Source organism: Cryptomeria japonica, chromosome 9 (assembly GCF_030272615.1).
Source record: "Cryptomeria japonica chromosome 9, Sugi_1.0, whole genome shotgun sequence".
NCBI classification, from domain to species: Eukaryota; Viridiplantae; Streptophyta; class Pinopsida; order Cupressales; family Cupressaceae; genus Cryptomeria; species Cryptomeria japonica.
Window position 1 is genome coordinate 293,864,836 of NC_081413.1, and position 72,089 is coordinate 293,936,924.

Sequence of the window (72,089 nt, forward strand, 5' to 3'; positions counted from 1 at the left end):
TATGGCCAGTGAACTGATATTGTGGGTCGTAAATCCCATTGTGATTTTTCCTCTTCGAGGTTTTAGAAAATAAATTCTGTGTGTTATGGTGTTCATTTATGTGGATGGTTTATTTGCTTCAAGTTATATGTTTACTTGTTTACCAGTTTATATGTGTATGGTATGAAAGGATAAAATCCTCTTACCGGCAGAATACTGATTAACCCCTCCCCCCTCTCAGTGTTCTTGGATCCCAACAACTTCAAAACATTCTAAGCCTCAAAGAATAAAAAGGAAAGGATTCCTAAGGAGGTGGTAGAGAAGTACAAGCAAACCATTTGCTTCATGGTGGACAAGGATCAATGCCTGATGGAAGCAGTGGAGCCCCAAATTGTCTAGATCATGCCCATGAGGTATGAAGTTGACTTTGTTACACTTGAATCATATGCACAACATCTCCTAATTCAACCAATGGATCCCAAAGAAGGGAGATTTGAGACTTTTAAGGAGAAATATCTTAGTTTGCACCAACAGTTTACTGCCCCTTCCTGGAAGAGAAAGGTAACAAAGATGACAGAAGAAGTAGCTGCTTAGATGGGCTTCACCAAGGAGGAGGTGAAGAAGGCCAGAGAGAAATATGCTTAGAAGGAGGCAACTAAGTTTTCTCCTGCTCCAACGACATAACCTGCAAAGCCTACCCCATCCAAAAAAGGTGTACTGAAACAAAAAGAAAAACCTAAAAGAACTTATGTTGTTGTATCTCTGGTAGCCTCAAAAATGGAATTTGAGGAAGAGGCAGGAAGAGTGAAGAAAAAAGGTGAATTTTTCTAGCACGTGAGGAAGCCTCAATCCAGTGGAGCGCAGCCTAGCAAAAAGGCCAAGTCAGATCTTGCTCCCTCTGGAAGACCTAAAAGAAATAGACAAGTCAAAAGTCAATTAGACAAGGACCTAGAATTTGGCAATATACAAGGTAAGTATACAATAATTCCTCCACTGTTAGCAGACCATTTGATTGATGAGATATTCGTAGATGGAAATTTGAAAAATCTTCATGCAAATTTTGACAATTTTGATGATGGTGATCAAAGAAAAGTAGAGGAAGCGGTAGTATTGTATTTATATAATTTTAGTAAGACATTGATTGAGTTAGAGAAGTCTATTCCAAAGGACCTGTAAAATATTATTGATGCTAGAAGGATGAATGCCAGCAAAATGGATATAGAGATGAAAGAAAGAGAACTTGTAAATATATGTACATGTATAACTCATGATGAAGTTAACAGATTGATTGAAGAAGCTAATAAAAAGGAATTCATAATCAAAAATAGAATAAACTGGTTAATGATTAGTAATGTTGAGGAGGTGAGAAAAGAGACAGAGGAAATTTGGAAGAAGATCATTTAGAATGACCCTCTGTATAAAGATACCCTTAAACTAGCTTAGACGAAAGACAAGCTAAGTGATTCTAGAATTCAAAAGGTTGAAACTCAGTCTGAGGATCAACCAGAAGACCAAGTAACACTACAGTTGATACTGAGACCGGTGACAATCCTTCGATGACTAACAACACTGCAGCCCCTAAGATTCAATAGAAGGATGCTGAGTCAGATAAGGTGGACAAAGGAAAAGGCATAACCAATCCGGCAATTGCCACTCCTCCGGTAATAGGGATTTCACCCTAGATCAATCTTGATGGGTCAATTAGTCTTGGCAAGTTATCTCCCGCAGAGAAGCTTATGCTTGTTGCGGTAGTCCAAGCTCAAGCCAGCCAAGACCTTGTGAAATCTGAAATTGAAGATAAAGTTAGTTTTGATGTCCATTAATGTTTTGCAGAAGGTGGCTACAAATGTATAGCTAGATTCAAATGACAGCCCCTCTAGTAAATTGATTCAATTGATGAACAATGTAAATAGCAATTTTGATTCTTTGGAAAATATGACAACTCAAAAGGTTTTGGATAGATTTAAGGAAGTGAGGAAGCAGACATTCTTGAAGATGATTGAGGATGACAAGGTGACATTGAATAAGAGATTGTAGACCATTTCTAACACATGGTCAGAATCCAGTAAACTATACAAATCTTTTCTCATTTTTCCCAAATTCGTTATTGATATTGATAAGAAAATAAATGAGTGTCAGGGCAAGCTGGCAAGTATCTCACAATCATTTGATCCTAATATAACTCTAACCAAGAGCATTGAAGGAAAGATCTTAGCTTTGAATGATCAGATCTCTGGTTTTCAAGTTGATAAGGAGAAAATTTTGAGGAGAGTTGGTGAGCTCTGGAATTTAATTGTTGTTCGGATAGATACCATGTTGAGCAATAAAGCAAATTGTATGAAGGAAATGGCCTGACCTGTCCCATCTGGCTTAAGAGAGTTATAAATTCATGCCACTGTATTCAATGCATTTATTACAATTTTGGATAACCTAAAGAGTGGGTGGGAAACTCACTTGGGATCTTTGCAGAATACTTATGCCTACTTATTAAAATATTTGTAAAGTATTCATTTGTATATCAGTTTTGGACAACATCCCATCTTTGGCATTGTTGTCAAAGGGGGAGAGATGAGGTGAAAAATGTATGTAGAGTGTACAATTCGGTGGTGTAGATTCTTGGATTGTTGATCTAAGGGGGAGCCTTAGAATTATTTTATTCTTTCCTCTGGGGAACAGGTTTCTTTCACAGGTTTCAACACTTAGCCATTTTTCATAGGTGTTGCTATCAATGCCAAAGGGGAGATTGTTGGCAATTGACACTCATCCGGTGATTTCTGGTACCTGGATTTTGGTTTAGGGTTGTCATTGATGGAAACTCTTCATGGTAACTCAATCCGACGATCATGATTCATCTTATCCAGAAGTTGGTGTTAACCGGTAGACAATTAACCGGTAAAATAGGGTATTTCGGTAACGTGTTGATCCAGAATGATTTCTGATGATTGTGGTGTTTTTGGTGATTGCTTTTGTGATCTCAGTGATTGGGAAGACTTTTAGGAAGCATGTGGTTATAAATTTTTGGTTTGGTGCTATGTTTTGTTCGAGATTGAAGCCAACTTTGAGCTACTCGTTACATCTCTTGAAGTCGACTTGAAGGAGATTGTTTTTGTGTTATGACTAGATATATAAGATCGATTTGGTGATTGATTTTTGTGATGTTAGAGATGTATTGATCCATTTTGGTATGATTGAGTGCAGTTTCACATGCACATTTTGCTTTCAGATCAATCGGTAGTTGACTGAGATAGAAACAAAGTATTCAGTAGAGTGAAGACTGTTAGAGATTCAGAGCTTAACCGAAACTCATTTTTGCATAGTCAGATGTTGAATAAGACTTCATTTCATTGCATTTACTCATTGTAATTAAATTGTAAGTCAGTGAGACTTCCCTAAGGGTTGTAGCCCTCTGGGCAACTTTATTTAAGCAGTGAGCTCTAGGTAGTGATCCTGAATGCAAGTGCATTCCCCATCTATGTAATATTTATGTACTCCTAGCCATAGTATATGAATATTGTGGGTTCCAGCCCCACCATGGTTTTTCCCTTTCCGAGTTTCCACGTAAAAATTCTGGTATTGTGGATCTGTTTATGTTCTTATCTGTTATACTTTGTTAACTGACAGATAAAGAATAAGTTTGTGGTTTCAATTTTGGTAGATCACTAATCCACCCCCTCCCCCCACTCTCAATGATCTTTGATTCTAACACATAGACAATCACAGTATCATGCTAATTAAAGCTAAAATAAACACTACTAATAGACACTAAATACAAAATAAACTTAGTCTTAGGCATCTCACAAGCCTCATTAAGAAAATTGTTCAAAAATTTAAACTGAGAAATAGTATAGATAATAAACCAAATCCCTAACACGCTTCTAATACTATTAGAACCATCCATATAGTTGGTTTTTTTTTTTTGTTATAAACATGGTCATTGTTGGTTTCTTGGTCCTAGTTATGATGTTGAGTCAAATTGTGTATCTCCTAATTTCATTATATAATTTGTATATGTGGAATCTCCATTTCTAACTACAACTCTTAAAAAATCTATAACATGGTATTACAAAATACCTCCTTACAAGATTTGAATTTTTGTTTCATCGAAAATATTTGACACAAATTTATTATTAGATCTCTTCTATAATGTCATATGAATTTAAATGAAGCGTATTCTTTAGAATTTAAATTTGATTTGAAATTAAAACAAAATGATTATCTTAAAGAAAAATATTCTACACATGAAAAAAGAAAATACATATTTATATGTTAATAATTTATTTTTATATTACACTTTTGAAAAACATTATTAAAATAAGATGGCTCCTCAAATCAACTAACATGAGACTTTGGTTACATGAAAACCATCATAGGTTTACTAAATTCAGCTTATGCAAAAATGTAATTTTAACTATAGGGAAAAAATGTAGGAAATGAAATAGTTTAAGCTTTCTAAACTTAACTTATTATACTATGATCATATCACTTACTTTATGAAATTAATAGTAGAAATGTTAAAAAATTATTTTAAATGGTTTTATTTCTTTTATTAATAGAGAATAATATTTTTAAATAAATATTATGAAATGAAAAATAAAATTATTTAAAAATAAAAGAAGGTAAATAGAATAACATTTAATTTGAAATTTGACAAAATATCTAATCATAAAAGAAGTTAGATAGACTAGAATAGAAAAAAATAGAATTATTTAATATGTTATAGATCCAAATTAATAGAGTTGAGAAGGTTCCCAGTACTAAAAATTAAAGTTTCTTAAATTATGAATAAATTTAGGTATGATAGAATTAGGAGAATTATGTTTGCAATATATAACTAATAGTTGTGGTTGTATCATTCTATCTTTAAAAAAATAATTATTCAAAATATAAATGCAGCTCAATTTATAAAAAATATGTGTTACTTGTAATATTGAAATTTGATTAGTGAATATAGATAAATACAACTTGGACATGAGAAAGTTTGGAATTTTTTTGGAACCTAACTTTAAACTTAAATGAATTCAAATACAAGAAAATTGTGTTTGATATTATCCTAATTTAGTTTATGCTTTGAACTAGTAAACACATTTCTAGAAGAACTAAAAACCTAGTATATTTTCTATTGTGTGTAGTGATATGTGTATGGAATTGAAAAACAATAATGGGAGAAATAGAGATGCTAAATCCATACAATGAAGATATATATTTATTCCAAGGGAGAATAGATAATTTGTTATGAAATAAAGACGCTATAGAATACAAATATGTTGTATAAAATAAATAGCTTCATGAGAGTCATAGAAGAAATAAAAAATATGTAAATGAAAATAATAGGGAAAAAATATTATAGAAGATGGATTAGAGGCTTCATGGTGGAAAATAATATGTTTCTTCAAGGTTTGAGTAAGGATACAAATACAACTAAATTTGTAGTGGATTTAGATGATTCAATATAATATTAGGAAAATAAAACTTATTAGAGAGAAAGACATTAATTGAGAATCATTTCAGTGGATAGAAGAGAAGGATTAATAGAAGCAATATCTAAAGAGTTTTAAAAGTAGTGAATAATGTAACCATTTAGAAAATAAAAATTATCAATTTGGAGTAAAATTTTTTAATAGTTTGAATATCTTTAACATCATGGACACTTGTAAATATTGTGATGTCTCCACAATAATTGTATCCTAGTTAAAATAAGTCAATAAAAGTATAAGAATCACATAAAAATTTACTAAAATTTACTTTGAATTTATAATACTAAGAATAAGTTATAGAAAAAAACTAAATGATACCAAACTACCCTATAGGTATGGACAATAAATGATTCCAATACATAGAATAGAAATTATAAAAATCTACAATGCATCGCTATTTTAGTGGGATAGAGTCACTAAATAATATGAATATATTGAAGTATAATTTTTTATCATTAAATTAAAATTGTATTAATTATATAATTTGTATTTAGATATTACAAAAATAATATGTAATTTTTTCCTTTGTGCTACTTATTTGTACAACAAACATACAAGTAATGAAAGTCAATATTTTTAAAGAATTTTAGCTAATAGTTCAATAAATAACATGTATATTATCTATTGTCTATATTTTAGTGAACCCTAGTAGAAAGGAAAATATTAGCACAAGAAAAAAATGGACAATTCAAGTTAAAATTTAGTATGCCTTAAGGACAAGAATAGATGTATGGATCACAAAATAATGGTAGAGGCTTAATATAAATTAGTTTAGGGACCAAAATATAGAAGTTAGGAAAGCATGATTAAAAAAAATAAGAGTAGTGTATATGGCCCCCATAAATTATTGTTTAGTAGATGTATCAATAAAATTTGAGTATAAATGGAAAAGAGAAAGTAAGCAAATAAATGAGGAAAGGAAGAAGCATGAAGGTATAACAATTTCCTCCACCTTTTAACACTTGTTACAAGCCTAAGCCTTTAATCAGAATCATATACTCTCATTCAATCTCAACCCTTCATCAACTTTTGATCTCAATTGTCCATTTTCCTTTCAAAAATTATAAATTGGAGCCTTCTCCTTCACATCCATAACACAATTTTGTGCTATCCTTATGTTGCTACAATCATCTCAAATCTATCACTTTGTTATGCAAAAAGAAGAGCAATGCACATATCTGGAACAAGTCAAGAACAAATCAAGTGGTCAAGGGTGCAACCACTTTAGTTCAATCCATGAAGTCTCGAAGGTATAGAATTTGATTTGCGTTTAATTTTGATGTTCAAATTCTTGTTTAAGTGTTTATTTGTATTGCTCTCACATTCTTAGGCCCAACATTAAGATGTGCCATGAGACAACCTAACATGTGAATTAATACTCAATTAGTCATTTCAATAATATTAGTAAATAAGCATATTAATCTAGATTCCAATGCTGGCAGCAAAGAAGTCCTTAGTATATATATGTTATCTTGGTTTATGGTATCTATAAGAAAATCACCAACATATCTTATTATCTTTCATCCATCACATATATTGGGTTGTAATGGTTGTTAGACGTGCAATATTTTCATCTAAAAATACAATCAATAGAATACTATAGGAAGAATCTATGTACCATTAGACTATATTTTACCCCAAACACGTAGGTACGTGTGTAATTCCCGCCAAAATACCCTAGAGAAATATAACCATCCATCTAACAAATACAGATACTTTTTTTGTTTTTTAAAACATCATCTTCTAATGCAACACATTTACTAATATGCTCGATGCATTTAACATCCATATACAAGACATGCACATAATCAACTAAAGTATAATCAAAAGAGCACAATACGAAAATGAAAATAGATACAAATCATCATTAACTTTGTCTAGGGTGTCTCAACGCCATTACTTGGAATAATACTAAGAACATAACATCATAATCACTACCATAATCCATTACAATCTAACATTCCTTCATTTACTTTTCACAATTATATATAAGAAATCATCCATGATTAATTAATCTACCATGAACACATCTAATTACCACAAAAATGTCGTTTAACCCCTTAGGTTCATTTCAAGAGTACCAATCCAAATGTTCCTAATCCCTTTTTCCTTAATTTCTAACATATCAACATTAATTATATCATCTACAACATAGGGGTAAGTGCACCAAGATGGTGAACAAAAAGGGGGTATAAATGGTCACTTTTTTTCTTGTTTTTTTTTTTCTTTCTGAAAACAGGTAAACCTGAACTTCAAAGAGATATTTGAAGGTCATGCACTAAAAACTAGGAGTTGAGAAAAGAATAAGAATTGTAGTTCTCTGAATCTAGTTTCTAAAATACTAAAGTTTTTTAAAATTGGATAGGATTAAGAGGGTCAAACCTCTCATGCGCGAAAAAATGTTCTTGAGTTTTTCAAAAAAATATAACATAGCTATTTTCGTGCGCTGCACAAAATATATAGTTAGATTTACCAGTTTGAAAAACCAATTTGTAGGATTATAGGTAAGAGTGAGATCTAGAAGTTGTGTATTTTTTTTTTTATTTTCCTTTGAGTATTATTTTTAATGATTTTTTGAAGTGACCGCATCTTGAAAATTTGATACTTGTTCGTGTGTTGGGCATAACTTGCATCAAAATAATAAAAAATGCAAACTTCTTTTTTTAAAAGTGTATAGAATCTAGTGTAAAACAATAATATGCAATTTATTTTGAATTTGGTCAAGTATATCAAAAGTTATTTAAAAAAATGGTAGACATATGTCTGTGAGGACTGTCAAGGCACTGGTAAAGAAAATTAAAGTTTACTATGCTAATGTTGTCCAAAAATAGAAAAAATTATATGGTCAGAAAACTGAGAAGACGTGTGAGATTATGGTGGTAATTTTAGAGATACCCATTTGATCATTTGTAAACCTGATGATGACAAAGTCAAGAAATCATGAACTAGAAGATGAAAAAATGTGTAAAGGGACAAAAATGGGGGAAAAATGGGCTTGCAAGCCTTAGGGTCATTTTCCAACCCTCTTACCAAGCCAAAACCCGCACGGGTTTTGAAAAACAAAAAGTACATTTCACATTTCTTCACAATCCGCACCGGTTTTAAAAAGCAAAAAGTACTATTCATAGTTCTACATAACCCATAGAACTAAAACCATTATTTTGTGTTTCACAAAACCCGTACGGGTTATGAAGACATAATAATGTATGCTTGTAAACTTAGCATTTACTACACATATGTACAAACATACATATATAATATGTGTTTATGTATGTATATATGCATATCTATAGTTATATATACATATATTTATATAGATATATGTATATATGTTTGTATACATGCATGTCTCTCTTCTTTTCCTCTCTCTTGTCTTCCTTCCCCCATCATTGTATTTGTCTATTCTACCCTAATTATCCTCCTTGAGTTCTATGTCATCTCTCTCCCCCTCACACTGCTCTCTCTACCAAGTCTCTCACCCTTTTCTCCTTCTCGTTCTCTCTACCTCATGTCTCTCACCCTCTCCTCCCTCTCTCTCTCTCTCTCTCTCTCTCTCATGTTATCATATCCTATTATCACCCTCTCCCCCTTCTCTCTCTTTCTCTCCCCCTCCCTCTCCCTCTCCCTCCCTCTCTCGTTATCTTATCCTATTCTCTCTCTCTCCCCCTCCCTCTCTCTCTCTCTCTCTCTCTCTCTCTCTCTCTCTCTCTCTCTCTCTCTCTCTCTCTCTCTCTCTCTCTCCCTCTCCCTCTGCCCCTCTCCTTTTCCCAATCTCCCTCTCTCTCCCTCTCCCCCTCTCCTTTTCCTAATCTCCCTCTCTCTCCCTCTCCCTCCATCCCCCTCTCCTTATCCTACTCTCTCTCTCTCTCTCTCTCTCTCTCTCTCTCTCTCTCTCTCCTTATCCTATTCTCTCCCTCTCTTCCTATCCCCTATTATCTCTCTTACCCCTTCTCCCCCTATTCTCTCTCTTACCCCCTCTCCCCCTACTCTCTCTCTCTCTCTCTCTGTCTCTCTCTCCTTTTCCCAATCTCCCTCTCTCCCCCTCTCCTTTTCCCAATATCCCTCTCTCTCCCTCTCCCTCTCCCTCTCCCCCGCTCCTTTTCCCAATCTCTCTCTCTCTCTCTCTCTCTCTCTCTCTCTCTCTCTCTCTCTCTCTCACACACACACACACACACACACACACACACACACACATTTTCCCAATCTCTCCCTCTCCCTCTCCCTCTCCTCTCCTTTTCCCAATCTCCCTCTCTCCCTCTCCCTCTCCTCTCCTTTTCCCAATCTCCCTCTCCCCCTCTCCTTTTCCTAATCTCCCTCTCTCCCTCTCCTTATCATACTCTCTCTCCCTCCCCTTCTCGTTATCTTCTCCTATTCTCTCTCTCTCTCTCTCTCTCTCTCTCTCTCTCTCTCTCTCTCTCTCTCTTCCTATCCCTTCTCTCTATGTCTCTAACTCTCTCCCTCCCCTTCTTGTTATGTTCTCCTATCTCTCTCTCTCTCTTCCTATCCCTTCTCTCTATGTCTCTAACTCTCTCCCTCCCCTTCTTGTTATGTTCTCCTATTCTCTCTCTCTCTCTCTCTCTCTCTCTCTCTCTCTCTCTCTCTCTTATTTTCCCAATCTCCCTCTCTCTCCCTCTCCCGCTCTCCTTTTCCCAATCTCCCTCTCTCTCTCCCTCTCCTTTTCCTAATCTCCCTCTCTCTCCCTCTCCCTCCATCCCCCCCGCTCTCTCTCTCTCTCTCCCTTCTCTTTCTTTCCCTATCTCTCTCTCCCTCTCTTCATATCCCCTTCCCTCTTTGTCTCTAACTCTCTCTCCCTCCCCCTCTCCTTATCCTATTTTATCCCTCTCTTCCTACTCTCTCTCTCTCTCTCCACTTCCTATTTGGTTCCTAGTTCTATATAACCTGTACGGGTTATGCAGAACTAAGGGCAAAACTTCTCTCTCTCTCTCTCTCTCTCTCTCTCTCTCTCCCCTCTTCCTATTTGGTTCCTAGTTCTATATAACCTGTACGGGTTATGCAGAACTAAGGCCAAAACTTCTAGTCTTGCATAACCCATTGGTTCCTAAAAAGTATAATGTTCCTCAAAACCCGTACGAGTTTTGAGGAACTTTTGATTTTTTATTATAAAATATAATGTTCCTCAAAACCAATATGGGTTTTGAGGAACTTTTTTATTTTTTTAATTGTTTTTGGCTAGGCTTGGTGTTACCAAGCCTAGCATGTTTTTGAATTTCCAGAACACGCACGGGTTATGAATTTTTTTTTTTTTGCATGTGGCCACTTTTATGTTCGCCATCTTGATGCACTTACCCATAGCCATTACATTTCCTTTAATAAGATCTAATCTTTCACATCATCATAATTTTAATTACTTAATCATTCCAAGAGACAAGTACAGATAAGGAAAATAACTTCTTTTCTTTTAAGCATATAAGATCTATTCCATCTAAGGCCAAACCAATGACAATTTATTCAACCATGAATCTAAATCCATTTTCCACAAATGAACAATATCCAAGATACAACATAGAATCAACTAGGATTAACATATTCCATTACATAAGATTACAGTATTCTTTGCACCAATAGGTATGATACCCAATCTACAAATTCAAATATCTCATGAATATTACATGAATCATAATACATCAATCTACTGCAAGAATCCACATCCACGCACAAGAGCATAAAACCACTCAACCATTTGGAACCATAAGGATCCAATCCCCGTGCTAGGAGATGACACAAGGTCCTACACACACTCTAGACCTAGGTTGACACCTAATAACCAAAGAGACCTCAACAAGACAACAACCACAAAAGAAAACTACCACAAGAGTAAATAGTTAAAATCACATCACATGGCTAGATCAAAAGCATAAAAATCCCAGAGGCATATCAACAACCATGGCATAAGGAACAAGGACACATGTAGGGAAGAGTGTCATCACATGCTATTCTCACAAAGAAGGGAATAATATATAAACATCGGTATCTCCACCTGCTCGCCTAATAGACATGTGGAACTATCTCAACCTATGAGAGAATCAAGGGAGTTCAGTTTACCATCTCTGTGGTCTTCCCAAGCTCATCCCTAGTCTCCACTCAAGGGGTATGAGGTGGGGTACCAAATCCATTTAATTATCTTGTTTAGCTAAATCGTAATTACCCAACCCAACTAATTAATTATTATGATTATCACTTATTTAAATCAAGGAAAACTTTCAATGTGTTCCTAGTGGTCTAGACTTCAAGCATCCTTACAAAGAACCTCTTCAAAGCCTATTCTCTCATGACCCCAACCATCACATGGAAGCACACTCTCCCTAACCATATTCCAAGACCTTAGGGTAATCACAACAATAATATCAACAAGGAGACTCAATAAATAACATTCAACAAATAACTTCCACATATACATATGCAACAAGAACAATAGCCAAAATGCTAATATATAACATGAGCCTCAAATACTAATCAACAAACCATAAACAATAAACAAGAGCAAGGAACAATTCCTCTTTTCTCAGCCAAAGCAACATATTCCTCTACAACGAGGCACACATCATCTCGCTGGAGTTATCACAAAATGATCCTCTATAGCAAGGAATAACCCATCTTGTTGGAGTCCATACAATATATAAATCCCTCAACAACAAGGTATAAAACATCTCTCTGGAACAAGAAATATAAATAGAAAACCACATCTGATCAAATACCCCAACTTAGAAAATCGCAAGGAAATCAAACACAACCTTTGGTACAAGAACATACTCAGAAAATTCATCATAGAAAATTAAAATCATCAAAACACAAGAGACGAAGTAGTTTAGCACTTTTGTTAATTAGTATAGCACATTTTCTCGACAATTTAGCACCTATGTGAGGTACAGTAGTGCATATGATAATTCTTGTGGTGCATTCACCCAATATAATAGTGCCTTTGCTTAGAGAAACAATGCTTACATGCAGAAGTTTAGTGCCTTTGAAACTCAGACTAGCGCATTTGCTCCTCAAAATGGTGTATTTAACAGGTTTAATGACACATTCAAATAAAAGAATAGCGCTCACACATTTCTGGCACATTTGCAAGAGGGTTTAGCGCCTTTGACTTCAGAATATGAATTTACCAAAAATAAGAGGGTTTAGGGCCTTTGACTTGCCATAAAACCATCTAAAATTATGCTTTATGAAAACCTCTTGTATTGTTATGCACATTCAAACATGACAATAAAACACACAAATTAAAGAAAATGAAATATGTTTAAATTGATTGATTTTGAGTGTTATGATTGATTTTGATTTTGAGCATTTTATATTAACTTCAATTCTATCCAAAGACATCCAAATGCAGATATTAACAATCGCTATAAACAAACGTTATAATCATTGTTCAGATGTTGTTGCTCAAATATCATGAGTATATACATATATATTAAACATGCATAAACATTACAAACAATCAACAACACCATCGATCACAGTCATGGCTAGTTCTCCTGATCACGATAAGCATCTATAATTTTCTACTAAAATTCGTTTTATTGACTTTACTCAAAATTATAGATACTTGTTTGTGATGACCAAAACAAACTATGGCTTTGATTTTTCAAAAACGCCAATAACACGAGTTTTCTAACCCCTAATTTAGCGGTTGCCTGCACGGGCGGGCCATAGCTAAAAACGGGGTTATAAAACTTGCGTTATTGACTTTTCCAACAATTACATATCGTTGAGCGTGATGAGCATAACAAGCCGTGGCTTTTATTTTTGGGAAAATAAATAACACGACTTTTATAATCCATTTTTGGGGCCAGTTTCATCGCGTCAGTACTCAGAAAACCTTCGTGTTATACACACGACAATAGTACTCCGCAACTAAACTGGCTCCAAAACGACATGTCAATAACACAAAAATTTTCAAAAATTACAGATCGTTGATCGTGATCAGCAAATTTTGCTGCGGGTTTGATTTTTCAAAAAAATTCGGGAGTCAATAATACAAGTTTTATAACCCCTTTTTGGAGCCAGCTGTTCTGGCTCCAAAAACTTACGAATTGTGTATAACACAAACATTATATGCATGTTATTGACTGTTGGTTTTTGTATAACACGAAGGTAGGTATTACAGAAATATGGATCTCTCCATGAACCATCTGTCGTTAGGAGGCAGTGATCTCATAGAGAGAGGGCCACAATTGCAGGCGAATTCAACAAAGAAAGCCAAGCAGTATCATCTAATTCACCTGATCTTCTATAATAAGCATTGAGCAAGAAAATGTAAACACCAAATGATACGCAGTTTTGGAACTAGTGTAAACACGTGTGTAAACACAAAGATTTATTTTTGATTGACCCACTTACCCAACAAATGCATAAAAACGCTTGTTTTAACATTTTTCCCTTATGTGTTTTTATTGCAAGTTCATAGTGGAGAGTATTCAAGCAAATAAGAGCCAACCATTGAGTTTTGATTTCTACATACCTTTCACAGATCCACAGGCACCTAACCCTCGCCCATGCTATTGTCGCCGCTCGTATAATACGCATTTTGCCTTCCTCTTGAAACCCTCTGCAACATATCAAAGCTAAGTTCTTTCATTTTTGCTGGACTTCAAAAACGAAAACATCAAAGGAAAAAAATCGTCTCAACAAATTAGATTTTAACGTACCTACCAAGTTCCACAGGCACCAAATCCTCGCCCGCTTTGCTGTCATCGCTCGTATAATGCATGTTTAGCCTTCTTCTTCAAACCCTCTGCAACATATGAAAGCTAATTTCATTCATTTTTTGCTAGACTTCGGAAACGAAAACGACAAAGGAAAATCGTGTGAATAGATATTTTAACATACCTAGCAAGTTTCATAGACACCAAACCTTCCCCCACGTTGTTGTCGTTGGTCCTATAATGCGTGTTTTACCTTCCCAGATATCTGCTCAGTTCTTGTTTTTCTATTTCTTGCCTTCCAAGTTAATATTTGCATAGTATTGACCACAACACATGAGTGGATAAACTTAAAACGTGGAGTTATTGACACCCAACACTGCGTGTTATCGTACAATAACAACAGTGGGAGACAGACTCCCACTACTTTCCCGCCCGCCCAACCAAGCCTTATGTGGTCTGCGACCTAATGGTTTGCAAAGGACCGATTGCATGTTATACAAACCCCAAAATCTAGTGACATGACGTGGGGTCTGAACGTCCTTTCCAGCGAGTCCACGTCGTCAGAGCCCTAGCCTACGCGATGTCTCGTCCTATCCACCTCATCATTGCCCGTGCGTGGGACCACCTCCAACTGAGCATGGGTATGCATGTATGTTATGCATGCCTTTGATACGACACTAACGTTTTGGAGCCAAAATAGTTGTATTCGCTTGCACACATGCCTCATCATTTTCGTGGCAAGGTAAAAAAAATCTCTATTATTTGATGCTTCTATATTTGATTTTGGTATTTTTTTCTCACTTTAAGTATTGAGTTTTAATTAACTTTGATCTTTCCTAAACCCTTTAATTTAAGTTAGTGAATAGTTTTCCTTTTGTTGAGGCAGAAATGAGCAAGTGTGAAGTTCTTGCATGGTTGTTTATCATGAGAGAATGTTATAATCTTTGCTTTCAATTTTTAAATCATCAGATAAGAAAACCATTTGGATGTGTGAATGAATAGTTTATCTCGTGGTTTGTTGGATAATTAAATTTAAGTACAATATGTTGTCTCTTGTCTGATTTGATTTATTTTAATATTTATACTTCATGTAGAAGAGGAATTGTGGTTTTCTTCCTTCGTTGATAATTGAGTATTTATGACAATTTTAGGTTTTAAATAGACATAGATGACTTCTCCCTTATTGATGCAGAGCTGAGCATCTAAGTGTGGTAAGCTTGAAAGCTCCTAATGGCACAGATAAGACCTCATTATTTTTCCCCATGAAGATCTTCAGGTGTTACTATTGTTGAAAATTGTTGTTGTTAGGATATGTTGTTGTCATTGATGTCAACATTTTCCTATGATTTATTGCAACCACCATTGCAGATTGGTTTATTGGGACCATGGTTTAGTGTATGGAGTATTTCTAGTATCATTATATCTTTCTGTATTGGTTTTGGTGATCCGAAAGCTTAATTGATCATATCATATGATCCAGTTTGCAATTTGGTTTTTTTATCAGTACTTTGCAGAGTTCGGTATTTCCTCCAATATATTCTAGTGTGATCAGATCTTGAGTTGAGATTTTGGGAGATTGTTTGGGATGTTCATAATGGATCATAATTTGGTGCTCTGCAAGTTATCTTTCTTGTTTGAGTTGCTACTATTTGAATTCTCTTGAGTTTAAGATGTTGATTGATGAAGATTTGATAAGTGGTGTTGGTGCAGCTATTGCAGATGATTATAACGTGCTTGCTGATGTTTCCTAATTGTGTCCTATTTGTTTTGATGATCCGCATCAATCGTTGTGCAAGTTTTTGGTAATTTTGCTGAACCAGTGATGATCTTCGTGTTATGCGGTATTCTTGGTGGTGTAGCGTGTTGCGGTGAATCTTGGCGTGATTTTCGGTGGTTTTGCGTGTTTGAGCATTTGATTTAGATCCATGTTATATCATGTATATCATTATATTGGTCTGGCGGTTGATCTTTGTATCGTGTGATATAATTTTGTAATTGTGAGTTGAGGGTCTGGCCAACCTTGTAATCAAGGTTGATGAATTATATAAATAGGTGATATACTCGTAATTTAGGTATTGAGGTTGTGTCTCATTATCAGAGAGGTGTATGTGCAAATAAAAGGATTCATCTTTCGGTGTGGTGTATTGAATAGAGATTGGTGTAAAGCAGACAAATGTGCTTAACTGGAACTGTCATCAAGCATTAGCAGATGCTATTATTGCAGTTCAGATTGTAGTCTGAATCTTGTTGTAAATCAGTGAGACTTCCCTGAGGGTTGTAGCCTTGTGGGTTATTGTATCTTGAGTAATGAGCTCTAGGCAGTGTGCTTGAATGTTGGTGAATTCCCCATTGTAATTATTTTCACATACTACTGCAGAGTATCATCTTATTGTGGGTAGGTTCCCACCATGGTTTTTCCCTTAACCAGGTTTTCCACGTCAAAATCTTGGTGTTGTGTGTTATGCTATCAATTTGTTTATCTTTGTTGTTGCTGCAGTTTATCAAATTTGCATTTGTGGTTAAGTTTGTTAATCTGGTGAAAACTGATTCACCCCCCTCTCAGTTTTCTTTCATTATTGTTGCCAACAACTATGACTCCTATGATTTGTTCAATAGACAGATGACAATGGATAATGGATGTTGATACTTGATACTACTTGGATGCTTCTATGGCTTGATAATAGGCTTATAACTGCCATATTAAGCTACCAATGAGATAATTATCTATTGACTTCTGCTTTTCATTATATTCTGAGGTTCTTAGATCAAAAATATAAAATAATGTCTTTACAAATATATTAGCTCAAAGCAAATTGATGTGAAGCAACATTAGAAATCCACCCAAAGAGGGCATACATAACTTTGCATATATGATCTGGTAATTATAATTCACTCTTAAATGGCAGGCCTGACATATGCACTAGATAATACAACTAAACCAGCCAAATGAAGCAAATAACCGTCAAGAGATGAACTACGTTTCATATCAGAGCATTGGATTGTTCCTATGCCCTTCTCTGACATTTCCTGCTGGTCAAGAAGCTTTTGATTGTGTTGAACCATTAATTTCCTTTTGTTTTTCCCACTCTCCACCCTTCAGCTCATCATTAAAGACATGTACAAGCTTATTGTACAAACAGTTTAATGTCATGACACCTCTGTGGTGTTATAAAACAGTTTAACCAATACCCCATCAGTATACACAGCTAGTGATACATTCTATATATCCGCCTTTATAAGGTCCCCATCATGGTCTAGCTCTCCAAACACTAGAAAAAATGTTTTTAAGAAACTGAAAACCTGATTCCTTCTCATCACTGCAAGTCTAGCACAATGCATCTTGTGAAATTGCAAGCCTATATTTACAACTTTCTTCACTTGGCATCTCCAATAGTCTCCACAAGAACATTGTGCTTGTTAGAAATCATGGAACCAGTCTTCACTTGGAAATGAATTTGGTTGCGGTGTGCAAATCAAAACATACTAAAAATTTAGTGTTGATCAGAATCCTGGGGATGCATTTACCAGTCAACTAATATTGTCACCATCCCACTCTTGACGGCAGAGAAGTAATTCTTTTTTCTCCTCTTCCACATTAATTAGCGTATAAGTCTCGAATCTGGAAATATCCTGCTGCCTCCATATCCCAAGAGAACTCCCCCAACTTTGCATAACTCTCATGTGTTCGTGGGTATCATCTGTCTCCAACATAAAACACATGTACTATTCTATGAACTTGAATCCAACTACATGCAGGAACCTTTTTTATTTCTCTCTCTTTCATCAATTTCCTTACAATTTGAATATCACTCCAACTGCCCACGTCTGCATAAATGTCTGATAGAAGAACATAAGGTGGGGCAGTTTTCGGATCCAGTTCGAAAACGAAAGTTGCTGTATATGCTCCTAACCCCATCTTCTTATGTGATCTACAGGCACCAAGCAAACATGTCCACACAACTGCAGTAGGTTTAGTTGCCATTTTGATGATAATATTTAGAGCTTCCTCAAGATAGCCAGCACGGCCAAGAAGGTCAACCATGCAAACATAATGATCCGTTGTAGGCAGAATGCAGTAAAATTCACTCATGCTGTTAAAATAGTTACAACCCTCGTCCACTAAACCTGCATGGCTGCATGCACATATAACACAAATGAAGCTTATGTGGTTAGGGTATATTCCAGAATGCTTCATAAATTCAAAGAGTTTAAGAGCATCTTTGCCATAGCCATGCATTGCATATCCTGCAATCATTGCATTGAATGAAACCACATCTCGTTCAGATATTTTGTCAAACAAATCACGAGCCTTGTGTATGATTCCACATTTTGTATAGATGTCTATCAGGGCGTTTGCGACTAAGACATCGGACAGAAATCCACTTTGGATTATTCTTTGATGGAATACCATACCCTGTTCCAAATCACCTATACTGGCACAGGCTGGAAGGATGCTGGCAAAGGTTGCAGCATCTGGCTTTACACATGCCAATTGCATTTTCTTAAAAATCTCCAAAGCCTCTTCAACACATCTATTTTGTGCATATCCTGCAATCATTGTATTCCATGTGACCACAGTTTTTTTAGGCATTTTTTCAAAAATACTGCACGCCCTTTGTATACTTGCACATTTTGCATACATATCTATCAGTGCATTTACAGCGGGCACGTCCAACAGAAATCCGTTTTCAATTAATTTTCCATGGAAAACCATACCGTGCTCCAAAGCTCCCATTTTGGAACAGGCTGGGAGGATGGTGATAAATGTTATGGAGTTTGACTTCACACCTGCCAATTGCATTTGATTAAAAGCTTCCAAGGCCTTTCCGACAAGTCCATTAAGTGTGTATACTGCAATTATCGCATTCCATGAAACCAAATCTTTTTCAGGCATTTTCTCAAACAGTTTCTGCGCCTTCTGCATGCTTCCGCATTTTGCATACATGTCTATTAGGGCACTAGCAACTACAACATCTGACAAAAGTCTGCTTTCCACTATAATCTGATGGATACCCATACCATGTTCCAAATATCTCATTTTGGCACAGGCTGGAAGAATGCTGGCAAAGGTTGTGGAGTCTGGCTTTACAGTCGACAATTGCATTTGCTTAAAAGTCTCCAAGGCATTTTCCACAAACCCATTTCGTGCGTATCCTGCAATTATCACATTCCATGAAACCACATCTCTATATGGCATTTCTTTGAAAAGTCTTAAAGCCTTACAAAGAAGACCTTTTTGTGCATATGCTGTAATCATCGTATTCCATGATTCCAGATTTCTCTGAGGCATTTTATCAAACAATTCGTACGCTTTCTGTATGCTTCCGCATTTAGCGTACATGTCTATCAAGGCATTCATAACTACATCATCTGACAAAAATCCGCTTTTAATTATCTTCTCATGGAAATACATTCCCTCTTCTAAAGCTCCCGTTTTGGCACATGCAGGAAGCACGGTGACAAAGGTTGCAGAGTTTGGCTTTACACCTGCCACTTGCATTTGCTTGAAATTCTCCAAAGCCTTTTGAAAAAACCCAAATTTTGCATATCCTGCTATCATTGCTGTCCATGAAACCACATTTCTTAGAGGCATTTTGTCAAACAGTTCTCGTGCTTTCCGAATGCTTCCACATTTCACATACATATATATCAGGGCATTTACAACTATTCCATCGGACAGAAACCCACTTTCGATTATGCTTTGATGGATACCCCTACCCTCTTCCAAGGCTCCCAATCTGGCACACACTGGGAGGATACTGGCAAAGATAAACTGATCAGCTTGGACACCTGAATCTCGCATTCGGTTAAAGAGTGTCAATGCCTCGTGAAGAGAACCATGTCTTTGGTGAGTTGCAATAATCACATTCCATGAAAAGAGATCTCGCGCTCTCATTTCGTCGAAAACTTGACGAGCATCTACCAAGCCGCCGCACTTGGCATACATGTTGATAAGCTGATTTTGAAACACCGTGTCTAGCAAATCACATTTCAGTGATGAAAGAGTGGAAGAGCATACCCTCTGAAAGCGCATTGTTGGCAAAAGCAGAGCAGTGGATGGCATTGTTAACAAACCTCATGCTTTGGCTTGCCACAGTTAACAGACCTCATCAGATGGATTTTCTTCCCAACCTAGCACGAGGCACCTCTCTACTCTAGTATACAGATCTTCTACATTATACCGAATTTGGCTACATTTGATCGACTTACGGTTAGCCTGAGCTTAAGCTTCTAGTTTTTCTGTTCTTCAGGACCAGAGGTCCCAGAGGGGGCAAAAATATTATTAGGTGATTATTTGTTTTTTAAGGAGTTCCTGCATTTTAGGCTTATATATTTCAGTCATCACAATGTATCATGATTTTAATTGCAGGATGCTAAACTGAAATTTGACTTTTAGTTGATGAAGATTGTTGTTAAATTCATTTGAGGTGATGGTATGTTGAACAAGCTCAAGCTCCAAATAATCCTCATCAATGAGAAGTCAAAATTTCAGTTGTGTAGCATTCAATCATCAATGCTATAGTGCATTCTATGGTCCATAATCGTTACCAGCTAAGGAATGATAACTACCACTAGTCAATTATTTATGTTTAGATTTCTGTTAAAAAAATTGGAGGGAAAATATTTATTCTTTTACTTGTTTTTATCTCTATACACACTACACAAAGTATAGAAGATAACCCAGACTGTGTTCATGAGATTGCCAACTTCCTTAAATTTTGGAGCTTAGTTTTAAGCTAAAATGCACTACAAAAATTCATGAGACGGACAACTTTAAAATATTCCTAAAAAATCTCATGAACTCCAACTCTATCTTTTAAGAAGCCCCTCTACTAAACCCTTTCAACCTTAACCCACCTAAAACAATGTAAAGACTAATTCAAAACAACCAGATAAATTTATACCTTCTTATATATTTTCACATTTTCTTCTCATATATTCCATTCGTCCTCTTATTGATCCTCATCTCTCTCCCACCTTCACTCCTATCCTAAGATCCCTACTAGCATAACTCTTATCCTAAATCTATATAACTCCTCATTTTGTAATATCTTGGACCCTTACGCTCACATTTTTTTTCCCATCTCCACCCAATATGAAAACATGGTATGTCCCTCCTTTCCCCTATCTCATGTCTTTTTTTTCCTTTGGCACCTACTTCACTCCCTCGTTCTTCAAGCAATACTATTAAATTTTTCCTTTTATATTCCTCCTCTCAAGTCTATCTTTACTCCTACACCTCTTTATCCTTTCTCTCCTAATATCTTGTTTGGATTCACTCCTACCAAGTGGGTTGATCACAATTCCCTCAATTCCCTCAACAATGAACTTTAATTTATTTTAATTGAATATTCTTTATGTTATAAATATTTCTTAGAATATAATGTCATTATTTTTCTTTATATTTTACTATTTTGCTTCACTATTTCATTGCCATTCTTTTTATTTAATATGTTGGTTGAGAAGGCTAAAACATGCCTTGGGACTCATTTTTTAACTATTTCACTTATTTCGTTGTGATATCTCTCTTTCTTCTCTTCTATATGTTACTACATATTTTATGATTTCCTTTCCTCAATTTCCTAAGGACAATACAACTTATTTTGATATCTAATATTATTTATATGTTGATCCAACTAGCACCATATCCTACCATCCTATTTGAACATTTGTATCCCTTTATTATTTCTCTTTCTTCCTTTGTGTTTATTTTGTATGCAAGGAGTACAACGAAAGTTCATACAACATTCTCTATACTATTATTAATTATAAAGGTCCCATACATACAAATCCCTTCATGCCTTACATATACATTTTTATACATGTTTATCCTTATTATATTCTACTCTATAATTAATTTTCACGTGTCATTCATTTTTTTCACTCTCATACATCCATGAAAATTCTCTAAGAATTCCATATGATTATTTATGTTATTTTATACTTTCTTTTAATAACCAATTTCTAATATAATCTTATGCCTTCATTATATGAGGGAAAACCATTTTTTCATTCCTTTGAGGAAACCCTTCTATCTTCTTGCTTCTTCTTCTCCTCATTTATTTAATACATTTCTCCTCTCCATTTATACTTAAAAATGATTAATTATACAGTTTCTACTATACTATCATTTTAGGGGACACATACTCTACTCTCGTTTTAATGATTAATCCTAACATATATATTTTGGTCCCTAAACTATTTTTAATTATGCCTATATAAGTTATTTTATGGTCCCTACATACATTTTTTTGTCCCTAAGACATTTATTAATTTTACACTTGGATTGGCCTACCCATTTATTTTCCGCCCATTTTTTCTCTTTAACTAGGTTCACTAAAATATAGACAATAGATTATACACATTTTATTAATCGAACTATGGCTAATATGTCTTAAAATCTTTGAGTTTTTTTCCTTGTGTGTTTGTTTTATGGATAAATATTACAAATTGACAACAAATCTAATACGAAGACAAGACCCTCATATTTACATATTGTTTTTATAATATCTAAATTTAAATAATTTCATTTATATAATTTTACTTTAATAATTTTCTTTTTATGTTTTAATATATCGATATCATTTAATAATTTTATCTCACTAAAATAGAAATATATTATAGAATTAAAATTGTCACATTTATAAATTTCTACTCTATCTAAAGGACTTATTTTATATACATCCATCTAGAATATTTAGATATCATGTTCTTTTTCCTTTAACCTTTTCTTATGATTGCAAATGAACTAAACTATATTCAAAATTTTAGTTGCAGAAGTCCAATTTTTTTCTATGTAGCAAGAGACAACATATTGTTTGCAAAGAAGGAATATGAATATTTTGGCTAATTGCCATTCTTAGTAAATTTCCACATGTTTATAACCATGTGCCTTTTAAAAATAAATTGCTTGTCCCTCCCACTTTTTCATTAGTTTTTTTCTCTTTTTTATTCGATAGGTATCAATTTTGTGTCTATTGTGTGTTTTTGGTACTTTGAAAAACAATTGGGAGCTAGCCGTTTTTTATACTTTGAAAAGTCGTTGGGAGCTAACCATTTGGAAGTTGCGTACAACAACAATTGATCCGGTTTGTCAATGCCAATGCATAAGAGTATGAACAATTTGGTCATGGATAGTAGTTTAGACTAGCTTAAAATTTTAACGCCTGAAATTAAGGAAGCTAGTGATCTCATGAAGAATGTTGCAAATAAAATTTAATAAAATAACATTATTTTCCTCTTTTTTTTTTTTTTTCCGGTGGGAATTTAAAATAGTTGCTAATTGACAAGTGGCAAAAAAATAAGTTGGTGGGGCAATTTTTATCCCCACCCCAATTGCACTTGCTGAAATATGCAGTCCTAAAATGTAGGGGTTGTTATTTTTTCAAGAAAAGATTTGAAATTATCCTATAGCATAATTTTTGTATTCATGAGGCCTCCTGCTCCATGAAAATAGATCTCGAAGCCCCCCTCATAGGACCTTACCCTAAGAGAGAATTTGAAAGAAAACTACTAATCTATGGACATTATTTAAATGCTTTTTTGTAGCAGACAAACATAAGATTTATAGTTGCTCCATGAAAATAGATCTCGAAGCCCCCCTCATAGGACCTTACCCTAAGAGAGAATTTGAAAGAAAACTAGTAATTTGTGAACATTATTTTAATGTTTTTTTGCAGCGGACAAACATAGGATTTATAGTTGCTACCACTACAACTTTTTATTTTCTCTAAGGGTTTTGTGTCTTTGATTGATTAAGGTTTTGTTCAACATTTCTTATGATGTCCGGTATAGAGAAAAAATACAATGGTTATAATCTACTTTGGGCATCGTACTTGTACTATTATTTGATGTTGATATTGCCACAAATGGACCCATAAATTTGGTAGCAATTAAATTAGGCCGGAAGCCATGTATTTCTAGGGATTTTAGTGGAAGTGTCAATTGTTCCTTCATAGTAAATGTCATGCCATACTATCTACTTTTGGACACCAATGTTGCATCATTCCATGGTTGTCGTTGGTGGTGGAAATGAACTCGCTATTCAAATTTATGATTTTAGACAATAAGGAATTCTATGGTTGTTTAATAGAAGCTCCATTTCTTTCTCCATCAACCTTGGGAAGGCAACCAATCGTTTTGTTGAGGCAATTGTAGCTTTTCATGGTATCGTTCTATCTATAGAGTTGGATCTACAATCAACACCTAGAAATGAAGAGGGATTCTTTGAACATAAATTACTATCCTTTCAAAACTCCCAACCCTAATTCATTATCAACTCTAGGGTGCCTTTTTTATTTGTGTTTTGTTGGTTTTCTTTTTGGATTTCATTGTTTTGTTTTTTGTTTGGGTTGCATATTTCATCTACCTATTGTAAAGGTTGTTATGTTTTGTCTATAGGTTGGCTACTAGATATTTAGTGTTTTGGTATTTTAAATTTCTTGAATGTTGAGGGAGAAATAGCTTTAGGGAAGTCTAACTTGAAAGCATTTTGACCCACTTGTATAATGTTCTAGAATTGACAATATCTTATTAGTCTAAGCTTTCTTGAGGTGTCTTGAAGTCTCTCCTTACCAAGGCATACCCAAATCTTGTCAATACTATGAAAAATTTGTTAGTTGCCCAATATTGATCATGGGAATTCTTATACCTTGCTTGAGACTCATTATGCCTTTTATAAACACCATGATGGATTTGTCTTATCAAGTATCAATGAATTTGGTAACATTATCCACTTTTAAAAAAAAGATTAGTACTTCATCCGTCATCTAAGGAAAACATCAAAAAAGGGCTAGATGGCAAGTGACCAAATAAACCTTGACTAGAGAAAAATTGGTAGGTGAGCAAATGGCTCTATTTTTTTGGGTGTTGAATATAGGAAAAAAATATCTCATCCTTTTGAATTCGTGTAATTGTAACCAAGAAGTAATTACAAAAAAAATGTATATTCACCACCTTTATTTGTCTATTTGTTTGAAAATAATTTTTTTTAGATCATTTAAGCTTATTACCTATTCTACTCCAAAAAGTGCACAATTTTTTTTAGAGAAATATTATAACATTATCTCAAATGATACTGTGTAGAATTCCAAAGCACATCCAAATGTGTTTAAAAGAATGACCCATTTGCATGATCCTTTTATCTAAACTCTTCTTGAATCCATGCCTAAACCTCAACCTCCACCCATATCTAGCCTCTAATTTGGCTAATTTTCTAAATTTAGCCTCTTTTTAAACCTCAACCCAACTTTCCCCATAAATCCATTCACGCTTTATACATACTTTTCATATGTATATATCTTTACTATATTTTACTCTACTATTGATGTTCATGTATCATTCATTTATTTACATTCTCCTTTACATTTGCGACATTCCTCTAAGCATTATGCCTAGTGACTTATATTATTTTATACTTTCTTTTAGTAATCAGTTTTTAATACAATCTTATTCCTTCACAATCAAGGGAAAACATTTTTTAATTCCTTGTTTATTCTTTTCCTTTCTCTTCTCTAAATTTTATTTAATACAATTTCTACTAGACAATAATCTAAGGGGGCATATACTCTACTCTCATTTTAATCATCCTTTACCAAAATTTAGACTTTGGTCTTTAAACTATTTTTTGTTATGCCTCTACCATTTATTTTGTGGTCCTTACATCTATCTTTTGTCCCATAGACATATATACTAAGTTTACACTTGGGATTCTCCAAATTTTTCTTGTGTTATTTTTTTTCTTCTACTAAAAATCACTAAAATATAGATAATATGCATGTTATGTATTGAACTATTAGTTAATATTTCTTAACAAACATTGACTTTATTTCCTCGTAGGTTAAGTAGCACAAAATGGCAACAAATTCAATACAAGGGACAAGACCCTCAGTTTTACACATTATTCTTGTAATATCTAAATATAAATTATTTCATTTACACAATTTTAATTTAACAATTAAAAAATTATACTTTAGTATATCTATATCATTTAGTGACTCTATCCCACTAAAAAAAGGATACATATAGTGTTAAAATTGTCACATTTATAACTTATATTCTATGTATTTGGATAATTTTTATAGGATGTTTCTGTATCATTTAGTTTATTTATGTAGCCTTTTCCTAGTATTATAAATTCCAAGTAAACCTTAGTCTACTTTTAAGCAATTCTTCTACTTTTATTGACCTATTTTAGTTAGAATACAATTGTTGTGAGGACATCACAATATTTACAATAATGTCCATGACATTGAAGACATGTAAATTATTGGAAAATATTACTCCATTGTTTTTTTTCATTTTCTAAGTGGCTATATCATTCACTTCTTTTCAAACTCTCTAAATGTTGCTTCCATTAATCCTTTCCTTCTATCCATTGAAATGATTCTCAATTAATGTCTTTCTCTCTAGTAATTTTAGCTTCCCAACATTTTACTGAATAATCTATATTCACTAAAAAATTACTTGTATTTGGACCCTTTCTCAAACCTTGAAGAAACATATTTTTTTCTACCTTGCAACCTCATATCTAACTTCTATAGTATTTTTTCCTGATTTATTTTCTTGTATGACTTTTTTCCTTTTTTCTCTATAACTTTCATGATTCTATTTACTTTATACAACATATATATGTTTTATAGCCTCTTTATTTCATACCAAAGTTTTATATTCTTCCCTAGAATAAATCTATATAACCACACTATAATATTTGCAGTTGTTCTCATCGATGTCAACCTGATGTTTATGTGTTTTTTATTATGAGAAAAACAGGTTTTGAGGGGACCCGAAACCTCTTACAACAAGTTTTGGAGGGACCCGAAACCCTCAGATTTTACCAGGATCTAGAACCCATAAAACAATGCTGCCAAAGAAAATTAACCAAGAAAACTAGCAGCCCAAACAAAGCTGAGCTGGCAAAAGCTAGCAAACACCAGCAAGAAGAACCAGCCAAACACTTAAGATATAATCAATATAAATCAAGTTGGCTACACCAACTAGGCTAAAGATTCAAACTATGATGAGGGTTAGCATGCACCCTTAGCCAAACAACATGGATGTTTCCATCTCCCTTGACTTGAGACAGAGACTTCAGACAACAAAAATCATGACTAGCCCATAACCAAAAGCAACCACAATTTGGACTGGGCCCTTGAAAACTATCAGGAACCAACCAGATAAGAAAAGACAAGGCAGATAAAACAAGATGCCTAGAGATAAAGGGATTTTGAAAGGCTTCCCTAACCTTAAAACTATCTTTTGAAATGGCTCCCAGAACCACTTAAAAGGGTTTTGAAGTGGTACCCTCAACCACCTTGAGCTGAAATAGAGGCCCGATTAGGAAAGCATCCATCCAAACAAGCGCCACCGCACTCTCTACCTCAATAGGAGAAGACATAAAAGAGCTTGAGAGAAACGATCCAGCAACCAAAAAATCACTAGCCTCAAGAGAAAGGTCCTCCAAACCAAGAGAGGAAGTACCAAAAATCCCCTTAACCACCCAAACACCAAGCAACCACTCCACTTCCATAGGAGGGCACAATGCCTCAAGAAGAGATCCATGGGACTGAGTAGTAAGAGAAAAAACCCTCAAAAGGGAACCAATAGTGGAAGCACCGAGGGCCCACATAGAAGAAACATGACCACCAAAAGTGTAACCAAACTCCAACAACAAAGAAACAACCCCCACCTCAATAGGGAGAGAACATAATTTCTTCAGAAGGAGAGACCACACCAAATGCAGCCCAATACCAGAAAAACCTTTGCCCAATAAAGCCGCCTCAAAATAGGAGTATCCAACTCCTTCTGCGAAAGATATCTCCACCTCTATAGGAGATAAAACCTTCTTAATAGGCACATAAAGAGAAGAAGGGTGCTGAGAAACTGCCCAAACCTAGGCATTTCCACCCAAAGGGCATCAAGAAGAGCTCCACAAATCTTAGCTCAAGAGGAGGAAAATGAAAAAAGAAGCACTGCAAACACAAAATCCTCCGACCCAGCAGGGGAAAGGGTGCAAAGAAGGGACACAAGCCAAGCAAAATGGCCTAACAAGACCGACCCAACAGACAAGAGAGGAAGAGAGAGCTGCCAGAAGAAATCCCCACTCGCTCCAAACCACTAAGCCTTGAGCAACAGCAACCCAAACAGCCACCTCAGCGAGAGACCCCAGAAGCCGATCCACCAGAAAGGGAGTGAAGGGGGCATCACGAATCATCCAGGTCAAGCCAAGCAGTGATACCCATTGCCAAGGCTCCCAAATAGTCATCCTCATCGTCGTTTGATTCCTCCCCTTCCTCAGCAACAACTGAAACCCTAGCTCCCACACTCGCGCGACTCCTGCTCCCGCTCATCTTATGATCATTTTGTCTGATTCCAAAATTTTCAAATTGAGTGTTGATATGGACATCTGCTCTCACCTGGTGTTTATGTGTTGTCTTGATGATATGGCCGATGATGATTGTTAGAGTATGGGGAGATTGTTTGCAGTTGTTGTCACTAATTTTCAGGTATTGTCATCGATATAGAGTATAGATGGATGATAGTTGTAGATGCTCTGTGTTGTGGATGTCCACCTTCTTAGTGTCTAATTTGTATACTCAACATGATGTGTTAATGTTGATGATGATATCATATTTAGATAAGGATTATAAGTATTAAGATGAGGATTAGAAGCATGAAAATAAACTGGAAGTGATTATGATTATCTTGTGTATACGATAGGATGATGTTTTATCTCTCTTGTTTTCTCCTAAGTGAGAAAATGATGTTTCTAAGACATTCTGGCCTTTGGAAGATTGTTGGAGTAAATAATTATAGGAATGTATGTTGAAGACAATTTGGAAGAATGCTTTGCATTCCTCCATAGTTGATGACATGGTCTTGAAAATTTGAACATAATATGTATGCTCTGTGGACATTGCACTCGTATCTTTTCAGGTCCCTAGTGTTGTAGTTGATGTGGTGGTAATTGTAGTTTGTTAGCAGTCTAGCTATTTGTCAGGATTGGTCTAGAAAATGCTCTGCATTACTCAACATTGGTGCTCTTGTTGATGTGGCTTGGAGGACATGCTTAAATTTTTTTTGCTACATCACCATTCAAGTTTTAAGTGTTGAAGTGTTTTGCAAGTGTAATTATTGATTTTTTGGATTGAGTCTTCTGCCCATTCAGAATGAAGTGTTATGTATTTGTTTGTGTTGCGCTAACATGTTTTGATGTGACAGTGAGAAAGAAGTATTTGGGAATGTCTTTGGATATTCAAGGAATGTCCTTATGTTCTCCGCGTGATGTCGGATGAATTTTTTGATGCTACATTGAGTCTGGTGTTAGTTTTTCAAGATAATTTATGTGGTTTTTTTTATAGAGTTTGTTCTCTTACTTGCGCTACATCCTTAGGGGTTTGCACTATAATTGGAGATGTTTTACGTTTTATTTGGGTCCTACTTTGTCTTGTGGGTATCTGCATTGAGTTAATTCGTTTGGAAGATATATTTTTGGGCCGACTGGTTATGTGCTACATGGTTCATCTACATGTTACTTTGTTATTGACTTTGGAGGATGTGTGCAGGTGTGTGTAATGTTTGAGACTACTTAGAGAGTTGTAATTTGATGTTTTAGGTCCTTTCTATCTCCCTATTTGAACCAATTTTAATGCAATTGTGTTTGTTGGTCGACTTGATAGGACTTATACTTGTCCCCTATTCTAGATGGCCTAATTGATATTTTATGAAGAAGAGGATGATATATATACAAGATAAAATTAGTATGGATGTGTGTGTGAGTTATATTGAGTAGTAGAATATGTGAAGTTGAGGCTACAAAATTGTGTGGTGAAAGTATTGGTGTCGAATTGCATAATGGTTTCTCGTGTGAGTGACTACAATCAAAGGAGATTACTAGAAGTGATGTTGTTGAGTGCTTATTTAGATTGGTTCATATATTCGTGTACCTTTTTCGGAGATAGCGATTCTCCCTAGAAACTTCTTTGTATCTTGCCTTGAGGTAGTGAGTTTGAGCCTGCAAGTGTCTTGTATCTTGCCCTAGGGGAGTGCACCTCAACCTGCAAGTCCTTCTGAGAGAAGTGAGCTTTGTTGGCAATGTGCCCAAAAGTCAAAACAAATATTGTAATCTTGTTCATATATTGTGAGTTAACTCTCACTATGGTTTTTCTATTTTTGGCTTTTCCACGTAAATCTAGTGTTCTCTTGTATATGGTGTTCATTGTTTAATTTTTTATTACTGCTAATCAAATTCAGGATGTAAGGAAGTTAAGGAGCAAAACAACTTCCTACACAAACATTGAGAGGAGGGTAATGCAAAAACTTTTACAGATCATCAAAACAGTTACAGAAAATAAAAATAGATATAATAACATTCAAACCCGAAGAGGGGGAAATGAGCATGGGTAAGATTGAGTGGTTAGTATTCAAACAAAACATAAAACATTACACAAACCACTTATACCTTGCTAATTCTACCTTCTCCTTCGGATTAGATCTTCGGTGAAGTGAAGAATGCACCCCTTCCTCACTTGATTGGATCAGTCCTTGATGGGGATGTGGATTGCTCTCCTTTTCTCAACAAGAGGGATTGGGTTTGATAGGATTTGAATTGGAAGATTGAAGGAAGAAGATAGAAGAGGAATGGGCAGCATGAAAATGCTATAGAGGAAGTGGATCCTTTTGTGAGGAAATAATCCTCACATTTATAGATTGGAGTAGACCAATGAAGGGCCAAGATTGATTTGCTTATGGAGGGTTAAGATTGATTTGAAATGGTGGGTATGGATCAAGGATGCCTTGGGAAAATAAATAGGAATATCAAATTCCTTGAGAAGAGGGGGGAAAGGAAATTTGAATTTCAAAATGAGGAATTAAAAATTCCAAAATAAAGGATGCATGGAGGGATTCAAAGAAATTTGAATTTCTTTGAGAGGCTCAATGTTGATGTGACATGAGTGGGAATTTAAAATTAAAGGATAATGATAAGCATGTTTATGAGAGATTCTAGAAGGATTAATTAGGTTGAGTGGGATTAGGAAAAGTGATTTGTAGGAATCACATGACTAGGTTAATTAATTAGGTTAATTAATTAAAATTAATTAATTGAGTGGATTTAGAGGAAATAATTATTGGAGGAACTTTAAAAGAATAGGGGAATGATTAACTTATTTGATAAATTAATTAATAGTGACATGATTAATTAAACTGGATTTAATTAACACCGAGAGAAATAAGGATAACACAATTAAATCAATTAATTATGTCGACAAGCTTAAATTAATTAAATATTAATTTTAGGTGTCTACATTTTGCCCCTCTTTGATATAGAGTTGTGAAATGATATTATATCAAAGAAGAATAAAACATAGTGGGAGAAAGGATAAGGACTAGTAGCATGATGCCCTAGTCATAAGATGAGGAAGAATGATGAGGAGGAAGGTTGATGAGGAAGTAGTTGTATGCCCCCTCGAGAGGACATGAGGGTTCGAAGAACATGGGTGTGCTCTCGAAATGGATTAGAAGAGTAGGTGATGAAAGGATGGGCAGGTGATGGATTTGGATGAATTGCCAGACATGGGAAGGATTTATCTCGATGGGCAGGGTGCAGATAGATTGATGGATGACAAAAGACAAGTTGGATGTGTAAGGTCTGCATATGAGAGGATTGTTGCTTGGATTTGATTAGCACTGTATGGATGGGTGTTTGGATTAGGCACAAGTCAGTGTGAGCTTAGGTAGATGGGGAAAGCTCAGTTTGATGGATTGGATAGGATGGAAGAAGGATAAATGATTAGATAGGATGAAAAGGGGGATGGATGATTGAGTAGGATTGGATTGGGGATGGGATTAATGATTGAATTGGAAGAGATGGAGAAAATGATTGGATGAGATAGGATTGGATTGAGGATATAATTGGATAGAATGAGGTGGATTGGTGGATATAATTTTATTAAATGGAACCAATGACAAGGGAGAACCAATGATTGATAAAAGGATGGATGGATGGAGGGAGGGAGATATTGTTTGGATAGGAGACAAATGGATCAAGTGGATGGATATGGATGGTATATTGAGGAATAAAGGATGGAGGGTAGGATGATGGAGACCCAAGGACTATGTTGCAAAGGAGGAAAATGCCCCACTAAGGGTAGTGGAATGAAGGATAGGAAAGATGGTGGATAATAATGTGTGAGGTGGAAAGATAATGTGTAATGGATATGGATGGTAGAGGTATTAAGGCTTGTGTTCATGCATGCATATACATTATTTTGCCTCTAACATGATGAAGACCAAAGATAAGAATGAAGGATTTCATTTTGATAGGATGAGGGATATGAGATGGAGGATATGGATAGGATAGTCAAGATCAAAGATAGGAAAGTAGAATGGACTTAGATAGGATGCAGGTGGATGAAGCTTGCCCCCAAGTGTAGAGTGCAAGAGGATGAGGGGATTACTTATGAAGCTTGCTTGCCAAGTTTTCATCATGGTACTTACCCAAGGCACCAAAAGAAGTGGTTTTCACCATTGGATGAAATGATTTTTCTTCAATTTTTCTGATTTTTTTTTGCTTTTTTGCTTTTTTGTATTTTTCTTGATTTTTTTTTTTGAATTTTTGGAATAGTTTGGATGGATAAGGATGAGTATGAGTGGGAATGGAAGATATTGGATGCGTGAAGGAGGAAGGGAGGACTCAAGCATCTAGTTCTATAGATAGTATCCCTTAGTATTTCTTTGAATTGGAGGTATGCTCATAGATGTTGGTAACAATACTTGGGGAGATGAAATGCATAGGGGATGGAAGATGAGAATTTGTAAAGGATTGGACTAACGAAATGTGATTTCAAAATTGGATGGTGGATAATGGATGGGGTTTTGAAAGATTTGAGGAAGATAAAATTTGGCACACACCTTGAAGGGTGGTGGAGTAGTGGAGGAGAGGATTTTGGATTAGATGGAGGATAAAGTGTGGATTTTGGGAAATGTGGACCCAAAATAGAAGAGGTGGATGATGGAGTTAGGATGGTGGATTTTGGGACATAAGGACCCAAAATGGATTTTGAAGGTGGAGGAGTGTTAGATGGTTGATTAGAGGACTTATGAATGGATGGAGCTTTTGGATTAGCAAGTTTGGATGCCAATTTTGATTTTACTTTGAGATGCATTGCTTCTTTGAGTAGTTTGGGAATCCACATAGTTTTTGATTTTTTTCTTTTGGGGCCTTTGTGGCCTTTTGGATTGTCCTTTCTTTTGGATCATAGTTTTCTTTTGAGCATGTCGTTTTGAGGGGACATGTTGATCCTTTGATTTTTTTGGATTTTGAGCTTTATGCTTTTTAGATTGGGCATCCAAATTGCTTCCAATGGCAATGGGACGGGTGCATGAGGATGAACGACTTAAGGATTTTATGGATGGTGGGATGATGGAAGGAGAGAGTTGGGAGGCATTGAATGATGTGTTACTTTGTTGATATTTCTTAGGGATAGTGGATGGAGGGATGTAAGGACCCAAAATGGATGGAAGGAAAGGAGGATTTAGCTTTCGAATACAGGGTCCCAAAATGGATGTGGATGATGAGATTTTGATTTGCATGAAGGACTTTTGGATTTAGGAGGAATAGAGGATGTACCAACATCTTGAGAATTAGCTTGAGGACCCTTATTATTTTGGAAATAGGATGTGAGTACATTTTGAGGGGGATGAGATGTGGAAGGAAGATTAGGTTCTTTAGATGGATTGGGATTATGACATGGATATGAAGGGATACTTTGATCTTGATTAGGGAGGGTACCATGAGATGGAGTGGGAGGGGTGATTGGATCAAGAGATGGAAGAGGATCATGCAATGGTGAGAGAGGATTGGATGTAGGGATCATGAGATGAAGTGGAGGGAATGAGATCATTAGATGGAGTAGAGGGAGATGCATCATGAGATGGAGAGGATTATATGCTAGAATGGTTGGAATAAGGCTTTGGCATGTTTGGTGTTGTGGGGATTGTGTGATGGAGGAGGATACAGGAGCTTTGATGTGAGTAGATGGAGGAATGGGGATATCATGAAGTGTAGGGGATTGAGATTTGTTTTGAGGTGGATGTGATTGGGGTGGATGGAGGAGTTGAGGAAACTTGGCCACTTTGTTTTGAGTTGGGGATTTTGTCTCCTTTGCTAACATGTCTTGGATAATATTATGGATGATGGATTTGGAGGACGTGGATAATACGGATTTTGGAGGATTAGGATTAGATGGAGGATTAGGATTAGATGTGGGATAAGGATTCGATGGAGGATTAGGATAATGGATTGGGGAATTAGGATTAATGCTTGGAGGACTATGAAGTAAAGGATTTGGTTGAGGGTTAGAGGTAATGAATGTGTTGTAAGAGGATGGGGATTGGGATGTAGACGGGAGGGGAGATGAAGATATACCCATTGGATTAGAGGGGTATGCAGGTGAGAGATAATATGGAGATATGGATGGGGAATAAGATGGATTTCCCTTGTCAAAGGTAGAGGAAGGGTAAGGGATATGATATAGATTGGGATTAGGTGCAATGTGTTGAGGTGGGATGGATGAAGGTATGATAGGTGGATGAGAGATTATGGGATTGACTTGGTAGGCAGGTTGAGGTGGTTCGTGAACTTCCATGAGCATCTTCTCATACCAAGCTTTGAAATTCTGGGTAGCCATGTTGAGAATGAAGGATTAGATTGGAATTGGATGAATATGAGGATCGAGACTTGGCTTCAAATGATGATGGGTTGAATTTGATTGGATTTGATTTGGATTGGACTTGATTTGATTGGATTGGTCCTTGGATTAGGACTTGATTGGATTGGGATTTATCCTTGGATTAAGACTTGATTTGATTGAATTTGAATTAGATTAGGATTGGATTGAATTGGATTAAAAGATTGGATGATTGATTGATGAAGGATTGGATAACTGGATTAGAAAGATGGATTGATTGATTGATTGATTGGAATTTTGGAGATTTGATTGGATTAGAGGGAGAATGATTATGGAAGAACAAATAGATAATAGGAAGAATAAAGGGGGAGGCTACCCAAAGTCAGATGAATGATTTGGGTATAAATATTGGCTGAGGAAGGATTATTGTTTGAATGGATGAAAGTGGATTGGGGATTGGAGAATTACTTGGATGAATAGAAATGGATTAAAGATTTGATGATGAGAAGATGGAATTTGGAAAGAGGGAGGATTGATTGGTTGGGGGAATGATGGATTTGGAAAGAGATATCAAGAAATGAATACACATTGGCCACTAACGCACATAGAGAATCCAAACACAATGTGCTATCCTAGGAAGTTGGATGAGGAGAAAAACCTTTTCTTGCTGACTCGGGTACACACCCAATAGCTAATCAGAATAGTACCATTGAATCTTACGTAATGGATTCTGAACACCGTATTAGCCGACTTCAAATGCTAATGGGGGCACGATATGGCAAGTCTCTTGGGGGAGTTACTATCTCCTTTGCATAAAGATTATCCACCTTTTGGAGGTGAACCAGGTGGCTTCTATTCCTAGGGTTTCTAGTATGGATTTCCATTCGAAAACTACTCCTTGTAGTCATGCAAGTGCGATTGAGGCCTATAGCCCTACAAAGTAATAAGCAAGATGTAGTCACACAAGCGTGATTGAAACCTCAAGGGGCCCTACAAAGTGCTGAATATGAGAGTGAACTCTCAAATAGCTCCGTCCTCCGAAACTTTTGTCTCAAGAGGCCTATTTATTATAGTGAGTTGGAATGCCCAGGTTCAGCTGTACTCACTTGGGTCGTTCCCCTCTCACCAATGCCTAAGAAAATCGGGAGGGCAGGCCCACTAAGGGAAAGAACACAACAAGCTAGAAAAGTGTTAAAGGTCTGGATTTCTGATTGTCTAGATAGACAAGAGCATACTCTCCTACTTTCACACTTTTCTAAAACACTAAAGAAAGAGTTCTTTTGCCCCTAATTAGATCTAGGTGCCTAGAATAAAAAGATTAAGAAAAACACAATGTTTAGTTTGATTTCCTTAGGCAACCTGTAGAAAATTAGATTAGTAGTTTTTATCATGTCTTTGACTGCTTGGGTAGGACTTGTAAAACTCAAAATTTGATTAATAGATAAAATTCTGCAAAAACAACGCTCACGTTGTTCTACAAATACCTGCGCTGAAGCACCTGTGTAGGCGCTGAAAAACTCGTGCATGCACTAAAGGGGGCCCAAAAAGAGAAAAATGGAAAATATAGAGAATAACAAAATTAAAAAAAAGAAGAAGAATATACCTAAGGCGGATGCGCTGTTCTGATGGCGATCGTGCTGAAGCGTGTGCGCTCGTGCTGAAGCAAGTACGCACACAAAAAAATCAAAATTTTGCAAATTCAAAAAATGAGCAGGATTCTGCCAGAGTGCCCACGCTATTCACAAAGCACTGGCACTGAAGCGATAGTTTCGAAATAAAAAGGATAGTTAAATGCAAAAACTAACTATTTTTTTTAATTTTTTAATTTTTTGGGCCTTTTTAGTGTGTTTTCAAGTACTAATTCCAGAATAAAAATGGAAGGTGGAAGAATAGAAGAGAGAAGAAGGAATAGGATGACGTTGTAGGCGGATGCATTGTTCTCGCGACTCTCATGTTGTTCTGTAGACCCGCAAAAGGGCGGGTCATATTTTTTATACTCCCATCCCACGTGCCAAAGTAGGCAACACACACGCTGATCCCATTGTGGTCACGCTATTTTGCAGTCTCTCGTGTTGTTCCGACACCTGCAAGCAAAAACTCACAAAAAATCCAAAAAGGATTAAATTGTAGGGACATGGGTCCCACCAGGCATGACATAATAAAGGGGGAAATGAGCAGATGTAAGATTGAGTGGTTAGTATTCAAATAAAACATTAAACATTAAACAAACCACTTATACCTTGCTAATTTTGCCTTCTCCTTCAGATTAGACCTTCGGTGAAGTGAAGAATGTGCCCCTTCCTCACTTGATTGGATCATTCCTTGATGGGGATGTGGATTTCTATCCTTTTCTCAACAAGAGGGATTAAATTTGATAGGATTTAGATCGAAAGATTGAAGGAAGAAGATACAAGAGAAATGGGCAACATGAAAATGCTATAGAGGAAGTGGATCCTTTTGTGAGGAAATAATCCTTGCATTTCTAGATTGGAGTAGGCCAATGAAGGGCCAAGATTGATTTTCTTATGGAGGGTTGAGATTGATTTGAAATGGTGGGCATGGATCAAGGATGCCTTGGGAAAATAAACAAGAATATAAAATTCCTTGAGAAGAGGGGGGAAAGGAAATTTGAATTTCAAAATGAGGAATTAAAAATTCCAAAATAAAGGATGCATGGAGGGATTCAAAGAAATTTGAATTTCTTTGAGAGGCTCAATGTTGATGTGACATGAGTGGGAATTTAAAATTAAAGGATAATGATAAGCACGTTTATGAGAGATTCTAGAAGGATTAATTAGGTTGAGTGGGATTAGGAAAAGTGATTTGTAGGAATCACATGACTAGGTTAATTAATTAAAATTAATTAACTGAGTGGGTTTAGAGGAAATAATTATTTGAGGGACTTTAGAAGAATAGGGTAATAAAAAATTTATTTGATAAATTTACTAATAGTGACATGATTAATTAAATTGGGTTTAATTAACACTGAGAGCAATAATGATAACACAATTAAATCAATTAATTATGTTGACAAGCTTAAATTAATTAAATATTAATTTTAGGTGTCTACAAAATCATAACACAATGATTTACGTGGGGGAAACCCTTTCGGGAGAAAAACCCCACACTCCAAAACTTTCCCAATATATTATTCAGCAATCAAAAACAAGTTACAATATAGTTGCAGAGCAAGCTCTTCAGAAGAGTACCACTAATTAGAGATTCAGAGGTAACTCAATAGCCATAAGACTCTTACACATGACCTCTATCTCACGCACCTCATATATAGGAGATACAATACAAGAAACCATCAAACAGTATAACAAAACCATGGGCTAAAACAATCCAATACGGTGTAGCCTACCTTATCTCCCTTCTAGTTGCCCTATGACATGTCCCTTCCTTTTTACAGCTCATTTATGTGTCTGATGTATTTTATATTTCCTATTTCAAGAGTACAAACTTTCATAGGCCATAACTTGAGAACCATGTATCCGATTGACGAATCGTTTGAAGCGCCAAAAAGATCGCGAAGTTATCTATTGCCTTGTAAACCGCTACGCTGTTTACACTCACTTTTTTAGGGCCTCTAAAGTCCTCAAAATCAAATTTAAACCTTTTATTGGACCCCTCCAAAACAAAAAATTTAATATCTTCAAAACTAGTTGTGATCTTGTGATGTAACTTTACCGGAATGCTTATCTAGCCAACCAGAAGCTTCGGGGAGAATTTTGTACCATTTTCTACTCAAATGTAAACTTACTATAAATAGTAACCTCATGTAAATGCAAGGTTGAGACACCATTTTCCCAACAAAGGATTAATTGGATATGAAATTATGATTAAAAGTATTAGTGATAGTTCAAGACTGATTTACCCCCCCCTCTAAGTCTTAGGGTGTGTTCAACAATTAGTATGCAAGCCAAGTTCCTCTAAAGAAGCTTAATTGCTTGAGGGAGATCCAGGATGGCACAATATGGATCTTACAAGATACCTAAGTTTGATGGCAAAAACTACACCTTTTGGAAGCTAAGGACATTTGAATTGTACGGGGTTTGGAATTTGGAACTCTGTCATAGATGGTTATACAACTCCTTCTGTTGGACATTGTTGCAGCTAGGATATGTTTTTGTCATTGATGTCAACATATTCCTACTCTGGTGATTACAGATTGGCTCATTGTGATTATGGTTTGGTGTATGGAGTATCCTTTGTATCATTATATTCTTCTGTACTGGTGTTGGTGATTTGGGAATCTTAATTGATCATATCATATGAACTGGTTTTGCATTTTATTTATCTGTTCAGTTCTTTGTAGAGTTTAGTATTTCCTCCAGTATATTCTGGTGTTATCAGATCTTGATTTGAGTTTTTAATATATTTCTTGGGATGGTCTTGTATATCTTCATTTCATATGATTCGTGATTTGGTGCTCCGCAACTTATCTTTCTTTGTGACAGTTGTTGTTGTTTGAGTGTTCTTGAGTTGTAGATGTTGATCGATGAAGATTTGATAAGTAGTTTTGGTGTAGCTGTTATTGATGATTCTAACGTGCTTGTTGGTGTTTCCTAATTTTTTCCTATTTGTCCCAATGATCCGCATTTATCTTTGTGCGAGTTTTTGGTGATTTTTCTGAACCGGTGATGTTCTTCGTGTTATGCGGTTTTCCTGGTGGTGTAGGGTGTTGCGGTTGATCTTGGTGTGATTTATGGTGGTGTTGCATGCTTGAGAATTCAAATTAGGTCAATGTTATGCCATGAAAATTATTGTATTGGTCCGGTGGACAATCTTTGTATTGTGTGATGTAATTTTGTAATTGTGAGCTGAGGGTTTAGTTGACCTTGTTGTCAAGGTTGATGAATTGTATAAATAGGTGATATTTTCATGTAATTTGGGCATCAAGGTTGTGACTGCATTATCAGAGAGTGATGTGTGTGTGAGAAAGGATTCATCTTTTGTTGTAGTGCATTAAGAAGAGATTAGTGTTTAAGAGAAGATAATTGTACTTAACCAGAACCGTCATCAGGCATTTGGAGATGCTATTATTATAGTTCATTCCTTCCAGATTGTAGTCTGGATCTTGCTGTAAGTCAGTGAGACTTCCCTGAGGGTTGTAGCCTTTCGGGTCACTATCAGTGAGAAGTGAACTCTAAGTAGTGTTCCTGAATGCATGTGTGTTCCCCATTATAATATTTCCACATACTATTGCAGAGTATCATCTTATTATGGGTAGGTTCCCACCATAGTTTTTCACTTAACCGGGTTTTCCACATCAAAATATTGGTGATGTGTGTTGTATTGTCATTTTTCTTATCTGTGTTATTGTTACAATTCATCAGATCTATTATTGTGGTTAAGTTTATAATCCAGTGAAAACTAATTCAACCCCCACTCTTAGTTTTCTTTCATTTTTGTCAACAATTGGTATTAGAGATAGATCCTGTGGAAGAAGCTCAACCACTTGAGGAGATCCATGATGACAACTAGAACTGGAGGTATTATCTTTAAGAAAGAGAGTCTGAAATTTGATGGCAGTAACTATGCTATATGAAAGAACTGAATGGAAGTGCATTTGAGATGTCTTGGAGAAGATTACTGGAAGATTACAAAGAATGCCTATTCTTCTCCTCTGAATGGACCGATTACTGCATATGAGATCAAGGAAGTTGAACACAATATTAGAGTGAAGGAAGCATTGCTGAGTGCCTTGATTGATTCTGAAATGACAAATGTAATGGGACTTCAGACTGCACATGAGATCTGGGAGAAGCTTAAGACCCTGTATGAAGGAGATAAACAAGTTAAAGTTGCTAAGTTGTAGAGTTTGAAAGGGAAATATGAGATAATGAAGATGGGAGAAGATGAGAAAATACACTCTTTCATGGATAAGGTGAATGACCTTGTCCTAGGTATTAGATGTGCCGGTGGAACCCCTGAAGAAGATGAAATTGTTGCTAAGGTGTTGAGATCTTTGCCTCCTGCTTACAAACATATGGTAGCTGCTATTAATGAGATCTAGAGTGTGACTATAGTGACAAGAGATATGTTGGCTGGAAAGATTTTTTTGTTTGACCTGAGCGAATTTGGTGAATCACATGGAAAGTATGAGATAACATTTAGAGCATATGTATCCAGTAAGCAGAAGTATGAACCTAAAGAATGCAAAATATCTAGATATGAAAGAGAAAAGAGAGAGATGGAAGAGAAAGAAAGAGAACTTGATGATCTTGAAGCATTGATTGCCTGGAGATTGCCTAAGCGAGTCGGTAAGTATAATGGAAAATTGCCTTTGAAATGTTTCTCTTGCAATAAGGTAGGAAATTTTGCTTCTAGGTGCCCAGAGAGAATGGATAAATATGACTTGCATGATAAATATGATAATCAATCATGACATAAATGTTAGATATGAGAAGCATGAGAAGTATGACAAGCCTTACAAGTCTAACCAGATGTATAGAAATCAAAAGAACTGCTATTATGCTATTGATGAAGGTGTTACAGATGAAGAATCTAAAGGAGATGAAGTTGTATTTCTTGCCATTAGGAAGATGGATCGGTACCTGCTGATCACACTAGCTGCACTATTGAGGAGAAAGCTTTAGTTGCAAAAGTTGAGGAAAGAGATGAATGGGTAATAGACAGTGGTTGTTCACATCATATGACCGGTTATAAAAGAAAATTTGTGAGTATGGAAAGGTATGCTGGTGGAACAATGAGATTTGGAGATGACAAAGCCTATGTGATCTATGGTAGAGGTTTTATATCCTTTGATGGTAAGCATAATACTGATGATGTTCTATATGTTGAAGGTTTGAAGAAAAATATTTTGAGTGTTGGACAAATGGTTGACAAAGGTTATGATTGACAATTCAAAAATGGTAAATGCAAGATCCTAAATGCCTCGGGTTTAGAGAATGTATCTGGGACTAAGACTTAAGGTAATATTTTTCATTTGAATGTTGGTGAGGAAAGATGTTTGATTTATCAAATTGATGAAAGTTGGTTGCGACATAGGAGAATGTCTCATTTTAACTTTGATTCAATGATTAAGATTAGTTCTATTCAAGTTGTTAGAGATCTACCTAAAATTGTTAAGCCTGCTAATCCGGTGTGTAAAGAATGTCAATTGGGTAAGAAAACAAGAATTTATTTCAAGAGAAGGCAGCATACATCTGACAGATTGCTAGATCTTGTGCATACTAACCTATGTGGACCTGCAAATGTTAGAATTGTGTAGGGTGATAAATATTTTGTGTTGATAACTGATGACTATTTCAGGATGATGTGGGTTGCCTTTTTGAAGGAAAAATTAGAAGCATTAGACGAGTACAAGATATTCAAAGAAAAGGTTGAGATTGAGTCAGGATTGAAGGTGAAATGTTTGAGATCTGATAGAGGTGGAGAATTTTGTTCTGGTGAGTTTGATTCATTCTGTAAGAAGCATGGGCTTAGAAGGTAATTATATGCTCCTAGAACCCCTCATCAAAATGTAGTTGTTGAAAGGAAGAACATGACTGTCTTGGATGTTGCAAGGACTATGCTGATTGAAGAGAATGTTTCGAAGATCTATTGGAGAGAAGCTATTAGAATTTCTGTTTACACATTCAACCGAGTTCATATCAAAGGTGATACCGGTAAGACTCCTTATGAGTTATGGTTTGGTCATGCTCTACCTGTGAGATATTTTAGAGTATTTGGTAGAAAATGTTATATCAAGAGAGATGACGACATAGGAAAGTTTGATGCAAGAAGTGATGAAGGAATTTTCTTGGGATATTCAACAAAGAGAAAATCCTATTGGTGCTATAATAAGAGATTAAGAAAGATAGTGGAAAGTGCAAATGTGAAGGTGGATGAAAACCCTGGGAAAGAGACCAGAGCATGTGGATATGATGATGGTCAACATATTATTCTGAACCCTATTCAAACTAAAGAACCGAGGTAGACTGATCCGGTAGAAACTGTTAATCCGTATGTTGCTACTGTTGATGGAGAGGTGCAAGAACCTAAAAACCAGAACAATCAGAAGAATCTGAGGTATGTAAGACTGAATCATTTAGAAAATCAAATTATTGGAGATAAAAATAAAGGTGTGATGACTAGAAGAAGGTTAGCTATTGAAGAGGTATGTTTGATTTATAAAATTAAACCTAAAGATGTTGCTGAATCTTGCAAAGATGAAAATTGGATGAGAGATATGGAAGAAGAATTAGATCAGATTGAGAAGAATAACACATGGGAGCTTGTGCCTGGACCTAAAAATAAGAATTTGATTGGGTACTAAATGAGTATTCGGGAATAAATTGAATGAAATAGGTGAAGTTGTCAGAAATAAAGCAAGATTGGTATGTAAAGGATATTCATAGAAAGAAGGAACTTGATTATGAGGAGACTTTTGCTCTAGTGGCTAGACTTGAAGTTGTTAGACTGTTGCTTGCATATGCTGCCTATAAAGATTTCAAGGCATATTAGATGGATGCCAAATCTGCCTTTTTGAATGGTGATCTTGAGGAAGAATTCTACATTGAGCAACCTAATGGATTTTCATTATCAGATGATGGAGACATGGTATGTAAATTGAAGAAATCTCTTTATGGATTGAAACAAGCCCCTAGAGCTTGGTAAGCTAGATTGGATAAGTACTTGTTGAAATTAGGATTTAATAAAGGGACTGTTGATAGTAATCTGTACTTTAAGATTGAAAATAATAACATCTTAATTGTTGAAGTCTTTGTTGATGATATTATCTTTGGAGGTGATGATAACTTGAGCATGAAGTTTGTCAATGATATGCAAAAAGAATTTGAGATGTCTATGATAGGTGAGATGAAATTTTTCATAGGTTTGCAGATTTCATAGACTGGAAAAGGTATCTTTATATCTCAAACTAAATATGTGAAGGAATTGTTGAAGAAGTTTGGATTGGATTACTCCAAACCGGTTGGAACTCCTATGGTGACTGGCTGAAAATTATCTAAGAATGATGAATCTTAGAAAGCTAATCAGAGTTTGTATAGGTCTATGGCTAGTGGAATGCTATATCTTACTCAGACTAGACCGAACATTATGCATGTTGTGTGTATGGCTGCTAGATATCAAGTTTATCTGAAAGAAAGTCATGTCAGTGTTGTGAAGAGGATATTTAGATACTTAAAGGGAACTGTGGATTATCATTTGTGGTATCCTAGAAATGATGATTTCATGTTATGTGCTTACACTGATGCTAATTGGGATGGCGATGTTGATGATCGAAAGAGTACATCTGGTGGCACTTTCTTTTTGGGTAAGAAATTGGTTTCATGGGCTAGTAAGAAACAAGACTCAATGTCCTTATCTACTGTTGACACTTAGTACATTGCTGCTGGTAGTAGCTGCACTTGGGTGGTTTGGATGAAGAAAATGTTGAAGGATATTAGAGTTATCTATGATGAGCCTATTGTCATATATTGTGATAATTCAAGTTCTATCAACATGTCAAAGAATCGAGTGCAACATTCAAAGACTAAACATGTGTCAATCAAATATCATTACTTGAGGGAGAATGTCAATGAAGAGGAAGTAAAGTTGGAGTATATGTCTATAAAGGAATGGATAGCAGACATTTTCACTAAGCCTTGCCTATAGATACATTTGTCTATTTGAGAGACAAGTTAGGGGTATCCACCCCTCCTAAAGAGAACTAGATGCATAGAGTTGCATCAATCCGGTGGACTTCACAGTCTTATCTTTTTATTCGGATTGATGAGTTGGTGTTGCTCCTCTAGTGGAGTAGTCTGGCTATGTGTTTAAGGGGGAGATTTTTCTTTTCTTATATTTGGCATTGCTGTCAAAGGGGGAGAGATGCATGTGAAAAACTATTTTATCTTCCTAATCTTAGGGGGTGTTTGCTAGAGATGTTTCTTTCTTTGCATCAATTGTTTTTCACATTCATATGTTGCCATCAATGCCAAAGGGGGAGATTGTTGGACATTGTTGCTGCTAGGATATGTTGTTGTCATTGATGTAAACATATTCCTGCTCTGGTGATTGCAGATTGGCTCATTGTGATTATGGTTTGGTATATGGAGTATCCTTAGTAGCATTATATTCTTCTATACTAGTGTTGGTGATCCGAGAAGCTTAATTGATCATATCATATGATCCAGTTTTGCAGTTTGTTTATCTGATCAGTGCTTTGCAAAGTTCATTATTTGCTTTGGTATATTCCGATGTGATAAAATATTGATTTGAGTTTTTGGGATATTGCTTGGGATGGTCTTATATATCTTCATTTTAGATGGTTCATGATTTGGTGCTCCACATGCTATCTTTCTTTGTGACAGTTGTTGTTGTTTGAGTGTTCTTGAGTTGCAGATGTTGATCAATAAAGATTTGATAAGTGGTGTTGGTGCAGTTGTTACTGATGATTATAATGTGCTTGTTGGTGTTTCTTAATTGTGTCCTATTTGTCCTAATGATCTGCATTAAACGTTGTGCAATTTTTTGGTGATTTTGTTGAATTGGTTATGTTCTTCATGTTATGCGGTTTTCCTCATGGTGTAGCGTGTTGCGGTTGATATCAAAGTCATTTCTGGTGGTGTTGTCTACTTGATAATTTGAATTAGGTCCATGTTATGCCATGCAAATATTATATTGGTCCGATGGACGATCTTTGTATCATGTGATGTATTTTTGTAATTGTGAGTTGAGGGTTTATCCGACCTTGTTGTCAAGGTTAATGAATTGTATAAATAGGTGATATTGTCATGTAATTTGGGCATCGAGGTTGTGTCTGCATTATCAGAGAGTGATATATGTGCGAGAAAGGATTCATCTTTCAATGTAGTGCATTAAGGAGAGATTGATGTTTCGGAGCAGACAATTGTACTTAACCAGAACTGTCATCAGGCATTTGGAGATGCTATTATTGCAGTTCATTCCTTCTAGATTGTAGTCTGAATCTTGTTGTAAGTTAGTGAGACTTCCTTGAGGGTTGTAGCCTTCTAGGTCACTATCATTGAGCAGTAATCTCTAGGCAATATGCCTAAATGCATGTGCATTTCTCATTATAATATTTTCACATACTACTGCAGAGTATCATCTTATTGTGGGTAGGTCCCCACTGTGTTTTTTCCCTTTACTGGGTTTTCCACGTCAAAATATTGGTGTTTTGTGTTGTGCTTTCATTTGGCTTATCTTTGTTATTATTGTAGTTCATCATATCTATTTTTGTGGCTAAGTTTATAATCCGGTGAAAACTGATTCACCCCCCTCTCAGTTTTCCTTTGTTGCTGCTAACAATTGGTATCAGAGATAGATCCTCTAGAAGAAGCTTAATCGCTTAAGGAGATCTGGGATGGCAATTGGAACTAGAGGTGTTATCTTTAAGAAGGAGAGTCCAAGATTTGATGGAAGTAACTATGTTGTATGGAAGAATCAGATGGAAGTGTATTTGAGATGTCTTGGAGAAGATTATTGGAAGATTACAAAGAATGCCTATTTTGCTCCTCTGAATGGATCGATTACTGTAGATGAGATCAAGGAAGATGAACACAATATTAGAGTGAAGGAAGCATTGTTGAGTGCCCTGACTGACTCTGAAATGACAAATGTAATGGGACTTCAGACCATACATGAGATCTGGGAGAATCTTGAGACCCTGTATGAAGGAGATAAACAAGTCAAAGTTGCTAAGTTGCAGAGTTTGAAAGGGAAATATGAGATGCTAAAGATGGGAGAAGATGAGAAAATACACTCTTTCATGGCTAAGGTGAATGACCTTGTCCTAGGTATCAGATGTGATGGTGGAACCCTTGAAGAAGATGAAATTGTTGCTAAGATGCTGAGATCTTTGCCTCCTGCTTACAAACACAAGGTAGCTTCTATTGATGAGATCCAAAGTGTGACTATAGTGACAAGAGATATGTTGGTTGGAAAGATTGTTTCATTTGAGCTGAGAAAATTTGGTGAATCACATGGGTTGTCTGAGAAAAAAATTAGAGCATATGTATCTAGTAAGCAAAAGTATGAACCTGAAGAATGCAAAATTTCTAGTTATGAAAGAGAAAGGAGAGAGATGGAAGAGAAAGAAAGAGAATTTGATGAGCTTGAAGCATTGATTGCCCATAGATTGCCTAAGGGAGTTGGTAATTATGATGGAAAATTGCCTTTAAAATGTTTCTCTTGCAATAAGGTAGGACATTTTGCTTCTAGGTGCCCAGAGAGAACGACTGAATATGAAAGGCATGATAAATTTGATAAGCATGACATAAATGATAGATATGAGAAGCATGAAAAGTATGACAAGCCTTACAAGTGTAACTGGAAGTATAGGAATTAGAAGAACTGCTATTATGCTATTGATGAAGATGTTACAGATAAAGAATCTGAAGGAGATGAAGTTCTATTTCTTTCCATTAAGGAAGATGGGTTGATACATGTTGATCACACTAGCTACACTATTGAGGAGAAAACTTAAGTTGCTAAATTTGAGGAAAGAAATGAATGGGTAATAGACAGTAGTTCTTCACATCATATGACCGGTGATAAAAGAAAATTTGTGAGTAATTTCAAAGAAGATAACAATGAAATAGGAGATGATAGAAACAAAAGAGAAGATAGAAGAGATAATCGTAAAATAATTTTATATTCCAAAGAAAGGAGCCACTCATTTGAAGATGAGGATTGTGATGATCCAAATTGTGAAACACTATTTATGGCTATGAAAGTTGATAATGATGAAAAATGTAGGGATTATGGTACACAACATACTAATAAAAACAATGAAATATCAGTATTTGTGTGGACTTCTCTTCATGAAAAAGAATAGCTAAATGCTTGGGTGATTGACAGTGTATGATCCAATCGCATGATTGGTGATAGAAGAAATTTCATTAATCTCAAATATTAGAATGGTAGATAATTTAAGTTTGGTGGCAAAGAGTTTGCTCAAATTTGTGGTAGAGGAACCATAACCATTGATGTAAAGAACAAGATAGAGGACGTTCTCTGTGTTAAGGGATTGAAACATAATATTCTTAGTGTTAGTCAAATGTGCAACAAAGGATAAAAACTTACATTTCATAAAAAGGTTGTGAAACCAGAAAGGTAGCTCAAGAAGACTGATTGCAAAAGAAGCAAGGACTGATGAAAATGTTTATTGAATTTAAAGGAAGCTAAAGGAAGTAGTTGTCTGATGGATTAGAGCAGTGAATGTTGGCTTTGACACAAAAGGATGGGACACATCAACTTTGAAAATAAGGTGAAGATTTGTTCTACATATACATTAAGAGATATGCCAAATATTATCAAGTGTACAAACACTCTGTGCAAGGAATGTTAGATGGTAAAGTAGACAAGGAAAAGATTCAAGAACAAGGAGTATTCTACTACAAAACCTTTGGATCTAATACATATTGGTTTATGCAAACCTACCAGGATAAGAGAACTAAATGGTGAAAATTACTGTATGTTTCTTGTTGATGATTATTCTAGAATGACATGGATAATTTCTTCAAGAGGAAAATTAGAAGTCCCAAATAATTTTAAATCTTTCAAATACATGGTAGATAATGAAATGGATGATCTAAGATCAAATGATTAAGGTCTAATAGAGGAGGTGAATTTGCATCAAATGAGTTTGAAAAGTTTTGTGAAGATCATGGTATTAGGAGACATATGTCTACTCTTAGGACCCCTAAATGGAATGGAATTGTTGAAAGGAAAAGTAGGACAATTCAAGAGATGGATAGCACAATATTGAAGGATGATAATTTTCCTAATGTATGGGTATATGCACCAATTTGTGGTACCAAAAGGGGGTCTTAAGATGTCACTTTTTTTCTGAAATTAACAAAGTCTGAACTTCAACGAAAAATTGAACATAATTACACTCCAAATTTGAAGATGCAACAAGAACAAGAGTCGAAGTGCTTCGAGTATACTTTCTAAACTAATTTATTTTGAAAATGGTGGAGATTAAGGGCTTCAAAAAGGGGGGCCATAAAAAGTGGTCCTATTTTTATGCAAAAAACATAACATAGCATCTGTTGTGGCCCCCCTAAAATGTTAACTTTTTTTCTGAATTTTTAAAATCGCTTCAGTGAGAAATTAGCTAACAACTTTTAGTTTATGCCGGATTTTTCAGCTAATTTTTAAATGAGTATATGATTTTTTTATTAATTTTCAAAGTGGACACATCCTGAAAAATAGAAATTTGAGCGTGGTTCCCCCTAAAATCACTAAAAACTAATCCAAAATCAAAACTTTTTTTTAAAATTGTGTAGAATGGAGTCTAGTTTCTAAAAATGTAAGTTTTTTTCAAAATTTGATGAACATGTAAAAATCTATACCCAAAATAGTGCATGTTGGTTTTTGACAAAAAATGGACACACTAACAAAAGAAATTATAGATGAAAGACTTAATGAAATCAAAATTTGAAATAAATTACATTGTTGGATAGCTAAGAGGGAGCTCAAGTTTATCACTGTATTTTTCTTAACTTCATTGAAACAAATGCAAACCTGACGGAGAGCATGACCAAAAATATGTCAAAAATTTTAATGTTTTGATAAAAATATGTCTCTAGCCTGAAATGGTCATCCAAACCTTTGGGTTGGATGCCCAAGGAAAATCCAACCCATAGGTTTGGTGTTTCCCAAAGCAGGCCATTTGGCGCATGCCAAATATGGCACTCTCCCTATTTGGTGTGCACCAAATGTGATCAATGGGTTTTCGCATTTGGAAAATACCAAATGTTGTCCATATTCCACATTTGGCATGCGCCAAATAGGGAGAACACCAAATGTGTACATAGAAACAATGTTTAGTTGAAACAATGTGTACATAGAAATAATGTCCCATTAGCTATCTTTCTCCTTTTATATCTATCTATACCTATTGTGTCTCTTATCAATCCCTCCTTAGGCTCTAAGTAAATCACCTCTATTTCCCTTATGTATATTTCTCTCTCCCTCTCCAATTCTCACCCTAAAGGTACTTTACCCTCTTTCTTGCTTTGTGAACTCTCCCCCTCACCTATATCTACCTTTACCATCTCTAAGTATCTCAAAAAATCACCATCTACCCCTCTTTCCCTCTTTCTCTTTGTTCCTTTGTCTCTCATTTTATATCTCACTCCCCTCTCTCAATTATGGCCTCTCTCTCTCCTCTCTCTCCACTTGTCGAGGTATCCACCTCTATCTATCTCACATTAAGCTCTCGAGGTATCCATGTCCCTTTACCCTCCTCTGTGAACTAGATTGTTGGAAATTGACACTCATTGGATTCATATGTTGTCATTGATGGCAACAAGATTCTATAGAAGGCATATACTGGCAGATACTAGTACTAGAGGCATACACCAACAGATACTGGCATTAGAGTAATTAGGGTCATAATCGACACCGACACCAACACTGGCACCGACACTAGCATCAAGCACTACAATTAAGCTGACATCAGTTTGGGATCCAAAAAGTTTTATTTATAAAATCATTTTGTAATTATTGTATAGGGATGATATTGAATATCTTTTGTAATGTATTGTAAGTCGACATATGGCATATTGTTTGTAAAGGGTATATAAGTCAGTTTATTAGGTCATTTTGTAATAGGACAAGGAATTAGAACAATGTGATGAGAAGGATATGTATGTAGATCATTTGTATGCAAAATTAATATCATGCAATGATTAGTAGATGGTTTGTAAAGCATTCTTAGAGGAAAGAAGATACCGGTAAAAGGGTTTAGGGTTTATGAACCGGTACAGAACAAAGCTATAACTGGAACTCTTTTTGGCATTGCAAATGCATTTTGTGAGTTCACCATTATTGTTTGATCGCAGCAAAATCCTGTAGTCAGTGAGACTCTTTTGTGTGAGCAGTGTGCTCAAGGAAGTGTGCCTTCCTGCATGTACAGGCCTCCATGCTATGTAATATCTTTCATATGGCCAGTGAATTGATATTGTGGGTCACAAATCCCATTGTGGTTTTTCCTCTTTGAGGTTTTCCATGTATAAAATTCAGTGTGTTATGGTGTTCATTCATGCGGCTAGTTTATTTACTTCATGTTATATGTTTCTTCATTTACCGGTTTATATGTGTATGTTATAATAAGGTAAAATATTATATCATTGGTAGAATACTGATTCACCCCCCCTCTCAATGTTCTTGGATTCCTTCAATTCCAACAATTAGTATAAGAGCTTGGTGCCTCGAAGGAAGTTTAACAACTTGAGGAAGATCCTGAAACCGAAATCATTGAATATGGCTATGGAGAAGCAACTTGAGATGGCACTTGAGGATTATGATGATGAAAGGTTGAATAACTTAAAGCTACAAGATGAATTGAATTCTGCTAATGAATTCATTCTTGTTCTGCAAGAAAGGTTATCATATGCTCAAGCTAGGAGGAAGGAACTTTTGCAAAACTAGGATGATGAAGAAAAAAATGCACTTAAGGAACAATGTCAGAAGATAAGTCAACAAAACATGCTCATGAAGAATGAAATGCAAGACTTGACTATGAGGATGTCAAAAGAAATTGAGGACAAAAAGAAGAAGGAAGAAAATCTTGTTGTATCTTTGAAGAACAAATTTGAAGAATTTGGCAGATTGGCTCATGAGAATGATATGTTGAGAACTGATTTAGTACAATCCTAGAATAATGAACAGGAGATTGAAAGACAAATAATAACTCTAAGAAATGATCTGACTACTGCAAGTGAGTATAAAGAAAAATTCAGGATTAGTGTTGTACAACTGGATGATCTATTGAAAAGACAAAGGCAGAATGAAGATTCTAGAGGACTTGGATTTGAACAAGGTGAAAGCTCTGGTACTGCAAATAAATATCAAACAACCGGTATGCAGAACTCATCAAACTAGAGGAAATCGGTAAGGCAATCTAATGCTTACAAATTCAATGGTAGATGCTTTGTTTGTAATAAATTTGGGCATATGGCTAAACAATGTAGAAATAGAGCAAATCAAAACTACAATTCAGTTCCCGGTCAATGCACAAATTGCAAGAAATATGGTCATAAGTTAGAATATTACATAATGAATTTTAAGTGTCATGCATGTGGGAAGTTTGGAAATTTGGCTAATCAATGTAGATCAAGGAAAGACACCGGATATGGCAAAGCAATTCAAAAAAATAATGTTGCATGTTATGGGTCATATTGCTAAGTACTGCAGAAGCAAGACTAAACCGGTTAGCAATGACAAAGCAAATGAGAAAGGAAAGTAGAAGGTAGATGAATTACAATAAGATCACACCAAGAGATGGGTTAGAAATTCTGAAGAACCAAGTGAAGATGCAACTACACCGATAACTACACCAGTAACTCCACTGGTAGAGTAGAGCATTCCTGCACCAGCAGGAAATTCAACTGGCAACTGAGGCAGACACCTTAGGGGTTGGAAAATTCATTACAAATCTTGCATATTCCCTGGAAGAGATCTGGAAAGAGATCTGGAGAGTGGTATTGATCATTGATGGAGGTTTATCCGACATAAAACTGTGAAACTAGCATCCGGTAGGACTCACCGGTAAGCATTTTTGACAGTAAAGGATTAGGGTTTACTCGCTGATAAAAAGGGAAAATGGACTCATTTTTACTCACCTAGCACTTGAGAAAAAGAGAACAAAGCAAAGGTGAATCATAGGTGATCAAGAGCTAGAAAAGGCATTCTAAAGATTTCTAGCAGTTATCTAAGAAGTGATCAAGATCTTTCAAACCGACAATTGTTATCCAGGTATTTCTTTGAAATGGCATTCGGATCATCATATGCTCCTACTTTTATTGCGAATCCCACTGTAGTTGAGGTTAAGGATAAGCTTATACCTATTTTCAAATAAGTTCCTCAAATAGCAATGAAGGAAGATTCTACTATCTCATTTTCAAGGGTTCCCGATGGCGTAGTATATGTGGAAGATGTCAGAGCTTATATTCATTGTATTTTGGAGGATTTAGGCACTAAGGAAATCAAGGGAATGTATCAATCTATGATACTAGGAAGCTTTAGAACAATCAAGATGGAATATCAAATCATTGAAGACCTAGGGTTAACCGAAATCCTGTACATACCGGAATTCAAGGACGCAATGATTAGATATGTTCTGAGTAGGGTCCATTATGAATTCGTCTGGCTGAAGTGACCTCACATGATCACCAAAGAAGCAATTCAAGTGGTCACCGGCTTACCCAGAGTCATGCAGGAACCAAGGAAGAAGATCTCCAACACTGAGGGTTAAAAGCTCACCGACACAACCCATTATGGAAGGTCGATGAGGATCAACACCATTAAAGATATAGATGTAAAATTTGCCAACATGATCATTGGCTACAAGGTAACACAATCAAGTTGATTGAACTCTATTGCCAGTTCCTTTATCCATGCTGCATATCAAATGATAAAGAATCATGGAAAGTATGATTTATGTGAATGGTTAAGAAATGAATTAATGATAAATTCTGGAAAAATCAAAGGTGTTAAGAAAGGAACATTCTGGTTTGGCAATCTTATTGTCTTCTTGATGTTGTATTTCATGAATGAGCTACTGGGTTTGGGAAAGAAATGATGGGCTCATGACATTCCAGTAGGCTTGCAAATTAAAGATGCAATCACTGGTCTTGGAAGCAACATGGATGAGAAGTTATGGGGTTTCTTTAAATCTTTCAATAAGATGGAAAGAACATGAGACTGAGGGAGAGAATCTCCAAACACATTATGGAGATATACTCCACTGAAATCTGCTTCATGGTAAAAATAGATGAGACTCTCATGGAAGTAGTCGAACCTAGAACAATATGGGTCACTGAATTGGGCTATGAAGTTGATGACACCATCTTGGAACTATATGCTAAAATGTTGATTGATTCTCCTTTGGATGATAAGGCTAAACACTTTGGTACTACTGAGGAGAATGCTCTTGAAGTTAAAATTGGTTTCAATAAGAAAAGGAGGGAAAAGAAAATAGACAAAATGTCTGCCTTCATTCAAAATGTAATTCACAGGATAGATACAGAACTAGGTTCTGGATCTAAACTGGTAGATCAATCGACAATGGCAGCTGCAACAACTGTAGTGAAAAGTGCTCCTGAGGTAAAGAGGCCGGCAACCTTCATATCTCCTACCACTTTTGACTCTGATATAGAGGATAATCAACCTCTTGCGTTCAGAAGGGTACAAAGGAAGAAAGTTGACAAACCTCTGGTAGAAGAGAAGAAGGTGGAGCCAAGGAGGAAGCTAGTAAGAAAGGTAACAACAACATCCACACCTCCGGCAAGGAAACCTACTCAGAAGAGGAAGCCTGCTCCATCCACTCTTGCAACCCCCAACAAGAAGAAGAAAAAGAGCGATGAATCAATGAAATCCGGTAATATGACTTGTGCAAAGTTAATAGATGAGGTAACTAAAGATGGAATTTTGAAGAATGTGTCAATTTTTTATGAGCATTTAGATGAAAATGAAAAAAATGAAATAGAAGAAGCAATTGTGTTGCATTTAGACATATGTAAGAAGGATTTGGTAGAGATTTTGCAGGAAATTCCTTTATCATTGTATAATAAGTTAGATGGAAGGAGATTAGATGCAATCAAGAGGGACAGAGAGATTAAAGAAGTTGAACTTTTGGGCATTTGTGGTTCTATAAATAATGAGGAAATGAAAAGATGTATATAAGTTGCAAATAGAACAATCTTTAGTAGCAAACCCCAACAAATAAGCTTAATGATGGGTAGTGTCAATGAAATAATAAATGAGATCAGAGATGGTTGGGCTAAATTCTTCCAAAAGAATCCTGATTTCCTTACTTCTCAATAAGAATTTGCTAAGGTAACAACTCCCACTATTCTAGACAGATCCAAAGGAAAATAAATTTTGGGGAACTCAGATCAAGTTTTGAATGAACAGGTAGATATTTCTCAAACAGATAAGAATGTACAGACTGCACTGGCAGATCAATCTAAAATTGATACAGTTTGAGGAAGGTAATGTATAGGATACTGATAATATTGTGGATAATAATCCACTGATAGTGACAGATACTGCACCAAGTGGCGAAGCCACCAGTGCAAAAGAGTATGAGAAAAGGGATACACCGGGAGAGGATAAGGAAAAGGAAGAAAAGGAAAAAGAGATTGATAAGAGTAAAGCTGCACACATCCAGTACCAAACCGATAGATGATTCCTCATAAATTTTTTTGGCAATTGACACTTCTCAAGTTGAGAAGAAATCCATCACAAAGATGAGTCCCATAGAGCTAATGATGATTGTTGCTCAAAAGTTAATGAAGGAGGGATATGCAGACAAAGGAATAATAGATCAGACAATAACAGTTTTGCATAGACTGATTCCGGATTGTATGATTGAAAATAAAGCAAGCCCTTTCGATAAACTTAAGGTATTGATAGAGCACATATCTAAAAACTTTCAATCATTACAATAAATTTACGACCGACAAGCACTTGAAATATTTACTTTGGCTAAGAAAGCCGCTTTTGACCAGATTATTGAGACATAGAAAATGAAGATTGGAGAGAAACTTATAGTTGTTTAAAATACTTTGAAACAATGTACTAACATTTTTAGGGTTTGTTGTAATATAGAGATTCTTACAACAAATGTAGATAAGAGGATAAAGGAGTTACAAGAGAAGATTGATAATATTGCTAATTTTTTGATGGACTAACTTCACTTACAACATCTATTGATGGACAAATTTTGACTTTGGAGAACCAAATTTTTTCTTTTGAAAAGGAAAGAGACAAGATCATTCAGAGAGAAAGAAGTCTTAGAGGTTTGGTGGGTCCAAGATTGGATTCACTTGGTGTACATAAGAGGGAATGGATGGATGTGCTTGCAAAGCCCACACCGGAAGAAGTCACTGAGAAAGAATCACTTGCGCATTTACTAAGTGGACTTGTATCCATATCTAAAACACTCAAAACTGACTGGGATACTTATCTACAGTTACTAGAGAAAGCTTATTCGGAAATCTTGAAAATGTTCAAGCTTCGGTAAGTAATCTGTAATTATTCATTCTTTTGCACAGATTCCTAAAAATTATTTCACCGATATTTGGCGTTGATGCCAAAGGGGGAGGATATGTATGTGAAAAATATGTATTTAATCCTAGGGGAAGATATCAGATAGAGAGTATATTCTAAAACATAGTCAATCAGCTTAGGGGGAGCATATTTCAGTTTCAGTTGAACCAACAAGGAATCCTTTTTTCACATGAGTGTTGCCATCAATTCGAAAGGGGGAGATTGTTGGCAATTGACACTCATTGGATTCATATGTTATCATTGATGGAAAAAAGATTCTATAGAAGGCATATACTGACAGATATCGACATTGGAGGCATACACTGATAGATACCGGCATTGTAGTAATTAGGGTCATAACTGACACCGACACTGACATCCAATACTTCAGTGAAGCCGACATCATTTTGGGATCCGAAAAGTTTTATTTGTAAAATTATTTTGTAATTATTGTATAGGACCGACATTGAATATCTTTTGTAATGCATTGTAAGCCGACATAAGGCATATTGTTTGTAAAGGGTATATAAGTTAGTTTATTAGGTCATTTTGTAATAGGACAAGGAAGTAGAACAATGTGATGCGAAGGATATGTATGTGGATCATTTGTATGTGAAATTAATATCATGCAAATATCAGCAGATTGTAAAGCATTCTTAGAGGAAAGGAGATACCGGTAAAAGGGTTTAGGGTTTATGAACTGGTATAAAATAGAGCTATAACCAGAACTATTTTTGGCATTGCAGATGCATTTTGTGAGTTCATCATTATTGTCTTATCTCAGCAAAAGCCTGTAGTCAGTGAGACTCTTTTGTGTTGAGCAGTGTGCCTTCCTGCATGTGTAGGTCCCCATGCTATGTAATATCTTTCATATGGCCAGTGAATTGATATTGTGGGTCACAAATCCCACCATGGTTTTTCCTCTTTGAGGTTTTCCATGTATAAAATTCAGTGTGTTATGGTGTTCATTCATGTGGCTATTTTATTTACTTAATGTTATATGTTTCTTCATTTACCGGTTTATATGTGTATGTTATAATAAGGTAAAATATTATATCACTGGAATAACACTGATTCACCCCTCCTCTCAGTGTTCTTGGATTCCTTCAATTCCAACACTAGATATCCCATTATCCACCTTTATCTCCCTTCACTCGTAGTTCCATATCTCTATATGAACTAGATCTCTTATTCTCTCTCCCCTTACCTCTTATCTCCCTTTATTCTTATATCCCTACTCTTGTTTGTCCCTCCCCTCTCTAGCTCTCACAATTCCCTTATTCCCCTATCCCTCTATATCTCCGTCTCCATCCTTACACCCATCTCATTCTCTCTCTCACCTCTTTCCCTCAGTCTCTCCCCCACTTTCTTCATGTTTACGTCTCTATCCCCCCCACCCTCCTTAAACCCCCATCTCACTTCTCTCTCCCCTTTGAGCTTCTCACCTCCCTTCCCCCCTATGTCCTTTATCACTAAGTATCTCATTCCATTCATGTTTACCTCTCTATCACCCCCACCCTCCTTAAACCCCCATCTCTCATCTCCCTCCCCTTTAGGCCTCCCACCTCCCTTCCCCTCTATGTCCTTTATCCCCAAGTCTCCCACCTCTCTCTCCCCTCTAGCCTCTCCCCTCCCTTGCCCTCTATGTCCTTTTATCCCCAAGTATCTTATTCCCTTCATGTTTACCTCTATATCCCCCTCATCCTCCTTAATCTCTCATCTATGCCTCTCACCTCTCTTCTTGTCTATGTCCTTCATCCACAAATATGTCTTTTCCTTCATGTTTACATCTCTATCCCCCCACCCTCCTCAAACCCCCATCTCACATCGCTCTCCCCTCTAGGCCTTTGAACTCGCTTCCCCTCTAGGCCTTTGACCTCCCTTCCCCTCTATGTCCTTTATCCCCAAGTCTCTCATTCCATTCATGTTTACCTCTCTATACCCTCCACCCTCCTTAAACCTCAATACCTCTCTCTCCCCTCTAGACCTCTCAACTCCCTTCCCATCTATGTCCTTTATCGCCAAGTCTCTTAGTCCCTTTGAATGTTTACCTCTATATCCCCCCCACAATCCTTAAACCCCCATATCACCCCTCTCTCCCCTCTAGGTTTCTCACCTCTCAAAATCTATCTCACTAGTTGAATCTCCCTAGATTGGCCCATCTTTATCTCCCTTCCCTCGTAGTTCCATCTCTCTCTATGAACTAGATCTCATATTCTCTCTCTCCCCTTACCTCTTCTCTCTCTTCATTCTTATAGATACATACTCTTATTTGTCCCTCCCCTCTCTAGCTCTCACAATTCCCTATCCCTCGAGCTATCTCCTTGATGGGGAGGCTACCTATTTAACCATCAATTAAATTTCTTGACAGTTTATTTCTATCCCTTCCTGGGTTCCAAGTCTACTCTTCTCAACTTCTAGGTGCTTCCCTACCATTTTTTTGCTTAATACCAACCTCAAGCTCACAAAGTAAGCTCACTCACTATATCCTTGCAGGGGTGAAGGACACACTCATTCTTGAGTCTTTGCAAAACACCCCATCTTGTTTCGTTTAGCAAACTTTCCTCTTGATTACTCAATGTTTCAATCTCAGGCTTGTAGCCTTCTGGATCTTCTTCTAGTTCTCAACAATTTCCTTCCCTTGTAAGTTATCTCAATCAATTATTGATACCTAGCCGGACTACCATCAAGCTCGCCTAGGTTCAGTATACAGAAATGGCAATTGCCATTTCCTGGCTGCCTCCTACTACTACTCTACTTCTACTGTACATTTTTGGCTCTTCCTGAAGAACTCCAATAGCCACGTGGATCCCACGGTGGAGGTTTAAGACAAAGCCATATTTACACAGAGAGATCAAAATAGAAATGAACAACAAAAAGGAACTTTAATTACAGAACCGTAATGAAAAACAAATTTTACAAAGATAGAAAACCAGAAAATAGACTGTAAGTATTTCTTTTAGTTCTTCAACCTTTCAACAACCATAATCCCCCCCTTTACAAATTCCCATTGGGTCTTTTAAACATTCCATCCGTCATGAAACACAGATGGTTTCAAACTGAAAAATAGTTACAAAACGGTCCATTAGCGTAGCCACAGAACTTGGCTTCCAATTGCCAATGTCGAATTTCTGCGCTCCGCACTTCCTATCGGGTCATCTGAAAGTCTTCAAAACATTACTTTCGATGATCGATGACAATGTTCACCTTTCACACTTTCTCCATTGGGCTTCAAGAGCAATAAATCTCTTCATCCAATAGCCGATGCCTTTCTCCGCTTGCTGGGCGTTTCTATCAGTCTTCGGGAAGATAACCGAAAAGCTAATCTGATCGTTTGATATGCTCAATCTCTCTTTTGTGCTTCACCACATGGCATTCACTGATTGGTTCTGGGGGCTCTACCCTGACATCTTAGCATGACCTCTCTAACCACCCAAAATGCTCAATCCGATCGTCCGATTTGCTTGATCTCTCTTTTGTGCTTCGCCAGGTGGCATTCACTGATTGGTTACGAGGGCTCTACCCTGACATCTCAGCATGACCTCTCTGACTGCCCGAAATGCTCTTCTTTTTTGCTGGGTCCTACCATGGTCACCAAATCGCAACAGATTATCTTCGATCATTTTCCCATCACGGTCTAGTGACAGTCATCCAATCCTTTTGGAAGCCGCAAGACTTTCTCACTTGTTATCAGCTAGCACTTTCCTATTAGGTCCATGAGATAGCATAAAAACTCAAAACTACAAAGAAAACATCCAAACAAATATCTACATGACCACAAGAGGGTGTCAAAAGTCAAAATTGGTCAAGGGCATTTCAACCCTTAGGTGCTCTTGCACCATACTCCCCCAAAAACAAAGAAGTCAAGTGACTGCACTTAGCAGTAAGGAAAGATCAATTCCTGACTTCACAAAGTCTGATTCAGGGACCCAAGTCACTTCAGAATCAAGTTTATGCATCCATTTCACCAAATGTTCCATGTAGACCTGTTGTCTAGTCTTCTTGAGGACGCGGGAATCTAACACTTTCTCAGCCTAAGGCATGGAAGAAGAAAGTAATTGCAGATCAGCAAGTGATTGTTGAACATATGAAACTCACGTTTCCTCCGTGGGATGTTGTCCCTTGTAGACAACCAAATCTGCAATATTGAAAATGGGAGATAGAGCAATATCAGATGGCAAATCAATCTTATAGGCATTAGAGCCATACTTGGATAAAAATTTACATGGGCCTATTCTCCTCATTTGTAGCTTGTTGGGAATCCCTTTCTAAAGTCGAGCCTTGTTCAAATGTACCATCACCAAATCTCCAGCTAAAAATTGCACATCTCTCCATGTGGCATCAACTCTGGCTTTAACTTTCTATGAAGAATCTTGGAGAGTTCGCTTGACTTGGTCATGAACCTCCTTCATAGATTGAGCGACATCATTAGCTTGACCACTTCTATACGGTAGGTTACCAAGGTCTCGTAATTCCATAACACCTCGTGGGTGTATACCATACACTATCTCAAAAGGACTCTTCCGAGTAGACCTGTTGACACTGTCATTGTACGCAAACTCTTCTTGGTGAAGAACCTGATCCCAAATCTATCCATACTCTTTGGTCAAACACCTTAAAAGATTCCCAAGTGTCCTATTGACCACCTCTGTTTGACCATCTATTTGGGGATGATAGGCTGAACCAAAAGACAAATTAGTTCCCAGTCTTTTCCAAAGAGTTTTCCAAAAATGTCCAAGGAATTTGACATCTCTATCTGAAACACTACTAACCGACAAACTGTGGATTCTAATAACCTCTTTGAAAAACAAGTGTGCAATGTGACTAGCATCATAAGTAGTTTTACAAGGAACAAAATGTGCCATTTTACTGAATTTGTCAACAACAACAAAAATGCTATCACAACCAAGCTTTGTTTTGGGTAATCCAACCAGAAAATCCACACTCACACATATCCATAGCCTTGTAGGAATAGGTAATGGCTGATAAAGACCAGCATTAGTATCTGTGCCTTTATCTTTCTGACAAACCATACACTACTTAACATACCTTCTGATATCCCTCTGCATTCTGGGCCAATAGTAGAACCTTTGCACAAGTTCCAATGTCTTATTAAGGCCAAAATGACCACTCAAACATCCATTATGCTTTTCTTGGATCATATTTTCCCTCATCGATCCTTTGGGAACACACAACTATCCACCTTTAAACAACAAACCATTCTACAAAGTAAAGTCAGGATATTCACTATGAAAGTGATTCTAAAATTCTTTACAAACCTTGTAAATGGCTACAAAATCTTCATCCTTGGGGTACAAATCCTTGAAGTAATCAACTCCAATACTCTGAATCTATACTTCTTGCACTGTTAGTAGCCTTCTACTCAAAGCATCTGCTACTTTATTGCACTGTCCTTTCTTATGCTTAATAGAAAAAGTATAAGACTACAAATACTCAACCCATTTAACATGCCTATGACTCAACTTATCTTGGGAATTCAAAAAACTTAAAGCTTGATTATCTATGTAAACAACAAACTCCTTAGGTAACAAGTAGTGCCTCCACTTCCTAAGAGCTGGAACAAGAGCATACAACTTGAGATCATAGGATGAATACTTCTTCTTGGCATCATTGAGCTTCTCACTAAAGAAAGCTACAGGTCTATTCTCTTGACTCAAAACAACACCAACTGCTATATTACTGGCATCACATTCAATTGTGAACAACTTGTCAAAACTAGGAAGAATGAGTACTAGTTGTGTAGCTACCTTTTGTTTCAAAAGTTCAAGCCCTTTGTTAGCTACATTGGTCTAGTGAAACTTAGTCTTAACTCCTCCTTTGATGGTATCCAACATGGGTGCACAAATCTCACTGAACCCTTTGATAAACTTCCTGTAGAATTGTGCCAAACCATGAAAACTTCTTACTGCACTCGTTGTCTTTGGTGTTGGCCAATTTGTGATGGCTTCCACCTTTGATGTGTCCATCTTCAAATCTCCTCCCGAAACTACAAATCTGAGATAGACAAGTTCCTTCTTCACAAACTCACACTTCTCCAAGTTTATTGTTAGTTTCTCATCATACAATTTTTGCAATACAATACTAAGATGCTCTAGATGTTCCTCTTTAATTATATTGAAAATCAAGATGTCATCTAAGTATACAACAACAAATTTACCAATAAAATCTTTAAGCACTTCATTCATGAGTCTCATGAATGTACTGGGAGCATTAATAAGACCGAATGGCATAACAAGCCACTCATAAAGTCCTTCATTGGTTTTGAAGGTTGTTTTCCATTCATCACCTTCTTTTATTCTGATCTGGTGGTATCCACTCTTGAGATCAATCTTAGTGAAGTACTTTGCACCTCCCAAGCAATCCATCAAGTCTTCAATTCCTAGGATAGGAAATTTGTACCTGATAGTGATTCTATTTATGTCGCTTGAATCTGTGCATAGCCTCCACGTTCCTCCTTTCTTGGGTGCTAACACTGAAGGTATGACACAAGGAATTATATTCTTCTTTATCAATCCTTGGTCCAACAATTCTTGGACTTGTCTACCCACTTCCTTGTTATATTCGGGAGTCATGTTATAGGTTGCTTTGTTGGGTAATGATGCTCTCGGAATAAAATCAATCTGATGGTTGATGACTCTAATAGGCGGTAGGGTTGCTTGTGCTCTGCCACTTATGATTGCTTTGAATTTGTCTAGTATCTGTTGCACTTCATGAGGTATTTGAACCTTCTTTTTTTTCTTTGTTTCCCTCAGTTTTACTGTAAGAGAAAATCCCACTCATTCTCCTTCCTTGAGAGTGTTAATGAACTCTTTTTCACTCACCAATGACACATTTGGGCCTTTAGTTTCACTGCTCTCTCCTTCATCAATTAGGGTCTGAATGTGGTATGTAACTCCATCCTTTTGAAAAGAATAAGAGTTCTCCTCTCCATTGTGAATGGTCTTTCTGTCAAACTGCCATGGTCTACCAAGAAGTAGATCACAAGAATCCATAGGAAGGATGTCACACACGACTTTATCCTTATAACTACCTATGTTGAACTTAACCCATGTTTGTTCATTCACTACCACATGCTGCTCCTTGTTGAGCCAATTGACCCTATATGGATTACTATGTGGAATTATTTTCAACTTTAGTTTACTTACTACTTCCTCTGACATAATGTTGTCTATAGACACTGAGTCTATCACCACTCTACAAACCTTACCAAGGACCTTTCATTTGATTCTAAACAAAGCTCTTCTTTGAGTTGGTTCTTCTTTGATAGCCTCCTTAATCAAGGCTCTTCTCATCATTAAATTTTTTCCATCTTCAGGAGCTAAGCTCACATCTTGTGTCTTGTTGTTTTCTGCATATTCTTGTGCATATGTCACTCTTCTTTCACTTCCTTGAGATGAAGAGGATTTCTCTAGATATCTACAGGAAAAGTGACCCAACTTTTGGCAATTATAACACTTCATGGTGGAGAAGTAGGACCCTCTTCCCGGTCCACTAGATCTACCTCTTCCTGGGTTGCTAGATGATCCCCTTCCTCTATAGCTGTTCTTGCTATGTGAATCCTCACTTTTCTATATAAGTTTGGACTCTCCTTGGGACCTTTGATCTATTCCTCTTCCACCAAAACCGCCTCTTTGGCCTCTACCATCTTTTCCTCTGCCTCTTCCTCTGTTGCTTTGTTCTTGCTTTTGTTTTGCTCTTTTCCTCCACCTTTAGTGCCAATTGATAGTACTTATGCACGATGTTAGGACTTAACAAACTCAAATCCTCTTGAATATTCCATCGCAAGCCATTCAAGTATCTGACTACCTTGACACTCTCATCCTCTACCACCTTGGATCTCAGACACAACTTCTGAAATTCCTCAGTGTAGCTGCTCACATCCAAGTCTCTTTGCCTCAAGTTTTGTTTCCTCTTGTGCAACTGGATTTCATAGTCTTTAGGGATATAGGTTTCCCTCACCTTAGCTAACATTCCCTTCCAAGTAGCTATGGGGTTCTTACCTTCTTTTTGCCTCTCTTCTTGGATAAATTTCCACCAAGTTAAGGCTTCTCCTCTCAATCTAGACTTAGCTACTTCACCTTTTGGGCTTCATTGATTCCATCACACTCAAAGTGATTCTCCATTCCTTCAATCTATTCAATAACTACTTTAGGATCTATTTTCCCATGAAAAAGTGGCACTCCTTCTAAATATTTTCCTCCTAAAGATTTAATTGCTTTCAGGAAAGGTTCTTCAGTTAGAACAGGGTCTAGTTTTGGTATCCTATCCTCTTCTACTAGTTCTTTACCCTTTCCTTCATTGACCTGGATTGTTACTTTCTCAGTTTTATCCTCAACTATGTCTAGTTTACTCTCTAGTTATGCTAATCTTTCTCTCAGGAGTCTTTTGTCTTGCTCCTAATCTTCTACCTTCTTGTCTAACTCTGCATTAGTCACCATTATGCAACTATTGTCTCCTACCGATTCAGTATCAGTCATCAACTACTTTCTTCCCAAGTCTAAACTCGCTCTGATACCAATATTATTGGGAGGATACTTATTTAACCATCAATTAAATTTCTTGATGGTTAGTTTCTATCCCTTCCCGGGTTCCAAGGCTACTCTTCTAGACTTCTAGGTGCTTCCCTACCATTTTTTTTCTTAGCACCAACCTCAAGCTCACAAAGTAAGCTCGCTCACTATATCCTTGCAAGGGTGAACGACACACTCATTCTTGAGTCTTTACAAAGCCACCCATCTTGTTTGGTTTAGCAAACTTTCCTCTTGATTACTCAATGTTTCAATCTCAGGCTTGTAGCCTTCTGGATCTTCTTCCAATTCTCAGCAATTTCCTTCCCTTGCAAGTTATCTCAATCAATTGCTGATACCTAGCCGAACTACCATCAAGCTCGCCTAGGTTCAATATGGAGAAATGGTGATTGCCATTTCTTGGCTTCCTCCTACTACTACTCTACTTCTACCGTACATTTTTGGCTCTTTGTGAAGAACTCCAATAGCCCCGTGGATCCCAGGGTGGAGGTTCAAGACACAGCCATATTTACACAGAGAGATCAAAACAGAAATGAACAACAAAAAGGAACTTTAATTACAGAACTATAATGAAAAACTTAATCAAAATAAATAGTACAACGACAGAAAACCAAAAAACAGACTGTAAGTATTTCTTTTAGTGCTTCAACCTTTCAACAAAGAACATCCCTCCCTTTACAAATTCCCATTGGGTCTTTTAAACATTTCATCCGTCGTGAAACACAGATGGTTCAAACTGAAAAATAGTTACAAAACGGTCCATCGGCGTAGCCACAGAACCTGGCTTCCAACTACCAATGTCGAATTTCTACACTCCGTACTTCCTATCGGGTCATCGGGAAGTCTTCAAAATATCACTTCCGATGACTGATGACAATGTTCACCTTTCACACTTTCTCCATTGGGCATCGAGATAGCAAGAAATCCCTTCGTCCAATAGCCGAGGCCTTTCTCCACTTCCTGGGCATTTCTATCGGTCTTCAAGAAGATAACCAAAAAGCTAACCCGATCGTCCAATCTACTCGATCTCTTTTGTGCTTCGCCACATGGAATTCATTGATTCGTTTTGGGGGCTCTACCCTGAAATCTTAGCATGGCCTCTCTAACTGCCCAAAATGCTCAATCGGATCATTCGATCTGTTTGATCTCTCTTTTGTGCTTTGCCACCTGGCATTCATTGATTGAATCTAGGGGCTCTACCCTGACATCTCAGCATGGCCTCTCGAACCACCCAGAATGCTCTTGTTTTTCATTGGGTCCCACCATGGTTGCCAAATCATGGCAGACAATCTTCAACCATTTTCCCATCGTGGTCTAGTGACAGTCGTCCGAACCTTTTGGAAGTCACAGGACTTGCTCACTTGTTATTGGCTAGCACTTTCCTATTGGGTCTGCGGGATAGCACTAAAAACTCAAAAACTGCAAAGAAAACAACCAAAAAAATATCTACATGACCACAGGAGGGTGTCAAAAGTCAAAATTGGTCTAGGGCATTTCAACCCTTAGGTGCTCCTGCGCCACTCCCTCTCCATCCTTACACCCATCTAATTCCCTCTCTCACCTCTTTCCCTCATTTTCTTTCTCACTCCCTCCTCTCTCTAGGTCTCTCCCACACTTTCTTCATGCTTACATCTCTATCACCCCCAACCTTACTTAAACCCCCATCTCATATCTCTCTCCCCTTTGTGCCTCTCACCTCCCTTCCCCTCTACATGTCCTTTATCCCACCTCTCTCTCTCTCTCTCTCTCTCTCCTCTAAGCCTCTTAGGTCTCCCTTCCCCTCTATGTCCTTTATGCTCAAGTATCTCATTCCCTTCATGTTTACCTTTGTATCCCCCTCATCCTCCTTATGGCCTTTTACCTCCCTTTCCCTCTATGTCCTTATACCCAAGTCTCTTGTTCCCTTCATGTTTACCTCTATATCCCCTTCACCCTCCTTAAACCTTAGTACCTATCTCTCCCCTCTAGACCTCTCAACTCCCTTCCCTTCTATGCCCTTTATCACCAAGTCTCTTAGTCCCTTTGAATGTTTACCTCTATATCTTCCCCATTGTCCTTAAACCCCCATATCACCCCTCTCTCCCCTCTAGGTTTCTCACCTCTCAAAGTCTATCTCACTAGTTAAATCTCGCTAGATTTGCCCATCTTTATCTCCCTTCCCTTGTAGTTCCATCTCTCTCTATGAACTAGATCTCATATTCTCTCTCTCCCCTTACCTCTTCTCTCTCTTCATTCTTATAGATCCATACTCTTCTTTGTCCCTCCCCTCTCTAGCTCTCACAATTCCCTTATTCCCCTATCCATCTCTATCTCCTTCTCCATCCTTACACCCATCTAATTGATGAATAATGATGAACAATAAATACCCTAACTGGTACTAAGAGAGGGGGGGGGGTGTGAATCAGTACAGACAAAAACTTCTCAACAACTTATCAAGTTAAAACAATGATAACTAGTTGTCTTCATCACTGAACTTAACCATGGCAATACCGGTTAAACACAGTAAGACTTCAGACATCTAAACTAGTAAAACTGAATACTTCAAATATCATTCAACACTTGATAACTAATTCACCAAAATACATATGCATGTGTTGTATTAGTAATACCATAACTATTAGCTTTGCATGCATAATCACCTAAACAAAGAATACTCAACATTACATGAAAAATGAACAACTCATGACACTCGGATTTTTCACGTGGAAAACCAAATGGGAAAAACCACAGTGGGGATGAATACCCACAAGCTTGTTTTTGAACTCTTTTGAAGCTCGCTCTTTTAGGAGCCTAGTCCGGTTAAAGACTTTACAATAAGGTTCTGCTAGGAACCAATCCTATTAAAGATCACCCAGTTAAGGGATGGCTATATACCCTATTAAAGGTTACCTTGCTAGAGGATTTGAAGAGTTTAATGAACTTGAGTCACCTGGTTAGAGGTTTTACAATAAGCCTGTTAAAGCTACCTAGTAAAGGGACTTTGCTACTATTGAAATGGTTAGAAGACAACAGGTAAAGCTCTGATTTGATAACAACACTACATGCTAAGGCAGATCCTTTTCAGTTCCTCTACTCTGCAATCACACTATAGTTTTCCACTCATCTACTCTGCAATCACACTATAGTTTTCCACTCATCTACTCTGCAATAACACTTTGCAGTTTTCCATTCGCTGGTCTGGCAAGTATCTCATCACTCGGATACAAACACAACAATTGCCAACACTTACAATATCAAAACTCATTGACCTTATAGACAACAATTAGGTCAGTAGCATAAACCCTAAACCCTAATCAATTTAGCTTTACAATTACAAGTGATCCAGTCCTGACCATTCAAACACTTTGCATAGAATAAAACAATCTCAAAGAGATCACAAGTCATTCTACATCATCCATTCTTCATCGCACATAGAAATCAGTAACCCACCACGGTCTCTTCACATACCGCTAAGAAGAATGTTCATTCCCGAGGTAGACATTTAATGCAATCGATCTTCATATGCAAGATCCTCAAGGAAATCCTTCACATGCACAAAACTGACGTGGCATCTCGCTCTCATCCTTATTTCTTAGCTATCTCATCACAAAATATCATCGGTTGCATCGAACAAGCTAGATTGCCAAACCAGAAACCCTAGAGCTAAGACTACCAACCAACAATCGCACTTAGTGAAACTCTGAAACATGTTCACTTCATCTCTTCATACCGGTTCTCCAACTTGAACATCAATAACAACTTCTTCCAATCTTCATACCGGTTCACCTATACTTATTGACATCAATTACAACATATATTATCATCATAATCATCATACCGGTTCATCATATGCCAACATTAATGTTAGGATTAGGATTCCCAAAGATACTAAGAGGGGGGGGGGGGTGAATCAGTATCTTACCGGTTAGTAAATTTACTTGACTTAAAGCATGAAAATCATATTAAAACTATGTACCGGTAAACATGAAATAATGCAGTAAACAAGAATATAATCAACCACATGAGAAGCACACCATAACACAGTATTTTAACGAGGAAACCCGGTGTGAGAAAAACCTCAGTGGGATTTGTGACCAACAATATTCGCTTACTGGCCAATAAGGGAATACTACTCTTACAGTAGGGGCCTACACATGCAGGAAGGCCAAGTGCCTAGAGCTCACTGCTCAATTACAAAAGAAGTCACATTGACTTACAAAAATGGATTTTATTAATCCAATGTCTTGTACTGCTTTAGATTAGCATCTTCTATGCTAGATCCAATACCGGTTTAAGCTCTGCTACATACATAAACCCTTAACCTATAGTTCACATATTAGGTTTGCTTATTTCGCATCCTATCACACACATTTCATATTAAGAAATGATCTCATACATATATGAGTCATATTACAACTCACCATGTTGGCTTACAATGATTTTATAGTTAATTACAAAATACATTACAAACAAAATTCCTGTCGGCCAGGGTGTCGGTATCCTTCCTTTCACTCTCGGTGTTCTGTGTGCCGGTGTAGAGTTTGTCGTTGTTGGTGTTGGCATCCAGTCTTGCCGGTATCATATGATTGCAAGGTTGCCATCAATGACAAAACCTTCAATCACTTACAATTTCTCATTGGAGTGTGCATTTGCCAACAATCTCCCCCTTTGGCATTGATGGCAACACTCATGAGAAAAATTTAAAAAGTGTCCATAATGATATCCAAAAATAGTCTACCAAAATTGTCTTGCCAAAATTGTATGCTCCCCTTGAGTAGATGAAGTCCCTTCCTTCTGACCATTTTTCTCATCCCACTACTCCCCCTTTGACATCAATGAAAAAGGTTGTCATTCGCTATTAGTAGAGTCCTGCTTGGATTCTTGTGACCGGTGGGTTACAATCTGAAAGATATTTGTCAAAACTAAATTTATGCCATTGCTGAGAGTTTTGTAGTCTTTTATTGCCTCTTGTGTTCTCTTCTCTGTACCAGTGAGTATGTGTATTTTCTCTTCCAGTGTCTTCAGTCTGGGAACCAGAGGCTCAGATATTTCTTTTCTCAAGGAAATAAGATACTCTAGTCTTGGACTAAGTTTGTATTTTAAGTCCTTATCCTTATCCTTTATTCCCTGTTTGTCTTTCTCCAATTTCTTGATTTTCTCTTCCTGCTTTGCAATTTTCTTTTCTAATTCCAAAAATGAATCTGATGTTCCAATCAAATTGTCAGCAATATTATTTAACTTCTCTTGAGCTTTGCTGATCTCCTTGTCAAGATCCTGTATTAAGACATTTGTTTTGTAAGTATCCCTGTACAGTTTCTTGAAGTCAAGAATTATTTCTCCAAGTTTCGGTAATAGGGTATCCATTTTCTCCTTGTTCTTATTTACAATATCCTCAAAGAAATTCTCTTTTTCCTTTATCATCCTTTCCTTAAATGTATCCTCATTTATTTGATTAACAGTTATTAGATTGCTGGTGATAAACTTAGACAATGTGTCTAGTTGACCTAAAGAATCTTTATTCTCAATACTGCACTTTGGTGCTATCAATTTAAGAATTGGTATAGTATCATCAATAGCCTTATAGGCTTGTGCATTGCATTCCATGATCTTCTTTATTGAATCTAATAAGACCTCCATTACATTAGTAGGTCTAAATTCTGTCATAGCTGTACTAGATGTTTGTCCAATAGTTTTTATAATAGCCATGCTATCAGTCGTAGTTATTTCCTTGCTTGGTTCGACCTCTGGTAGGTCTTTCTGAGTTTGCATTTCCACAAACAAAGTTTTAGGCTTTTCATTTTGACCGGGTGGCACTGTCTCTGTCTATACCTGTGCTTCAACTTGTACCAGTTTGGGTTTCTCCAAATGTGTCTCAGATGGTTTCTCTGAGCTTTCAGTTGCCGGTCCCTCAATTTGCGCCTCTGAACTCTATTTTGCCAGTTCTTCAGATGGTTTTTCTGTTGTATCTACCGGTTTCTCTGTGGTATCCTTTGTCGGTTGCTCTACCTGTGTAGGTTTTTCTATGTTTATCTCGACCTCTGCAGCTAGTGACTTAGTGGTCACAATTTTCTCCTTATCCTCAATGGTTTCTTTGTCAACCATGACATTAACTTCTAGAGTATCTACATTTACAGTATACAGAATTTCTAATTCAGGGTTTGTATCTTCTACTAGAGTCTCCATACTCTCAGTGGCCGGTTGATTTGTAGTAGTGTCTACCAGTGGATTATTTGAAGGAGGTGGGGGCATATTGTCAGTTATTTTTAAACTTGGTGGTCCACCTACCTTACCTTTCCCCTTATCTCTGTCCTTTTGATATACTTTGATAGTTTTTGGCTTAAGTAATTCTTCCTCTTTTTCTTTTTCCACAAAGAATATATCCCATTCGTCTGCTGTTTCCTCAGAGACTTCCTTTACTCTACCTGCCATCAATGCTACATGCCGGTGAGCAGTGGAGAATACTGTCTGGTTAGCCTTACTAATTAATTTGTTTATTTCATCAGGTGAGTTAACTAGATGCATTGCAAGTAATTTTTCAATCTTAATCTTCTTGTCCAGCTCAACAATGGCTAATCTTCTAGCCTCTAATCTCCTATACAGATCATTTGGAATTTCATCAACAACTTCCATTAAGAATTTCTTGTATATATCTAAGTGTAAAATTACACTGTTCTCTATAATTTCCTTGTCATCTGCTGATAGTGTGTTCTATATTTTGTTGATGTTGTTCAGCTTGCCATCCTCTGTAATTTCACTAAGAAGTTTGTCTAGAGGAGAAATAGTCTATTTCACCTTCTTCTTCTTAGGAGTCATTTTCTTCGCCGAGGCCTTACTGCCTGTTGCTTCTATCTTGTTCTTTTTGGTGTAGGAGAGGGTGCCGGTGAAGGTTTTCTTTTCCTTTCAACCCTTTTAAACTCTATCGGTATATCACTCTCATAAGAAGTTCCAACCGGTGAAAGATGAGTTTCCGGTTGAAGTTCTTTCAACTCACTTTCAATTATACCAGTTTGTTTTAACACATCTTCCTTACTTTCCTTTGCCTGTCGGGTTCCTTTTCTTACAGTTGCTTTGACTTTCTTAACCCTTTTCCTTGATTGTATAGTGCTCTCAATTGTTTCTGCACTACCAAATACTTTCTCTTCCGGTTCATTAGGAGCTTCAAGGAGGGCTTTTTCATAAGTTTCTATGATGTTATCATTTGTCTCATAGCCCATTTTAGTTACCCAAATGGTTCTAGGGATAACTGCCTCCATCCAAATTTCATCTTTCTTGATCACAAAACATATTTCCTTTTGATACTTATCCATAATAGCTTGCGATAGTCTTACTCTATTCTTCATTCGAGCCTTAAATGTTTGAAAATGCTCATTTATGTTTTCCTCCCTGTTCTCTCCCATATTGTTTAATAGTTCTGATAGTTGCTTTCCTACAGGTTTATCAAAACCAAAATCTCTGGCACTAATACCAGGTACTTGTTTGGTTATGTATAGCATCAGACAAACAAGTAAGTTTCCAAATCTGAATGTCCCCTTTTTGTCTCTTTTGATCTTACCCAAATTGTCTATCAACTCATCTTTGAGCCATTCACATATGTCTATTCTTGCATTATCATCTACCATATCATAGGCACTCTTAATACATAGGCTAGAAACTGAGTTTAACCTGTTTGCATGTGTAGCCTTATAACCTAAGATCATACTAATAAATCTGATATTTGTA

At 36.5% G+C, this 72,089-nt stretch overlaps 1 protein-coding gene across 1 annotated transcript; it reads right to left on the minus strand.

Moving 5' to 3' along the window:
* Positions 1-16,893: 16,893 nt before the first annotated feature.
* On the minus strand, positions 16,894-20,631 carry LOC131079606 (pentatricopeptide repeat-containing protein At2g13600). The gene has a single exon (XM_059211372.1). It carries the CDS (start codon positions 20,181-20,183, stop codon positions 17,814-17,816), a length of 2,370 nt encoding a protein of 789 aa, XP_059067355.1. The 5' UTR covers positions 20,184-20,631; the 3' UTR covers positions 16,894-17,813.
* Between the last annotated feature and the right edge of the window lie 51,458 nt (positions 20,632-72,089).

Bases quoted from the DNA above. Each gene is read 5' to 3' on its own strand.
- LOC131079606 (XM_059211372.1), bottom strand. From the start codon at position 20,183: ATGCCATCCACTGCTCTGCTTTTGCCAACAATGCGCTTTCAGAGGGTA.